Source organism: Pseudopipra pipra, chromosome 10 (assembly GCF_036250125.1).
Source record: "Pseudopipra pipra isolate bDixPip1 chromosome 10, bDixPip1.hap1, whole genome shotgun sequence".
Lineage (NCBI taxonomy): Eukaryota > Metazoa > Chordata > Aves > Passeriformes > Pipridae > Pseudopipra > Pseudopipra pipra.
In genome coordinates, this window is record NC_087558.1 from 21169782 (window position 1) to 21238728 (window position 68947).

The 68947-nt window shown below is 53.5% G+C and overlaps 3 protein-coding genes and 2 long non-coding RNA genes across 9 annotated transcripts; 3 read left to right on the forward strand and 2 right to left on the reverse strand.

Moving 5' to 3' along the window:
* The first annotated feature begins 1645 nt into the window (after positions 1-1645).
* Positions 1646-4766, forward strand: LOC135419815 (uncharacterized). 3 transcript variants are annotated; one of them, XR_010433164.1, is made up of 3 exons: positions 1646-1804; positions 1918-3515; positions 3643-4766. It is a non-coding gene; the product is annotated as an uncharacterized LOC135419815 (long non-coding RNA). The 3 variants fall into 3 exon arrangements; XR_010433163.1 differs by having other exon boundaries at positions 1918-3511; XR_010433162.1 differs by having other exon boundaries at positions 1918-4766.
* A 9173-nt stretch (positions 4767-13939) lies between these two features.
* LOC135419814 (uncharacterized) lies at positions 13940-16863 on the reverse strand. 2 transcript variants are annotated; one of them, XR_010433160.1, is made up of 4 exons: positions 16784-16863; positions 15716-15801; positions 14899-15054; positions 13948-13983 (listed from the first exon to the last, which is right to left on the reverse strand). It is a non-coding gene; the product is annotated as an uncharacterized LOC135419814 (long non-coding RNA). The 2 variants fall into 2 exon arrangements; XR_010433161.1 differs by lacking the exon at positions 14899-15054 and having other exon boundaries at positions 13940-13983.
* Positions 16864-33513: 16650 nt separating this feature from the next.
* Positions 33514-38240, reverse strand: LOC135419813 (dnaJ homolog subfamily B member 11-like). The gene is given in 6 exon segments (XM_064666651.1): positions 33514-33618; positions 34485-34617; positions 35492-35589; positions 37417-37467; positions 37470-37584; positions 38101-38240. Coding segments are annotated over 6 exon segments (555 nt in total). The 5' UTR covers positions 38169-38240; the 3' UTR covers positions 33514-33528.
* A 295-nt stretch (positions 38241-38535) lies between these two features.
* Positions 38536-54899, forward strand: LOC135419805 (TBCC domain-containing protein 1-like). Of its 2 annotated transcripts, none has more exons than XM_064666640.1 (7): positions 38536-38877; positions 38969-39118; positions 40351-40717; positions 42180-42366; positions 43250-43747; positions 47468-47630; positions 54798-54899. In XM_064666640.1, the coding sequence occupies exons 1-6, from the start codon at positions 38536-38538 to the stop codon at positions 47595-47597; spliced, it is 1674 nt and encodes a 557-aa protein (XP_064522710.1). In that variant the 3' UTR covers positions 47598-47630; positions 54798-54899. The 2 variants fall into 2 exon arrangements, with proteins under 2 accessions (XP_064522710.1, XP_064522709.1); XM_064666639.1 differs by lacking the exon at positions 54798-54899 and adding an exon at positions 48209-48738.
* CRYGS (crystallin gamma S) lies at positions 48853-57255 on the forward strand. The gene is made up of 3 exons (XM_064666641.1): positions 48853-50466; positions 54798-55040; positions 56928-57255. The coding sequence occupies exons 1-3, from the start codon at positions 50446-50448 to the stop codon at positions 57198-57200; spliced, it is 537 nt and encodes a 178-aa protein (XP_064522711.1). The 5' UTR covers positions 48853-50445; the 3' UTR covers positions 57201-57255.
* Positions 57256-68947: the final 11692 nt, after the last annotated feature.

Consider the following 68947-nt stretch of genomic DNA (forward strand, 5'->3'; position numbering starts at 1 on the left):
GTCCCGGGGTGGGAGGGGCCCGACAGGGGAAAACTCCCCCCTCCCACCCCGGGACCCCCTTCTCCGGAGGGGATCCCCCTGCCCCCCTCCCCTGGCCCCTCCTCCTCCCTCCTCCCCCTCCCCGAGCCCCCCCTGCCCCCGCCCACCTCCCCGAGCCCCCTCCTCCGGAGGGGACCCTCATCCCCTGCCCCCCCCGCCACCCCCTCGTCCCCCCGCCGCGGAGCCCCCCGTGTGATGTCGGGACGGGCCGGAGCCCCGCCGGTGTCGGGCGGTGCTTGTGAACTGCAGGGGGGACCCGCCGAGCGGGCCCGCCCCGTGGAAAGGGGGATCCAGGGGGGGCGCCGGCCTCCGGCCCTCGCGGCTTTATTAAAGCGGCGCCCCCAAGCCCGCGGCTGCGGGGACACGGCCCGGGGGACAGGGGGACGGACGGGACGGGCGGGGGGGCAAGGACGGAGGCGGGGTGCGGGCAGGTCGGGCTGTGCAGCGGAGCAGCGAGGGGGGAGCAGGGGCAGGCAGGGGGGGCCGGGGGCAGGAGGGGGGGCCGGGCTGTGCAGGAGGGCAGCGACAGCGGCCGGGGTGAGAGGCGGCGTGCGGGGAGCGGGTGGAGGGTGGGGAGGAAGGGAGGGGACGAAAAAAAGGGGGAAAAGCAAAAGAAAGACAAAAACAAAAGCAAAGAAAAAGGGCCGCGGCAGCGAGAGGCTCCCGCGGCGCTGCTGCCTCCCCGCGCACTGCCCGAGCAAATGGCCGCGGGGGCGAGTTCCGGCGCTTAAATACCCCCGCCCCGACCCGCCCCCTGCCCGTCCCCGCCCCGCGCACCTGGACGGGCCCCGCCTCGCACACCTGTGCGGGCCCCGCTCCGCCCCGGCCCCGCCCCGGCCCCGCCCCGGCCGCGCCGTTTAAAGCCGGCAGAGCCGCGCTCGTCCCGAGTTTGCGGAGGAACCTCGTACCGGGATGCTGCGGGAGCGATCGGCGCGTCGGAAGACCGAGGGTGGCGATGGAGCTCGGCAGGAGGACCGGGACAAGGATCGGGGCCAGGACCGGGACCGCGACCGGAGGAGCGAGGTTGGTTTGGGGCTGGGATGGGGCTCGGCATCCGGACGGGGACCAGGATCGGTGCGGGGCTCATCCCAGCCCGGCCTCGCCGCCTGTGCCCCGGCAACGCGGGCGAGGAGAGCCGCTCCGGGCCGGGCGCTGGGGCCGAGCGCGGCGGGGCCGCTCGGGCCGGGGCTCGGCCGGGGCCCGGTCGGGGGAGAACGGCGGCGCGTTCGTCGTGTAGACGCGGAGCCGGGGCTGGGACCGGCCGGGGGCGCGGGGACACGCCGGGCCGGCCCCGGGACCCCCGAGGAGGGGTGCCGCCCGTACCCCCCGCGGGATCGGAGCTTCCCCGCTCGGGCACCCCCGAGGCCACCGCACCCGCTCCCGGGGCGAACATCGCCCGTCTCCCCCTTAAACGCGGCCCCAGGAGGTTCCCACCCCCAGGGCCCCCCCGGGAACGAGGGCTCTGGGGCCCGCCGGGGCTCCGGCCACGGGCCCGCTCCGGCCGCGGGGAGCTGGGGGCCTGCCGGGGAGGGAAGAACGGCGGCAGCCCTTTCCCCGTTCCTCCCGTGCTCCGGGACCCGAGCAGAGCTGCTCGTTTGTCCCCGTGTCCCTGTGTCTGTCCTCAGGCGGCCCCAGGAGCTGGCACTGACCGTGCCGCGGCTCGGGCACAGGCTGCTCCCAGCTCTGCCTGCGGAACTTCGGCAATTACCGACAGCAGTTCTTTGCCCTGCCATCCATAAGGTGCGGCTCATCTGACACCAGCCAGGTGAGACCTGAGGCTCTCCTTCCTCTCCCCCGCTTTCTCGGCAACTCGCACCCTCCCGGGGCAAACCCTCTGGTTTTCAAAATCCCGTTGAAACATTTCCTCTTTATTTGCAGACGGGGAAGGCCTTGCCTGGGAGGGAAACGGCTACAGGGGAGGAAACCAAGAAATGCTCCAACCGGATGGTGCTGCGCGAGTCAAAAGAGGGGCAAGACCGCGGGCAAATACAGTCAGGAAATGAGCTTTTATTCAATCTCTGCAGGAGCCCTTCGCAGCCACGGGCCGGAGGGAGCGCGGCCGGCTGGGCTGTGCCCGGCTGGGGACGGGCACCAATTCATCACTGCCCTGCTCAGGGAGGTTTTCCGGCCCCGTCCGGGCTTCACCCGACGGCTGCAAAGGTGCTCGTGCGGCATCCGAGCTCATTTCCAGGGATAAAGGAGCCAAACGAGTCCGGAGGGATCCCTCGCTCCGAGGCAAAGGCGTTTGGTCGAGTGTCGCCGCCTGGTCCCGCCTGCGGGGGAGCGTCTCCTCCAGGTGAGCCTTCGGAACCCAAAATGCCGGGGGGGCTCAGGTCGGGGCCGCTTTTCGGGCCCGGAGTTGGACGGAGCCCTCGGCGGCTCCCGCTTCCCGCCAGGAACGTTCTCGGGGCTCCCTGGGCAGTCCCAGCAGGGCAGGGAACGCGGGCCGGGAGGAGGCCGGAGCGACAGACAGCGACCCAGCCCTGCTTGGGCTTCCTATTGCCAGGGGATGGATGAGCTGTGCCCTGGAGCCGTGCCCTACAGCCCCCGTGGGGTGGGCACGGGGAAAGGGCTGCCCGCGGCTCCTCAGCCGGGCGCTGCTCTGAACGGGCCCCCTGAGATGCCTCACCCTGGACACGCCCCAGCGCCAGCCCCAAAGGACCCAAAGAATCCAGCTGGCACTCGGCAGTGTCGGCACGGCGGGGCTGCAGAGCAGCGCGGGCAGCCATTCCCAGGGCCCACCTCCCAGAGCTCCCCCGCGCCCCCCACGTGTGTCCCGCCCGCCCCAAATCCCTGCCCTTCCAGCCGGAGGCCAGCAGCCAGCAGCAGCCTTAAAGCCAGGGCCATGTGCCCTCAGCGGCACTAAATCCCGAGCAAGAGCCCTCGGAGATGCCTGAAAAGAAAAGAGGGTGCTTGGAGAAAGTTGGGCTTGGATGCAATTCGCAGTTTTTCGGGGACCCAACCGCACCTGCAGAACCCGTGGACAGCTGGAACAGGTGGGTCAGAGCCGAGGTGCCCTGAAGGCAGGGCTGTGCATCCCTTTCCTCGGGGAAAAGAACTCCCCGGGGCCGCTCCCGAGGCTCGGAAGGGACAGCGGCTTCCCGCCCGGACAGACGTCCTCGCCCGTGCTCAGGGGCTGCCTCGCCCCGGGCCGGGAGCGCGTCCGGCCCCCGCCTTCTCCTGGGCGAACACATCCCCTGGAGCCCGGCCCGGGGCGGAAAACCGGCCCAATTCCAGGGAGCTCGCTCAAGTCCCCCCAGGGACACCAGCGGGGCTGGGGGAGGAGGGTTATAAACAGCAAAGTCTGTGGAATATCAACCTGTCCTTGTCCCGATCCCGCTGAGCAAACCTGGAACCGTGGCTGCTTCCTGGCAAACCTGGCGTTAGAGCGGCAGCTCTGCGGGGGAACAGCCGGGCTCCAGGAGGCACTGGGAGGCTGTTCCAGCAGGAATTCGGCATGGAATTGCGGGCTGTAGGTAGAATTCATCCAAACCTGCAAAGCTGAGACCGGCACCCAAACCTGGGCCCCCTGCAGAGAACAATCTTTGTGCTGCCGTGTCGGCCAAAGCCGCTGCCCAACAGTCCCCTCGTTTGACTTTCTAGGTGAATTGTGCACAAGCCAGTCCCCCATTCCCTATCCAGGCTGGGAGTGCTCGTGCCCTTGGCACAGATGGCTCTGGCTGGGCAGGAACTGAGAGCAGGACGTGGGGCAGAGTGGATCAGCTGCCCAGGGAACATCCAGGAGATGAAGCTACGGGATCCTCATTCCAATCAAGGGAACACATTCTGTCTCTGGCAGAAGCCGGGAGCCAAAGCAGATCCCGCCTGGCCAGGCTGGGGGGCAGCAGTTGGATCCACTCTGGGGGAAAGCCCCTGTGCCTGCCAGGAGCTCTGACTCTGTTTGTCCTGCCAGCTCTGACCAGTGTCAGGGCCACTGGGAGGGATTCAGAATCCACAGAAATCCCAAATCCTACTGAGGGACTCAATCAAAGGAAGAAAGTAATTTTTGTCATAAAAAGCTTAAAAAAACTGTTAAAAATTCTAGGACAGCAATCCTGGGATTCTCAGGAAACTTAGTAGTGCTCTTGGTTCCATTTCAATGGATCTTTAGTCCGTCAATGAGCAGCTTGGAGAACTTCCCCTGGGATTTAGAGGCTGAGCAGGGTTTGCTTTGGATTGCCTGGCACCTCTGGCCCCAGCTGGTGCAAACACAACTTGGGCCAATGTGGTTAAACACACTTTCCTACAAAAACAGTTGCTGTATCCCCTAGAAACTACCCCAAGTTTGCAGACAAAACCTTCATCTCTGTCCCTCCTCAGTTATCCCAGGTTTTCCAAGCTGGTTCAAACACAACTTGGGCCAATGTGGTTAAACACACTTTCCCACACAAACAGTTGCTGTATCCCCTAGAAATTAGCCTAAGTCTGCAGCTAAAACCTTCATCTCGGTCCCTCCTCAGTTATCCCAGGTTTTCCCGGCTGGGAGCTGCAAGGAGGCTGTAAATTGAAAGGCAGAAAGAGAAGATCTGTCAGCAAAAGGCACAAAGAAGGGGACAGGTTTCAGAAAACATTTCTGCAATCTAATGAATAACTCTTTCCAGTTTCCCAGGGAGAAGAACAGGAACTCACAGCCACCAAGGCCTGACAGTCCCCTGCAGCCAGAGCTCAGCACACAGCCAGAGAGGCAATTCCAGCATCTAAAAGAAAAAAAAAGAAGAAAAAAGTGATTTATTTTGGTTTCAAGTTATTTTAAGTTGTTCCAAGCAAAGCAAGCCTTGCTCTGGTTTCAGTTGGGTGAACAGGGAGCGCTGGGCACAGGGCACGTCATTAATGCCCAGGGGATGGGGCTTTGTGGGGGAGGGAAGAGCAGCTGATGGAGTTGCCCAGTCCAATTCCTGCCCCAGGCCTGACTGGCCCAGGACAAACCCTCTGGCAGGCAGTGGTTTTGTTCCCTCTCATGGTCAGTGCCCCGTGTGTCCCTGTGGGCAGTGCCAGGCTGGGGACAGGCACACGCAGCTGGCAGCACTCTCTGCCCCAAACAGCCTCGGGGGGCAGCGCAGCCCCGGGGATCGAGGGGGGCTGGAGGCGGCCCAGGAAAGGACCCCCCGCTCCCCCCGGGGCAGCTCCACAGCCCCCCTGCCCTCTCTGCCACGGGGGCCCCGCTGCTCCCCCGGCTGGCACAGAGCCCCCTGCCCATGGCTGGCAAATCAGGGCCAGGGCTCGGCCTCGCTGCAGCCGCCCCACACAGGAGCAACTCAGGGATCAGCCCAACATTTCCCTGCTTGGCCACTGCAGAGACCCTCAGTTCACCTCAACAGGTTCCTTCTCTTCCCAGCAGGTTACCTGAACTTTAACACCCACAACTGTCTGTCTGTCACCACTCATCACATCAGGTTACCTCAGTGTGTTCATTCCCTGCCCTGCAGAGAATGAAGCTCCTTTTTAACCCCCAAACTTTCCCCTTCCAGCCCACTCCTGATTACCTCTTTTTGAACACAAAATTGAGTCATTCTCTCCCTGAGTTTACCTACCTTTTAAATCCCAGAGTCTTCCCTACCTGCACACTCCTGATTACCTCTTTAGGACCTCCAAATATTCATGCTCTGCCCTGCAGATTTGCTCAAGTGGGACCCCCAAAATTTCCCTACCTCTCCACAGCTGATCACCTCATGTATACCTAAATATGTTCATGCTCTACCCTACAGACCACCTCAAGTTTACTCTCAAAACTTCCCCCACCTGCTCACCACTGACTACCTCCTTTTGACCTCCAAATATTCATTCTCCACCCTGGAGGGTTTCTCTAGTTTTACCTGTCCACTGATGACTGCCTTAGTTTATCCCAAAATGTTCATTCTCTCTGCCAGACACTACCACACATTTTACCCCCAGAACCTTCCCTGGGCCCACTGTGGTGTCCACTCCTGATTGCCTCCTCTGCACCTCTCAGGATTCATTCTGGACCCTGGAGATTACCTCAGAGATTTCTGCCCTGAATCTCCCCACCTGGCCACCACTGATTACCTCAGTTGACCTCCTGATGTCCTTTCTCTCCCCTGGAGATAACCTCCTTAAAAACCCCCCAAGTTTTAACTCAAAATATTCCTTCTGTCCCCTGGACATTACCTCAAGTTTTACCCCTGTAATTTTCCCCATATGTCCACAACTGATTACCCCAGTTTACCTCAGGATGTACATTCTCTGCTCCACGTGACCTCAACGTTTACAAACACAAATTTTCCCTCCTTGCCCATCACTGACTGCCTCACTTTACCCCAAGGTATTCATTCTCTCTGCTACAGATTTTACTCCCAAAATTCTCCTTACCTACCCACATGTAATCAGCTCCTCTGTACAAATACATGTTCATTCTCTACCCTGTGGGCTACCCCAAGTTTACCCTAAAACACTTCCCAACTGTCCGCCACTGAGTACCTCATTTATCCTTCAAAATATTCATTCTCTGCCCTGGACATTCCCTCAAGTTTTACCCCCAAAGGTTTCTCCTCCTGCCCACCCCTGACTGCCTCAGTGTCCATCAGGAGGTACATCCTCTCTGCTACAGGTGACCTCACTCTGGACCCACTGCATTTTCCCGACCTCTCCACATCTCAGCAACTCACTTCTACATCAAGATGTTCATTCTCTACCCAGCACACCACCTCCAGTTTACTTTCCCCACCTCTCCACCACCCAGGAACTCATTTTCACCTCAGAAGATTCACTCTCTGCCCTGCAGATTCCCACAAGTTTTACCCCCCACATTTTCCCTGCAGGTCCGCAAGGTTTACCCCAGTTTACCCCAGGAGGTGCATTCTCTCTTCTCCACAAGACCTCTGATTTTACAAACACAAATTTTCCCTCCCTGCCCACCACTGACTGCCTCACTGGACCTCAAAAGCCTCATTTTCTCCCCTAGGTGACATCCACACTTACCCTCACAGTTTTCCCTGCTTGCAAACTACTTATTACCTCATTTTTACCTCCAAACATTCATCCTCTGCCACACAGATGACCTCAAAGTTTCCCCCAAAACCTCCTCACCTGTCCACTACTGTTTGCCCCAGTTTACCCCAGGAGGTGCATTCTCTCTCCTCCACATTACCTCAGGTTTGACAAACAAAGATTTCCCTCCCTGCCCACTACTGACTGCCTCACCTTACCCCAAAAGATTCATTCTCTCTGGGACAGATTGCCCCACATTTTACTCCCAACATCTGCCTTACCTGTCCACGTCTGACCAGCTCCTTTGTACCTACAGAGGGTCATTCTGCACCCCACACACACCTCAGGCTTATCTCAAACCTCTCCCCACCTGTCTGCCACCCAGTGCCTCATCTTTACCTCAACAGGTTCCTTCTCTTCCCAGCAGATCACCTGAACTTTAACACCCACAATTGTCTGTGTCTCTCACCACTCATCACCTCAGGTTACCTCAGTGTGTTCATTCCCTGCCCTGCAGAGAATGAACCTCCTTTTTAACCCCCAAACTTTCCCCTTCCAGCCCACTCCTGATTACCTCTTTTTGAACACAAGAGTCATTCTCTCCCCAGAGTCTTCCCTACTGCACACTCCTGATTGCCTCTTTTGGACCTCCAAATATTCATTCTCTGCCCTGCAGCTTTGCTCAAGTTTCACCCTCAGAAATTTCTCTGCCTCTCCCCTACTGACTGCCTCACTTTATTCCAAAATGTTCCTTCTCTCTGCTGCACATTGCCACAGATTTGACCCCCACAATTTTCCCTACAAGTCCACCACTGAGTACCTCATGTTCATCTCTCAATATTCATTCTCTACCATGCAGATTACCTCAGATATTTCCCTCCCAATTTTCCCTATGAGTCCACAACTGATTACCCCAGTTTACCTCAGGATGTACATTCTCTCTGCTCCACGTGACCTCAAATTTTACAAACAGAATTTTTCCCTACCTGCCAAACACTGACTGCCTCACTTCACACCAAGATATTCATTCACTCTGCTACAGATTGCCCAGATTTTACTCCCAAAATTCTCCTTACCTACCCACATGTAATCAGCTCCTCTGTACAAATACATGTTCATTCTCTACCCTGTGGGCTACCCCAAGTTTACCCTAAAACACTCCCCAGCTGTCCACCACTGAGTACCTCATTTATCCTTCAAAATATTCACTCTCTGCCCTGGACGTTCCCTCAAGTTTTAACCCCAAAGGTTTCCCCCCATCCTGCCCACCCCTGACTGTCTCAGTGTCCATCAGGAGGTACATCCTCTCTGCTACAGGTGACCTGAAATTTTACAAACACAAATTTTCCCGACCTGCCCACCACTCACTGCCTCACTTTACCTCTAAATGGTCCTTCTGTCCTCTACAGATGAGATCAAGTCTTACCCCCAACATTTCCCTTCCTCTACATCACCAATTATCTCTTCCTGACACCCCAAATTTCCATTCCATCCCTACACATTCCCTGAGTGTTTCCCTCCCAAGCATCCTTCCCTTCTTCCCTGTTTAATAACTCACACTCCAGCCCCAGGCTCTCCACTCCCCCCTCAGTGGGACCCCTCCAAAATGCCACCTCCCTCCCCTCTGCAGCACCTCACCTTTTCCTACACAAACAGTTGCTGGGTCCCCTCAAAATTACATTTCTGCAATCTAATGAATAACTCTTTCCAGTTTCCCAGGGAGAAGAACAGGAACTCACAGCCACCAAGGCCTGACAGTCCCCTGCAGCCAGAGCTCAGCACACACCCAGAGAGGCAATTCCAGCATCTAAAAGAAAAAAAAGAATAAAAAAGTGATTTATTTTGGTTTAAAGTTATTTTAAGTTGTTCCAAGCAAAGCAAGCCTTGCTCTGGTTTCAGTTGGGTGAACAGTGAGCGCTGGGCACAGGGCACGTCATTAATGCCCAGGGGATGGGGCTTTGTGGGGGAGGGAAGAGCAGCTGATGGAGTTGCCCAGTCCAATTCCTGCCCCAGGCCTGACTGGCCCAGGACAAACCCTCTGGCAGGCAGTGGTTTTGTTCCCTCTCATGGTCAGTGCCCAGTGTGTCCCTGTGGGCAGTGCCAGGCTGGGGACAGGCACACGCAGCTGGCAGCACTCTCTGCTCCAAAGACACTTCTGGCCTCCTTGGCAAACTGCCTCTGACACTTGGTTTTCTTCAGGAGAAATTAAGGAATTGCTCATGGCAGTTTGGAGATGAAGTTATCCCAAAGGGAAGGAAAGAACAAATATTCCTGTCAGAGCCCTTGGGATCTGCTGGGCTGAATTGGGAAGGGCCCATTATCTGCAGAGCAAATACAGGACAACCCCAAACACAAAGCCCAGCCTGTCCAGTGGGGTGTGAAAGCACCACTGGGACAAACCTCCACTCTCCTAAATCTTTTCAGGGACTGCTCCAATCCAGCTCTGAAGCTGCCAAACCCAAACTGTCCCCAGTGCTCTGGAACAACAGGATCTTCTCAGGGATGATGCATTGGAAGCACAGTCCCAGCAAACACTCCCAGACACACAGAGGCACAACTGGAGCTCATGGCTGGGGCTGGGAAGGGCTGCAAGGAGGACACAACTCCCAGGTAGGGGAGCCTCGGCAGCAACAGCAGCAAATTCCCAGCTTGGATGGCAAAGCAGAGAGACAAAGGCTGGCAATGCCCATGGCATTGGTAGCTTTCCCTTCTGCTCCCTGTGGGGCCACAGCCCGGGAGGAAATCTCCAAGGGGGACAGAAGACCTCAGGAGGCAACAAAAGACAGCAGCGTCTGTTGCCCTGGTCCTGTTCCAACTCAGCCTGCGGGCCCAAACCTTCCCCCTCCAGGGAAACACTGACCTTCCCGGTGTCAGGCTGGAACACAGCCCTCATTCTCACCTTCCACACGCTCCCAGGCTCACCCCAAATTCAGGACAAGGGGCCAAAGGCCCCTCGGGCCGGGGCTCTCTCTGTCTCTGCGGGCTCAGGGACTGCAGCCACCAGGGCCCTCCAGCACGGACAGCCTGGACCCAGAGCAGATCCCTGGGCATTAGCAGCGTCCTGGGCATCCCTGGAGACAGAAACCATCAGCCTCTGGGATAGCACTTCATTGCCAGCACACACAGCCTGCCAAATTTAGGGGGGCAGCTCTCGGACCACAAAGCCCAGTCTGACCCAGTTCTCCTGGGCACCAACACGGACTCCACAAACCCACCAGAATGAGAATGTTCTGCTGCTTTGACAAACTTCAGCCCAGCTTTGCAAACCTCAGTCCCTGCAGCTCCTGCTCTCCAGAGCCCCGTTCAGGGCTGGCTCCAGTTCCCTGGAGAACCTGCCCCAGCCCCACTCTGGGCCAGCCTGAGCAGAAGCCACCGGGCTGCACAAGGAAGAACCCTCCCCTGGCTGCTGCAGCTGGAGGGAGATCCAGCTCCCAATGGAATCCTGGCAACAGCCTCCCAGAGGGTCTCTCCCCAGCCCTTGGCAGTGGCTCAGAATGGCAGCAGCTCCAGTGCCAGCTGGGTCCCTGCACGAGTCCTTGTCCCAGCCCTGCCACACGGACACACACGGGAGACACCCACGGGCACACAGGCCTTGCTTGCACAATTCCTCACCCACAGCTGAGGGAAAGCCACACAATATCAAGAAATACCCTGGGCTGAAAGCACTCATCACTCCAGTCCATCAGGACTTGGAGGCAGTTGGGGAGGCAACAGACCCAAATTCTAATCCTACCTCTACATTTCTAACAGGTTCTCTTAGAAAGATCCTGGACAGGAACTCAGACAACAGAACCCAAACACTGCACAAGCAATAGCAGAAGGTTTGCCAGGAAGAACAGAAGTTCCTTGTTCTCCTTAACGCTCTGGGAGTGTAGGACCCAATCCTTACAACCAAGGGACACCAGAGATGTGATTAATACTTAAACCTCTCCCCCATGGTTCTGTCTCAGAGAACTGGGCCAGCCCTGAGCTACTCCCAGGTGCCTGCAGTGCTTTGGGGAGGGGCAGGACAATGTCCCACTTCTGCTTGGAAACATTCCAGATGAGGAAAAGCCACTTCCCTTCTCTCTCTCTGACCCAGAACCAGAACAGTCCTGTGGGACAACACGGACTATGCACGGATGGCCCGAGTCAGTGGGGGGAAAAAAACCTAAACAAACCAAACCACCCCAAATTTCAAGATAAAAACAGGCTGCTTCCTTAATAGGAACACACCAAACTCATTGAAGCCAGAGAGGAAATTACAAACAAACAAACAAACAAAAGACCCAAAGAGATGTTTTGCATTGATCATTCCAAAGGAAATCCTCCACAGATCAGAAGCAAGTACCAATACTTTGTCCTCTATTGAAAATTAATGACTTGAGGGGCTGGACATGTCCAGTGAGGGTTCAGGGCTCTGGTGGGTCCTTTATGGCTGATCCTGACCGGCCCAGGCCAAACCCAACCACCCCCATCCCAAACCTGGGGGCAACATTCAGACAGTTTGGAAATACTGCCCTTCCCTGCTACTGCGTCCTTCCTTACACATCCAGGGCCCAGGGAGCAAATGCCAACACCAGGAGGAGAGAAACGTGTCCCTCTGACTTACCCCACCCCACGGGCAGCACCAGGAGCCCCCAGCCCGGCCGGCGGGGCTGCAGCCTCTTGCCTTTGGCTGCTCCCAGCCCAGGGCACTTGGCAGAGCTGGGCTGGAGCAGGGCTTTGGCCTGGCCTGGAAGAGAGGAGAACAAGGCAATTAAGGGCACTGGGCAAGTCAAAGGCTCCTGCCCTTCACCCTTCTCTTCAATTGCTCACTAGAGAGTTTTAGCCATGAAAAATCCAGGGGGGACAACAAATAAAATGGGACCTTTTCCACCATTTTTATTCCTCTCTACTTCAGGCACTAAAAGGAGGCTCATCTTTCTTACTGCATTCCTTGCCCCATTTGAACAGAACCCTTTTCATTCCAAACCTCCCATGGGAGTCAGTCAATCCTCTGCCATTGGACTTTGGGCAAAGGAAGAGACACCTGGGACAATGGAGCCCAGGAAATGAGGGAGAGAAACCTGACAGGGAAAGGATTCAAGGCACTCCAGAACTCAGAAATGTGTTCATGCCTTGCCAGCCCACCCCCATTCTGTGCCACCCACCTGAGCTGGGCAGGTGAGGCCAAGGCTCCCCTTCCTCCTGCCAGTCACTGTCCCACCACATGGATCCCCGTGCTGGGCAGCACTTGGAAAAACTTGGGAAAGACAAAAGGGAAATGGCACTGTCTGTCAGAAAACATGTCTGTGAACAAACCTTCTGCACAAATGTAATCCCATCCCTCTGCTCCAATAAACCCAGGGCAGGCAGGTCTCTCCAGCCCAGGGAGAACAGGAAGGAGAACTGCAGGAACACAGGCAGGCACAGGCAGCTCTGGGCACTGATTCCCTGCAGACCTCTCTGCACTTGGGGCTCTTGGCACTTCATTTATAAAGAATGGGGGGCAGCAGCCCAGGAATGCCCCTCAAAAACACAGAGAGAGAACAGGAACAGGGGTTGTTTGGGAACAGGCTGTGTGTCCAGCAGGGATGGGAACTGGAAACACGGGAGGCTGGAGGAAGGCAGGGGGTGAGCACGGGCCTGCCTTGGATGGATCCTTTTTCCCTTTGCTCAGGAGCCTCAGCTCCACCCTGTCTGAGAGCACCAGGGAACTGCTGCAGGGGAAGAGTTCATTTAGGCACAAGCCAGTGATGCAGCCACGGGGAGAGGGGAAAGGAACTGACACAAAATTGACACAATCACCACTAGAAGGGACTTTATTGAGCTGCAACACAAACACATTCACAGCAGGCCAGGGCAAGAGGTGCCCCCAGGACCACCAACACAGCAGCTGGGCTGGCAGGAACACCCTCTTCTCAAGTTATGGAGCCAGGGGCTGACAGTTGGGATCTATCCTAAAGATGCACTCAGGCATCAGGGCAAAGTCCTGCCCAGTCACTGCACACAGTTCAGCCCCAGCAGCAGTGGCATTTTCTGCCTCTCCCTCCAATATTATTTGGGACCCAACAGCTCAAGGCTGTGGAATTTTAGCTCCATAAATGTTTTACACGGTTGAGCTTCACAAGAACTGGTGCATTTTTGAATATTCCTGTCTCTTCCAGGGCTGCACTTGCCAGGATCCTTTGGGCCTGGTGTTTTGCTGACAGGCAGGGTACTCCAGAAAACAACTCCTCACCGGTCATGGAATAATAGGAACAGCTTAAACAAACACAGTCCAACACATGGGATACAGATTTAGGGGATACAAAAGGAAATGAGCAAGGCAGAACTGTGGCTCAGCAGAAATCCCTCCCCACCGCCCCCTCCTGCTCCCCCCCCAGCCCACTGGCAGCCCCGGGGCAGCCGATCCCGCAGGCTCCGGCACTGGGACAATTCCTGCAGGTGCCTCCACCCCAGGGGACGCTGTGGGGCGGCTCCAAGGGGGTCCCGCTGGCCAGGCTCTGCCCAACCAAGCCGGCTTTAGGCCAGGCCTGGCACTGTGGGGCCGTGGGCACGGGCAGGTTCCCGTGAGCTCCCCGTTGGCCACCCCTGGAGCGCTGGGCAGGCGCCCGGCGGGGCCAAGGGTGGAGGGCACGGAACAGCTGCACACACCTTGGCTGCCTTGGCCCAGCACACACTCACTGCACCTGCAGCCTTTGAACAACTTCTTCTCGTTGATCCCAGAGTCAACAACTGCATATTGTTCATAAAATCAGTATAATTACTGTGATCAGTGGATGGATTAAAGTGTTCAAAAACTTTGTAGCAGATGGTGAGAATCCTGTAAATATGTCCCACCAGTGGTGAGCAGTGACTTGTTCTACCTGATGCCCATAGGCCATTAATTGACCCCTATAATTACTGTTTGCATTTGGTGATCAAGTCAAGTCTTATTTCAAATTTACAGGGCAATAATTTGTATTTACATACAAGTATCCCTGGTTTACTTACATTGCAGTGTCATATTTTTCCAGCACGATATCAGTTGGTGCACTGCAGCAATTCAGGAGACAAAATCCAGTTAATTTTTGCAATCCAGGATGTGAATACAGCCCTCCACATCAGTTCACTGGTACTCATTAAGTCCTTCTGTGCCTCATTTCTTTGTATTACAATATACACACCATGTCATGTGCACTCAGCCCAGTTCATAAGTTACTGGTGTTCCCCTGTGCACAACAATTACATCTTGGGGAACCATTAGAGAGCTGCCCAAACTCCCCATCACATTCTGGAGTGAAGGGTGGGGGGTAAATACAGTGGGCATCCCTTGTGCTCCTAAATTCAGCACTCAGGATACACCTGGCCCAGCTCTTTGCCATTGCTTACCAAACAATTCCATGTCTCCACTGTCTACAAATCCAATACCAGCTCCTGTTCCTCCCAGTCCCGTGTCCCCCCAGCCTCACTGCCAGGGGCAAGGAGGAAGCACTGGAATCAGAGTGAAGAAAGGAATTCTATGATCCTGATGATGTTGGGCTGCAGGACACAGGCAGCAGGTACCCAACAGTTGGACCGATATTCGCCTCGGGAGGATGGTGCCAAACTGTGCCATCCCCTGCCCCAGCTGATCCCTTTGCTCTTTTGGCAGCACTTCCCAGAACAGCCCAGCAGGCAGAGCCCAGGGGACGGCCCTGCTGCTGTGACACTGGGGCTGGGACTGGCACCGCTCACACAGGGGGACAACGATGCCAGGGAGACCCCCCCGGACCCGGCACCGTAAGGGAAACTACAGCACTGCATGGCAACAGTGCTCCCAGCCCCTGGAATCACATCCATCCAATCCCACTGAGGGCACCAACAGCCGCCCGCACAATGAGCCCGACAGACCCCGGCCCTGCCAGAGAGTCCCCCCGGGCACAAAGGGACACTGACCCCTGGGCAAGGGCCATTTGCTTCCCACGTCACCTTGTCCTGGGGTCCTGGTTTGGAGCTGCTTTTCCATCTCCATCCAAATCAAACCAAGGCACCCGACCCAGGCACCTTTTCCAGGGAACTGCCCGGGCCAACAGCATCGCCCAGAGGGACCACAAGGGCTGTGAGGATGGCCAGGATCCACAGGTTCTGTAAGATATCAAGCTAAAACATGGCAATATCATTCCCTCCACTAACATTTATTCACAGGAACATATTCCCATTTTCCTTGTCTGCATTTAATCACTAATTCCGTGAGGGTGTCACTTGGGAGCCAAGTAGCCAAACCACTGCCAACTGACCCCAAATCCCTACAAACCTGACACTGCCCTAGTTCTTCCTGTTTCATTCCCACAGGTACAGTGTCTCACTCAGCACATGGACTACTTTTGCCTCCCCCCTTTGTGACTTCAAACTCCCTCTGGCACGGGTTATAAGCTCCTGCTTTCCAAAAGTGCTTCCCACTGACACATGTGGCTGACCCAGCAGTGAGCCATGCATGCTCCCTCTCTGCTCCCAGCACTTGCTCTGGGGCTTTTCCCCATTTCCCCAGTGATTTGTGCTCACTGTCCAGGGGATCTACACTTGTTGCTTCAACCACAGGGCCGGTGGCAACTCCCTCCCGAGGCCTCGCTCCTGCCCCGACCCCTGCTCTGGCTCTGCCTTGGATCCACCATCTCCATTCCATGGGGCTGCCTTCCTGAGCAGGGCCTGGCCTGGGCATCCTGGAGGAGCTTTTTACCCAAGGCCTTAGGGGGATTTCAGGCCCTCTTAGCATTTGTTAAGTTCCCACTAAAGCCCAAGAACATACTCAGAGCCGCTTCTCCAACAGGGTCTATCTTGGGCTGGCTTCCAGTAACTTCCTATTCCCAAATCCTAAGGGCACTTCCTTCCTACCTGTAACAGTTCATTAGGATACATGCCCAGAATAAAGACAAATGCCACAAGCATTCAAACACACAAGGTACCTTTATTACAGTGAGAATAATAATAATAAACTTAGCAAAGAGAATCAAAAGTTAAAAAAGGATACAAATGAACTGCCTTATTGTGTGGCATTAAAACAAATACTAAGAACAGCATTCAATACAGTATAATCTTAACTAGTAAAAAGGGAGTCAAAGGGATACCAAAAAGGATCATAACACAATCTTATGGATAACTATTAACACGATATTTGGTTAGTAATAGGGGAAATTAAAGGGAAAATATTATGAATACTAAATAAAGGGTATTAAAGGAACACTAAAGGATATTTAAAGTCTTCTTTCTCGATTGCCTCCTATCACTAACCTGTGCCCACCCCCCCAGCCAGGCAGGGCTGTCAGGATCTGCAGCAGCTGGTCGGTGCCCATCCCTTAGCGGGCGTCCCCGCGGAGCAACACAGGCTCGGTGGCAGGATGAGGATCGCTCAGCTCAGCAGTCCTGACAGCCCATTTGATCAGCTCCACATTACACCACGTAGGGCCAGGACGCAGTGTAAGGGGAGGCCTGAATGGCAGCCAAACCCCGCCTGATCATTGCCTGGTGGCAACAGTCTGGGCCTGCCCTACTTGTAGGGCAAGGGGCCAGCCACCCCTGCCCACATCATCTTCCTCTCACCATCATCTTTCTCACCCCTAGGGATGACCTCTCCCATGGTGTTTCAAGGGTAGATGTACCTACCTTGCAAGATGTAGCAGAACCAAGGAAGAACTCAGCTCTGATAACAGGGGATATCAGGCTGACTTGCTGAAAAGCACAATGGACCTTACAATTAGCTTGTGCCATCAAGTTACATTGTACCACACTCCAGCTGGTTTCACATCCTAATAGGATTTCTTTCTCACACCTCTATGCTCCATTGATCATCTAATTCAGGAGTCCCCCCTTACACGACCCTACTTCTGCCAGAGGCTCCAATTGGCATCATTAGCACTGGCAGGAACCTTCAGTTCCCCCTCTGGAGCTCGTATTGGCCACAGGTCTGGAGCCTGTTGAATTGCTCCCCGAGCTGTTTCCAACCCTCCCTGCTGCTCATTTCCCACTCAAACTCACACTTCTGCCCTGGGACTTTATGGCCCAGGCCAAGGATTGGTCCCAAAGGAGGACCTTGTTGTCACCAAAAGCCAAACCAACCAATAAACTGCTGGGCTTCCACCTTGCTCTGGGGGTGACCAAGCCTGAAGTCTCCTGCCTAGTCCTGGGCAATACTTCCGGGGGACCACAACACCTCTGAGATCCTAAAAATATCACAGGTTGGGCAGGTCTTGAATTTTGTCTGGATTAACTCCCCCCCTTCCTTTCCATGTGCTGCCCTACTCATTCTAATGGTGCTTGTACTCCCTGAACCATTCCCTCACCCATCCAACCATCCCTTGTGCCCTCTCTGACAAGGACAGTGGGTCCAGGTGTTCTGCCACGCTCCCAGGGCACAGGGTGGGACTGTGGAGCCACCCTCGAGGGGGGAAACGTGCCCTGCCCGCCCTGCCCAGGGAAAGGGAACTGCCCCCAGTGTTCGCCAGCACAAGGCACCCTTGGGAATATCCCCTGCAATGGGACACTCAGGGACAGCAACAAGCACTGCACGAGGCTGCTCTGGCACAGGACCAATTTTAAGCTCAGCTTTTCTCTGGACCACTGCACTTTGTTTCCCACCTCATCCTGCAGTCAGAACTTGCCCTCCTTGCAACTTTTTAGGGTGACCATAAATTACAGAGGCCTCTGCTCCAGCACCCACAAGGGCCTGAACCATCTGACAGGATCCATTTTTCCAGGGAATTCAAAGCTCCACCTGAGGACCAGGGTCTTTTCTCACCCATCCTTGTGCTGCAGCTTGGCCTCCATCTCACTCTGCTTTCAGTTCTCTCCATGGTTGAACATTGGCAGCCCTGGCCCTGGGTGGAGCTCGGCATCCTGATCCCATCCCTCCTGGCCCCGGAACCGCTGACTCAGCAATGGGGGGCCCTCCATTGCCAAGGGCACGGTCCCGTCGGGGCTCACGGGGGGGGCAGGAGGTCGAAGGCTCCATCCCTGCTGCTACAACCTTCCACCACTACAGCCAACAGAGGGGCCTCTCCAGCCCTGCCTCCCAAGGCATCCTGAACTAACCCAGCCCAACTCCACAGGACAAACTGCTCCCTCTCTGCCCAGTCCAGTCTACTCTCAGCAATGCCTGAATCCATTGCAGGGACCTTGCTTTGAGCTCCCCAGGGCCGGGCACCCCGAGGATCTCCCCGAATAATCCTTTCGGTGCGCGCTGGAGTCCTCGGGGTGCCCCAACCCGGGGGGCACCAACAGCACTGTCCCTCCAGGGGGCCCAATTTGCTCCTAAAATGCAGGGGGATCTTGCCTGTGTCCCAGACTGGTCCGGGGATCTGAGGCCCTTCCCGAGAAAATCTCGGTGCCGGCGTGAAGGGCCAGAGATCCCTTGGAGCCACGGGAGAGCAGGCAGAGTCCCTCCTGGGGGGCCAATTTTCCTGCCTGAATTCAGCTCTTCAAAGAAGCCTCTGAGACTCAGCTGGTGAGTTTTAGAAGCCAGGCATTCCTTGCTTACAACACCCTGCCATGATCCCAGCCCCACGGGTGCCCTGGCAATCAGCTCCCAAAGGGCACACAGACCTATCTCCACTGCAGATGATGGGAGGGGTCAGCATTACAGGAGGGTTCATTTTCCTTCCCTGCCTTCCTGTTCCACAGTCAGGGCATTTTCCAACACTCATTACCATACACACCTACCCTTACAAGGTTTCCAAGGGGCTTCACTGAGGGCCTTCCCAGGTCTGCTCTGTCTGGAGCCCTCAAAGTCCTCAGTGCCTGCCTTAGGAACCTCAACACAACTCACCTGCTTACACAGCAACTTGGTGCTGCTTGGCTCATGCCTCACTTCCCTTCTTCCTTCTTTCTTCACCTCCCTTGCTTGGTCCCTTTCAATCCCTTGGCTCAGCTCTCTGCAGTTTCCAGGCTACCTCCCACTGCAAAAAGGATCAGCTCTTGTTACATCTCAACACTCAGATATCATTCCCCTTTATTCTTGACACTGGGCCATCAGGCCAGTGTCTCATGATTTAAAGCATAGTTTGACTCCTCAGTGACAACAACAGCTACAGCCCTGAATCCTAACACAGGCTGAGACACAAACACGGATGGGAACTCTGAAGGATCCACTTTGTCCTGCTCACCAATCCAAAGGAGCTTTCTGAACTCAAGAATAACAGACCCCAGGTCCTTTTTCTGCAAATTTAGCTTCTATCAATGTGACCCACAAGACCTGGAAAGGCCCTTCCCACTTCACCTGCAGGGCTGGCAGTGCCACCACTGGACACAGACCCAGGGGCTGGGCAGGAACGGAGGGGCTGGGGCGTCCAATCCATCGGCCCAGGCGGCACCAGGAGTTCCTGGAGTTCCTGAGGGGAGAGCCTCAAGACAACAAAGGATTAGGAAGATCATTTTAAACTTCAATATGTATATCTCTTGGAAGATGGGGAGTTGGACAAAGCCTACTGGTGCAACAAGGACACACTCAAGGCTATTTAAAAGCACCTACCAGCACTCAAAAGCTGTCACTGTCCTTCTGTCAGGTGGAACTCAGCCAACTCTCTTTGCCAAGAGCCTCCAGGAGGATTTCCAGCTTTTGGAGCTCCCTTTTAACCATTTTTCCCATCACTGTAGCTGGGACTATCACCTGCCCTACAGGGGGAACAGCCCACACAGTTCACTTGCAGGGATGCCATTAACTCAAAGTCCCTTCTCAGGGGGGTCACTGCACACCTTGTCCTTTGTTTGCCCTCCCCACCAAAGATGCTTCCAACAGTTCTGAGACATCTGGCAGACCCAGAGCTCTCCTCAGGGAATGCTTCAGCTGCTTAAAGGCTGTCCTTGCACCATCTAGCCAAGGCAGCAAATGCTTACAGGCTGTTGGAGAAGTTGGCAGAACAGTCTTACCACACATCCAGAGGGAGCAATCCAGAGTCCACCCCATCCCACCATTCCCAGCAAGGCAGTTCATGGGCTGTCTGGGGCTCAGGGAGGAGTCAGGGGGCTTCTTTTCTTCCTTCCTGCTTTCCAGATTTTCTCCTTCCAAAGCAAAGGTTTCTTGGCTTTCCTTGCTCAAGTAGATGCAGCAAAGGCCATCTTTGCAATCCAATACTGGAAACTACTCGAGGTTGTCACTTACAGGGGTTCTCTCAGGTCCTGCACTGATCAATCATCTTGGCCATTGGTTTCCTGGCAGGTTCTTGCATTCACCTCCTACAAGCAAACCAGGATGAGCAAATTTAGCTGTTACTGCAACCAATCCAGTCTGGCATTCTGATTTTAAAGGATACTGGCTTTGCCTTACCAGCAGAGATCCCACATCAGGGGTAATACCTACAGGTTCTGCCCTCTTCCACTCTCCTGCAATTCCACAGGCCCACACCACAGGAACAACTGCAGCTGCCACTTCAGTCAGGACCTTGCTGCTGACAGGAGTTATTCCCTGCACAACAAGAGCTGCTGCTTGGACACATTTAGTTTCAGCAATTACAGTTTCAATATCCCCAGTTTTCCATTTCATTTCTGCCTCAACTTTTCCAGTCCATCTCTTCCTAGCAGAGGTTTGGGTGAGTTTGGCAAACAGACAAACTCAGGAATTCCCCAATGTTTTCCCAGTTTCACCCCTGTCACACCAATCACCTTAACACTGCCAGTCCTTCATTCTCCCTCTATTATGTTAAGGCCTGAGGAAGTTGGACCTGTGTCTGACCAGGACAAGTGCAAACCAAATGCTGGGGACTGGAACACACACCTGGCACTCCTGCAGCTCTTACCATTACATTCCAGAGAAAACAGCCAATTGGACCATCACTGCTCATTTCTTAATCCCAATCCCACACTGCTTTGGCACTTGGAGCACCACTTTTAGAACCCAATTACAGTCCATTAGAGAGCTCCATGTCTAGCAGGGACAGCTACCCCTGGGATACTCTCAGCAATGCCTGAATCCATGGCAGGGACCTTGCTTTGAGCTCCCCAGGGCCGGGCACCCCGAGGATCTCCCCGAATAATCCTTTCGGTGCGCGCTGGAGTCCTCGGGGTGCCCCAACCCGGGGGGCACCAACAGCACTGTCCCTCCAGGGGGCCAATTTGGTCTCAAGCTTGCCATGGACAGCCCAAAAGGCATTTCAAGAGGCCTTCTTTGGAACCCCCCAACGGGTACAGGGGGGAAGCCACAAGAAGGCCTCATTTCTAAAGGCAGGGGGATCTTGCCTGTGTCCCAGACTGGTCCGGGGATCTGAGGCCCTTCCCGAGAAAATCTCGGTGCCGGCGTGAAGGGCCAGAGATCCCTTGGAGCCACGGGAGAGCAGGCAGAGTCCCTCCTGGGGGGCCAATTTTCCTGCCTGAATTCAGCTCTTCAAAGAAGCCTCTGAGACTCAGCTGGTGAGTTTTACAAGCCAGGCATTCCTTGCTTACAACACCCTGCCATGATCCCAGCCCCACGGGGGTCCTGGCAATCAGCTCCCAAAGGGCACACACAGCTATCTCTACTGCAGCTGATGGGAGGGATCAGCATTACAGGAGGGTTCATTTTCCTTCCCTGCATTCCTGTTCCACAGTCAGGACATTTTCCAACACTCATTACCATACACACCTACCCTTACAAGGTTTCCAAGGGGCTTCACTGAGGGCCTTCCCAGGTCTGCTCTGTCTGGAGCCCTCAAAGTCCTCAGTGCCTGCCTGAGGAACCTCAACACAACTCACCTGCTGACACAGCAACTTGCTGCTGCTTGGCTCATGCCTCACTTCCCTTCTTCCTTCTTTCTTCACCTCCCTTGCTTGCTCCCTTTCAATCCCTTGGCTCAGCTCTCTGCAGTTTCCAGGCTACATCCCACTGCAAAAAGGATCAGCTCTTGTTACATCTCAACATGCACATATCATTCCCACTTTACCCTAAGGATCCACTTAGTTCTGCTCACCAATCAAAAGGAGCTTTCCGAATTCAAGAATAACAGACCCCAGGTCCTTTTTCTGCAACTACAGCTGCTATAAATGTAACCCACAAGACCTGGAAAGGCCCTTCCCACTTCACCTGCAGGGCTGGCAGTGCCACCACTGGACACGGACCCAGTGGCTGGGCAGGAACGGAGGGGCTGGGGCGTCCAATCCATCGGCCCAGGCGGCACCAGGAGTTCCTGGAGTTCCTGAGGGGAGAGCCTCAAGACAACAAAGGATTAGGAAGATCACTTTTTCCTTTCATAGGTCTTTCTCCTGGAAGATGGGGAGTTGGACAAGGCCTACTGGTGCAACAAGGACACACTCAAGGCTATCTATTCAAAGGATCTACCACCACTCAAAAGCTATCACTATCCTTCTGTCAGGGCAAACTCAGCAAACTCTGTTTGCCAAGAGCCTCCTGGAGGATTTCCAGCTTTTGGGGCTCTCTTTTAACCATTTTTCCCATCACTGTAGCTGGGACTATCACCTGCCCTACAGGGGGAACAGCCCACACAGTTCACTTGCAGGGATGCCATTAACTCAAAGTCCCTTCTCAGGGGGGTCACTGCACACCTTGGCCTTTGTTTGCCCTCCCCACCAAAGATGCTTCCAACAGTTCTGAGACATCTGGCAGACCCAGAGCTCTCCTCAGGGAATGCTTCAGCTGCTTAAAGGCTGCCCTTGCACCATCTAGCCAAGGCAGCAAATGCTTACAGGCTGTTCTTAAAAGCTGGTATAAAAGTCTTACCACACATCCAGAGGGAGCAATCCAGAGTCCACCCCGTCCTACCATTCCCAGCAAGGCAGTTCATGGGCTGTCTGGGGCTCAGGGAGGAGTCAGGGGGCTTCTTTTCTTCCTTCCTGCTTTTCAGGTTTTTCTCCTTCAAAAGCAAAGGCTTCTTGGCTTTCCTTGCTCAAGCAGATGCAGCAAAGGCCATCTTTGCAATCCAATACTGGAAACTGCTCGAGGTTGTCATTTAAGGTGGTTTTCTCAGGTCCTGCACTAATCAATCATCCTGGCCATTGGTTTCTTGGCAGGTTCTTGCATTCACCTCCTACAAACAAACCAGGATGAGCAAATTTAGCTGTTACTGCAACCAATCCAGTCTGGCATTCTGATTTTAAAGGATACTGGGTTTGCCTTACCCATATAGATCCCACATTAGGAGTAATACCTACAGGTTCTGCCCTCTTCCACTCTCCTGCAATTCCACTGGCCCACACCACAGGAACAACTGCAGCTGCCACTTCAGTCGGGACCTTGCTGCTGACAGGAGTTATTCCCTGCACAACAAGAGCTGCTGCTTGGACACATTTAGTTTCAGCAATTACAGTTTCAATATCCCCAGTTTTCTATTTCATTTCTGCCTGAACTTTTCCACTCAATCTCTTCCTAGCAGAGGTTTGGGTGAGTTTGGCAAACAGACAAACTCAGGAATTCCCCAATGTTTTCCCAGTTTAACCCCTGTCACACCAATCACCTTAACACTGCCAGTCCTTAATTCTCCCTCTACTGGGTTAAGGACTGAGGAAGTTGGACCTGTGTCTGACCAGGACAAGTGCAAACCAAATGCTGGGGACTGGAACACACACCTGGCACTCCTGCAGCTCTTACCATTACATTCAAGAGAAAATAGTGAATTGTACCATCACTGCTCATTTCTTCTGTACCACACCAACATCATTCCAGGCCTCTCACTGCCAACCCTATGCTTCTCCCAGCAGCTCCAGTGGCACCAAAACTTGTCCTGAAGGCACAAAGGCTCCTTTTGGGAGCACCATGACCCACCCAGACTGTAGCACTGGAATTCCATCTCCTGGACAAGCTGGGAGAAGCAGGGAAGAAAAACAAGGACCTTACAGGTCAATTGGGGGCACCTCTTCATCCAACAGCAGCTCCAAGAAAGGTACTGAGTCAACACCTCACCAAAGACACAGGAAAACAACTGCCAACACCTTGAAAATCACTTCAGTGTTCAACTGATAAAGCAACACTGAAGAAAAGCTTTTCAGACACTTGGCAAGACTCCATCCCACTTTAACCAGTGTGTGGGACTTGTTCCCAGCCTCCTGAGGTTCATTTCCCACCTCACTCAGGGCTGCAGTACACCTGGTTCTACACACACACACAGGGAGCTGCTGCTCCTGCATTCCAGTCTCCTGGTTCCCCTTGCAACTCCTCCAGCTGTTTGCCCAGCTCTCCAGTGCCCATTCCTTTGCCCACTGCACTTGTTCACAGCCCCAGGGCTCCCAGGGCCACCCTGGGCTCTCCCCTGCCCTGACACTCAGGGCCCTTTCCCAGCCCCGACTCCATCCAGCACTGACCCAGCTGCTGCACCTGCAATTCTCCTGCTCCTGCCCTCCCTCTGCCTGCAAAACACCCCTGCCAGCTCCTGCACCCCACCTCTTACCTCCCAGCAAAGCAGAGCTGCATCCTCCTGGATCCTCCAGCTGGATGCTGCTGGCTCTGGGCAGCTCCCACCCTTCAGCAGGGAATGCCAAAGGCAGCTCTGGGGACTGGCCCCAGGGCAGGGACACCCACTCTGGCTCACACCAACACTCAGCCAGCTCAGGCCTGGGCTCTTCTGCCTGCAGGGCAACAAACAGCCAAGCAGGGACACTGGGACACTCCAAGGAAACAGGTAAAACAAACTCAGCAGCCTGGCACACCACAGCCCCCAGACCTGCCCAGGCTCCAGCTGCTGCACAGACCTGTGGCCACACAGGACCCAAACCCACCCCCAGCACAGACAACCCTGGGCAGGTCAAGCTGCTCATTCCCAAACACAACCAAACATCCATCCCACTGTCTGCCAGCCCCTGCTCCCAGCAATCCATCATCTTTCCCTTTTCCTTTCTTTACAGGTCCTTCCATTCACATTCTACTATCAAACCATGATCAGCAAATTTAACTGTTACTGCAACCAATCCAGTTTGGCTTCCTAATTTTAAAGGATACTGGGTTTGCCTTACCAGGAGAGACTCTGCCTTAGGGGTAATTCTTACAGCTTCTGTCCTTGTCCATTTCTTGGAATTCCACTGGCCCACACCACAGGAACAACTGCAGCTGCCACTTCAGTCAGGACCTTGCTGCTGACAGGAGTTATTATCCTTCTGTAAACACCAAACTGCTTCAATACAAACAATCCAGTGGACACTACAACTCCTTGGCACTTTCAGTGTAACCAGTGCAAGTCAGTTCCTAAGTTACACAAGGTTTTCTTCTCAAGTTGTAATTAATTAAGATATCAAAACAACAACAACTGTGAGATAAGAGATCCCCCCCAATGGTTCTACTTTTAGGGAAACAAAAACCCAAACCCCCATCCCCAGTACTACAATAGCTCAGGCTCCCAAAAAGGCCCAGGGGCTGGGCTGGGGCTTTTGGCTGCCCTGGAGCACAGGGAGGAACACGATGTCACCACCCCACAGCTACAGCTGAGAACCCAAAGAGCAGCCACACCAGCAGCTCCTGCCAGCCCTGCTGGGCTGGGCCTTGGGGAGGAAGGGCACTGGCCTTTCTTCCTGCCTAGGAGCAAAGAGCCTCCTTGCTGAGCACTTCTCCTGCCAAGGGCATCAGCTCAGATGGGAAGTTCATCCAGTGCAACTTCTTGGAATGAGAAAGATACTTGTTCCCTGGACAATCTCTTTCCAACTGAACTCAGAAGTACACACTAGAAGTTCAGGTATTGTCTAAAATTTCTTACAAGAACCTCTGAGACACAACTGGTGAGTTTCAGAAGCCAGGCAATCTTGTATTCCTATGCTCTTGAATCATTCCAGCCCACCAGTTGTCCTGGCAATCAGTTCCCAAAGGGCACACAGAGCTATCTCCACTGCAGATGATGGGAGGGGTCAGCATTACAGGAGGATTCATTTTCCTTCCCTGCATTCCTGTTCCACAGTCAGGACATTTTCCAACACTCATTACCATACACGCCTACACTTCGAAGGTCTCAGAGGGGCGTCACCGAGGGCCTTCCCAGGTCTGCTCTGTCTGGAGCCCTCAAAGTCCTCAGTGCCTGCCTTAGGAACCTCAACACAACTCACCTGCTTACACAGCAACTTGCTGCTGCTTGGCTGCTGCCTCACTTCCCTTCTTCCTTCTTTCTTCACCTCCCTTGCTTGGTCCCTTTCAATCCCTTGGCTCAGCTCTCTGCAGTTTCCAGGCTACATCCCACTGCAAAAAGGATCAGATCTTGTTACATCTCAACACTCAGATATCATTCCCCCTTTTTTCCTCACACTTGGCCATCAGGCCAGTGTCTCATTATTTAAAGCATAGTTTGACTCCTCAGTGACAACAACAGCTACAGCCCTGAATCCTAACACAGGCTGAGACACAAACACGGATGGGAACTCTGAAGGATCCACTTTGTCCTGCTCACCAACCAAAAGGAGCTTTCTGAACTCAAGAATAACAGACCCCAGGTCCTTTTTCTGCAAATTTAGCTTCTATCAATGTGACCCACAAGACCTGGAAAGGCCCTTCCCACTTCACCTGCAGGGCTGGCAGTGCCACCACTGGACACGGACCCAGGGGCTGGGCAGGAACGGAGGGGCTGGGGCGTCCAATCCATCGGCCCAGGCGGCACCAGGAGTTCCTGGAGTTCCTGCAGGGGAGAGCCTCAAGACAACAAAGGATTAGGAAAAGGATCATTTTAAACTTTAATATGTGTATCTCCTGGAAGATGGGGAGTTGGACAAGGCCTACTGGTGCAACAAGGACACACTCAAGGCTATCTATTCAAAGGATCTACCACCACTCAAAACTATCACTGTTCTTCTTTCAGGGGGAACTCAGAAAACTGTTTGCCAAGAGCCTCCAAGAGGATTTCCAGCTTTTGGGGCTCTCTTTTAACTATTTTTCCCATCACTGTAGCTGGGACTATCACCTGCCCTACAGGGGGAACAGCCCACACAGTTCACTTGCAGGGATGCCATTAACTCAAAGTCCCTTCTCAGGGGGGTCACTGCACACCTTGGCCTTTGTTTGCCCTCCCCACCAAAGATGCTTCCAACAGTTCTGAGACATCTGGCAGACCCAGAGCTCTCCTCAGGGAATGCTTTAGCTGCTTAAAGGCTGCCCTTGCACCATCTAACCAAGGCAGCAAATGCTTACAGGCTGTCGGAAAAGTTGGCAGAACAGTCTTACCACACATCCAGAGGGAGCAATCCAGAGTCCACCCCATCCTACCATTCCCAGCAAGGCAGTTCATGGGCTGTCTGGGGCTCAGGAGGAGTCAGGGAGCTTCTTTTCTTCCTTCCCGCTTTCTGGATTTTCTCCTGCCAAAGCAAAGGTTTCTTGGCTTTCCTTGCTCAAGCAGATGCAGCAAAGGCCATCTTTTCAAACCAGTACTGGAAACTGCTCGAGGTTGTCACTTACAGGGGTTCTCTCAGGTCCTGCACTGATCAATTATCTTGGCCACTGGTTTACTTGGCAGGTTCTTGCATTCACGTCCTACAAGCAAACCAGGATGAGCCAATTTAGCTGTTACTGCAACCAATCCAAGCTGGCATTCTGATTTTAAAGAATACTGGGTTTGCCTTACCCATATAGATCCCACATCAGGGGTAATACCCACAGGTTCTGCCCTCTCCCACTCTCCTGCAGTTCCACAGGCCCACACCACAGGAACAACTGCAGCTGCCACTTCAGTCGGGACCTTGCTGCTGACAGGAGTTATTCCCTGCACAACAAGAGCTGCTGCTTGGACACATTTAGTTGCAGCAATTACAGTTTCATTATCCCCAGTTTTCCATTTCATTGCTGCCTTAACTTTTCCAGTCCATCTCTTCCTAACACAGGTTTGGGTGAGTCTGGCAAATAGACCAACCGAGGAATTCCCTAATGTTTTCCCAGTTTAACCCCTGTCACACCAATCACCTTAACACTGCCAGTCCTTCATTCCCTCTTTGTTGTGTTAAGGACTGGGGAAGTTGGACCTGTGTCTGACCAGGACATGTGCAAACCAAATGCTGGGGACTGGAACACACACCTGGCACTCCTGCAGCTCTTACCATTACATTCAAGAGAAAACAGCCAATTGGACCATCACTGCTCATTTCTTAATCCCAGTCCCACACTGCTTTGGCACTTGGAGCACCACTTTTAGAACACAATTACAGTCCATTAGAGAGCTCCATGTCTAGCAGGGACAGCTACCCCTGGGATACTCTCAGCAATGCCTGAATCCATGGCAGGGACCTTGCTTTGAGCTCCCCAGGGCCGGGCACCCCAAGGATCTCCCCGAATAATCCTTTCGGTGCGCGCTGGAGTCCTCGGGGTGCCCCAACCCGGGGGGTACCAACAGCACTGTCCCTCCAGGGGGGCCCAATTTGGTCCTAAAATGCAGGGGGATCTTGCCTGTGTCCCAGACTGGTCCGGGGATCTGAGGCCCTTCCCGAGAAAATCTCGGTGCCGGCGTGAAGGGCCAGAGATCCCTTGGAGCCACGGGAGAGCAGGCACAGAGTCCCTCCTGGGGGGGCAATTCTGCTGCCTGAACTCAGCTCTTCAAAGAAGCCTCTAAGACTCAGCTGGTGAGTTTTAGAAGCCAGGCATTCCTACCCACTTTGAGATATTTTAAGAGCTTACTGAGTGAAAAAACATCAAGGTTTTTCAGGGACATCTGACCTCCCACAGACAGCTCCTTTCTCCTTTCAGTACAAAATTATTTTCATGGAATCATTTAATAGGGAGTGCCCAGGAACCCCAGACTGTGCTTTCCAGAACAGAAAATAAACAGAGGGAAGGAGCTTTGCACGAGTGTAACATACTCCAGAACACACCTGACTTTTGTTTTACTCTTTATGTTCAAATATAGCAGAAGATGAAAACTCCAGCAGGAGAGCTGGCACATTACCCATGGTACCCTCAAAGCCCCTCTCATGAGGGCTGTAGGAAAACTGCAGTTGTGCGAGTCCCTTTTGCCTGCAGATGGCTGGGGATCCTCTCCATCCACCTCGTGCTCTCCCAACAGCAGAAAGGGGAACCTCAGGGACACGGTGGCACTCGACATCCTGCTGAGAGAACAAGGAAACCTTTAGCATAAAGGTGAGTTGGAATCTAAAACTTCCTTTCCTGGGAAAGGAAGCTTGTGAAGCCTGCAACCAAGAGGGGGAAAATTTGCATCTCCTTTGGTGCAGGTGTCAACAGAGGCCAACAGAGCTTCCACCTTTTTCAGACAACCAGCCCCGCAGCCCTGCCACGGCTCCCCCGGGGTCACCCGGCAGGGAAGGGGCTTACCCGGCCCCCGCTGCCCAGCACAAGGCGCCCCTAAACGCCCCCCGGCTCCCCCGGTCCATAACCCAGCGGCCAAGGCGCTCTCCCCTCCGCAGCCCGGGCAGCAGCGGGGCACCACCCTCAGCCCTCACACACAACCGACCCCACCCGCCCCGCCGGCCCTTTATACCGCGGGCCGCCAGCGCTGCCCAATCAGCGCTCGAGCGCCGCCGCCCAATCCCAGCCCGCCTGGCCCTGCGGCCCCGCCCCGCCCGCTCAGCTGAGGGAGATCGGGAACTGGGGACAGGAACCTGCTGCTGGGGGAGAGCCTGGAGATGGAATTGCACACGGGCACCTGAAGCCCAGGCGATTTGCTTGCCTTGGCAAGGCCCTGTCACAGGAAATCTTGCTCCCAGTCACAGGAAATCTCTGTTTCCCTGCCCATCCCTGGAGACAGGTGGCCCCTAAAATGCTCGGCAATCAGGAAGCACAGGCTGGAGGAGCTGGCAGGACCCAGTGGCCGTGTGTGCTGTGTGACACCGTGTCCTGCAGCCCCACGGACCTGCACAGCAGGGACAGGTCCTGGCAGCGTTTCAGTGCCGCGGCCAAAGCTGGGGCTCAGGGACAGCTGGGGCACGTGGCAGCTCTGGGAATCTCTGCCATGGATGGCTGGGCATTCCAGGACTGCCTGCTGGGCAAAGGAGCTTCTCTGCAGACTGTGGAACCAACAGGTCTCATGGACTGTAAGAAGCCAGAACTGCTGCAGGACTGGAGAGGAATCTGGGTCAGAAGAGACAGTTCAAGGTCTCTAAGTCTGACCTCCTGCTCAGGCCACAGTCACCAATGGGATCGCACCGGGCTGCTCAGGGAGGGATCCAGTCATGGTTTGAAACATTCCACGGATGGGGATACAACAACCTCCCCAGGCAACCCGTTCCATGAGCGACTGTCCTGACAAAATACCTCCCCTCCTATGCGGTTGGCAGCAACAGCTGGGCTGGCAGGAGCAGAACCTCCCTGCTGGGCCATTCCCCAGCAGCCCAAGTGCCCTGCACAGGGCTTGGTGCGGAGGCCTGGGCGGCTCGTTCCTCCAGCTGGGCATTTTAGGAGCTGCCCTTGCCCCGTTACTGCCAAGTCCCTCTGGCAGTGGTGCAGCTCCTCAGCTGGAGTGCCTCTGAGGGACCCCCGGCCACGTTTCCCAGCAGCTGAAGGAAGGGAGGGTCACCCCCCAAGCTGGGCTGCCTTTCTCTCGCTGCCTTTTCCCCACCTTTACACTGCAGTGACAAGAGCTGCACTTTCCCAGGGAACGGGGCAGTGACAGGGCAGAGCAGCAGGCAGGAACCCCCTTCTTTTCTGCAGGCCACTGACTAACTGTGTGTGAAGGGACAGCGACTCTGGTACCAACTCCACCTCCCACTTCTTGTCACAGATCGATCTGAGGCACTTGTCAGGTCAATACCTGCTCTTTCCAGGAGCACCAGGCTTGTGGTCAGTGTCCTCATTGTAGCCCACGAATCCCTCTAGGTGTTAAATCAGCCTCCCTGTCCTGATTCTTCTCATGAAGAATTAGCATTTAATGAGATCTACAAACTATCCTGAGAGGGTCTATGTTACAAGCTCAGTTTGGCAGTGTTGCTATCCTGGAAAGTGTGGAACAGTGACTGTCAGTTTTCCTTATGCTGCTCTTAAACACCATCCCTACATTCCCAGGAGAACTCTGGAGGGAGAGACAGAATGTTTAGAACATGAAACCCTGGCATTGCAATTGTTATTTCTAAGGATGTGTTTCTATCTGATACAGTTGTTGGGGCGATTACTCTGGAGAGTGTTTTGTACCTCAGGCAGTAAGTCTGGTGTATCAGCCTCCTCGTGAGCAGGAACCAGCAGGTTCCCCAAAGGAATGTTATGGCAGAATCTGTCAAACACAGCACGGAGGTGAGCAGGAGTGGTGCTTGTGCACAGCTGAAGTGAAGCACCCTTGGATTCGAACTGCTCTGGGAGATCTTTGTTGAGATGGGTATTTCTGCACAGCTTCTTGTGCCATGTTGAATTTAGAGATGAGCTGATAAAGGCAGTGACACTGTTCTGTCATCACTGAGCTTCTGAGGATTTCAAACCCCTTACTCTTAAGTCCAGGGGCTCGTTCCCTGGGGTCCGTGCTCGGGGGTTTGTTCCCGGGGCTCGTTCCCGGGCCCCGCCCGTGCCCGCTGCGGGTCCTGGCCGGTGCCGCCTCTCCCCCCGAGGTGGGATTGGGGCTGGGAACCCCCAGGGAACGGGACACGGTCCCGCTCGGGCCGGGGGAGCCGGGGCTGTGCCTTGGCACGGGAGAGCGGTGACCCCGGTGGGCACGGCCGGGACTGCAGCCCCGGGGCGCGACCCAAAAGCGGGGGATGGACCCCAAAGCACGGCTGGGATGAGAGAGTGTGTCGTGGGTGGCCATAACCACTTGTCCCTCCCGCAGTCCTCGGCCCTGTCGGTCAAGTCCTGCAGTGCGGACTCGCCGTTCCCGGTAGCCGGAGAGGGCTCCCATCCCCGGGCAGCCCCAACGCCCCTAAATCCCGCAGCTCCTGCTCCCGATCCCGGGGTGCCGGGTCTCCTCGTCCCGCCCCTGCCGCAGGTATCTGGACGAGTACGGCAGCAGCTACAGCCAGGCGCCTCTGCCTGTGCTCCTGGGCTCCACCAGGACCTTCCTCTCCATGGTCTCCACCAGGACCTTCCTCTCCATGGTCTCCACCTGCTGCATCTCCCCTGCACCCACCGCCTGCTTCCTGAAGGAGGTGGCACCCCTGGCACCAGTGGGCTCATCTCCGTGCTGCTCCTTGGCAATCCAGGCGAACCAATGACGCCTGCTTCCAAATTGCCAGCCACTCTCCCATACCACCACAGTGATCCTCAGATCTCAATTCGGTCAGACAAGACTCGACACATAAGGAGCGAAAATGGACATGAACTCTCCCATAAATGCATAAAGCTACTTTATTTTCAGTATACATTTCATTTTGAAAAATATAAATGCTAAAGTATCTCATCATTTCATCTTTTGATTCCATAAAAGTCACAATAGAAAGCTTCATAAAACTGTAAAATACTATAATGTTATAAGGAATTTCATGGTTTATATTACTGGAAAAAAAAATCACTTTAATAATATTTGAAACGTTTTCTGCTTGGTCCTGCTGCATTGCCGGGTCTGGGGCCGAGAAGCTGAGTAGCCAAGATTTCGGGTAAATTCCACAGATGATGGTGTGGGATGCAGGAGGATGCGGATCACATCCCGTCTCCTTCACAGCAAAGATTACTCATAAAAAATAAAACCCATAAAACCAACATAACCCTAAAGCAGCCAGATGCTTCGGAGCAGAAGGTGTTAATGGAACCGATCCAGCCCTGTGCCACGTCCTGGAGATTGTGGTGTGGTGGGTTTGGTTTTTTGTAAAAATCACATTATATATGGTACAATACATTTTTTACAGAAAGCCTGGCATCTAGAAATAAGAGGTAGAACTTTTAGATACTTCTGTATCTAAAACCCACAGAGCAATGCTCCGTGTTGCCCAAGGCCTCTCTATGCCACCAAAAGGAAAGGGACTTGGGTCCCAGCTCTTAAACCCGAAGGATAATTTAAGGATTTATCACCTAGGGGTTTAGGTCCTACTCCCAGGAATTACCAGTCTGGCAGCAGCACTAATTTATTGCTCTGATTTGTATTTCTCCCCTCCCAACTCACAACAAAACAGTATAGGACACCCTTAGTATATTAAAAAGTCAGCTCAAAGGCAAAAAAGCCAAGGTCAGCTGTGATTCCTCACTTAAAAGAGGAAAATGTAAAGTGGGAATGACTGAAAATAAAGATTACAATCAGCATTTATGGATATTAACATGAGAAATTAAAACCAAGAGAAGAGCACAAAAGCAAATCATCTAAGAAGGGAAATAAGTTAATGACCAACTGATCCCTGCCTGGGCAGCTTAATGACACAAATAATTAATTACTCTGTTAAGTGCTGATTTTTTTTGCAACTGCTTGGCACCTAAGGAAACAAACAGTGACAGGACAGCGCTGCAAATCCAGAACACCAGACTCAGAGGAAAAAAATAAATCCCACCATCAGCAGGTTAACACCAAGGGGGAGGGGAGGGGAGGGGAGAAAAGCACTTAAGCTGGAGGCACCAGAAGGAACAACATTGATTTTGTAACCAGCAAAGGAAAAAAAACCCAAAACAAAACAAAAAGCTCACAAAAGCAAAATCTGTCATAAAGCAGAGGCCTGGAAATTAAAAAAGAGAGGAAAAAAAATAGAACAAGAAAAAGTACTTCTCAAGTAAAAGGAAAGATTAAAAAATAAAAAAAAAATCACTCTAAATATATAGATATGTATCTGTAGTGCAAGTCAGAGTCAAGTAGGCATGCGAGAGGTTAGTTCTACTCACTGTCAGCAGGTTTGCTATCACTTAGGAAAGGTTCCTGCTCCGTGATGCCAGCAGTTGCATTTCCGTTTGCCTGGCGCCTGCCTGGCCACTGGCTTGTTCCTGACAACCTCCAGGGAAGAGGGAGAGCTTGGTGCCAGCACTCCTGGGGCTCCACAAGGGTCTGGATTTCTCAAACAGCCTGAACACAGAATGGTTTGGCTTGGAAGGGACCTTGAAGATCATCTAATTCCAACCCAGCGCCACGTTTTCGTGTGTGACCTCAGCAACACGCCCCGAGTTTTCACCTTGTGGTCACACATTAAACACCAGGAAAACTCTCCCTGACACCACAATTGCCATTTCCTTTCCTTTTCCTGCACACCTTTCCACACAGGACAGGGAACACTGGGATGGAACACCTCACACTTCGTTTGTGACACTTCCCTGTTCCACAGAAGAGGGAGATTATTTGGGGTTCCCCAAACACTCAAAGCACAAAATCAGTCAATGCAAACACCAACATGCAGAACAGGAGGGATTGTCAGCACCAGAAATGGAGTTTGCTTAAAAGAAACAGCAATTTTCACATACTTTCCCCAATTATATAATCCAAAAACTTGCAGTGACACGTTTGGCCACATAGAGAGACCATGAAAAATCCTCGGTGTGGTTTTGAAGGAACTGCAAAGTGAATTTGAAGCTTATGAACAGGCCCTCAAATATCATTAAATTCTACACCTGCACTAAAAAAGCTCAGCTAGTGACTGACAGCCAATAAATAAGTATTATCCCACTTTACAGAGACACAGCCAGATGGAAAAGGTGGATAAATGCGTGGTTTCTTCAGTAAACTACAGCAAAGAGCACCACAACACCCCCCACGGGCAGACACTGAGAACAGGAGCATCTCTTGGAGCTCTCTTTTTTGGGGGGAGATATTCTGAGCACTGGTCAGGCACCTCAAACCTGGCAACACTCTGGAAAGTGAACTTACTTCTACGAAGTTCCCTGAATACACCTCCTCCAGCGTGACCTCCAGGTCCACGATGATGTCACTCCCTCGGGGAATGTTCCTGTCCTGCTGGCGAGGGTTCCCTCCAAACATGAATCCAAAGTCCCCAAAGAAGCTGGAGCAAAGCACATGGGTTAGTTCAGGAAGGAATCCTGGGCAAATGCTTCAGTTCCCCTAAAGAACAACCTCCTCACAGTCCTAAAGCTCCAGAGAAAACTCAGGAACCTGCAGTGTCCTCCTCCAGGACACTTCAAGCAAAGGAGCCACTTTGGAAAAGTTTCCTGTATTACAGAAACCAGGTCTGGGAGCAGGAACATCTCAAAATCTGCCCAAGGGAAGTTCCCTCTGATCTGCTCTACTGCTCAGCTGCCACTACAAGGTGTAAACTCTAAGTAGGTTTGTTTTTGGTGGTTTGAAGACAAAAGGGATGAGGAAAAATTCCTAGAAAACCTGTATATTGTCCCCCACAAGCAGCTCAAGTTCTCATTCAGGATCACAAGAGATGAGCAACTACAGGGATGACTTCAGGAAGTCTGTGCCTGGCTGATCCAAAGGGGCAGAAAATCAGGTGCAGGTGCCTTTGGAATGCTCCAAATTCTACAGTTGCTTTGTTGCTACAGCAACACTTTGCAGAAGGGGAAGTGTCCCCAAAGGGCACACGAGGTGTGACAACAGGTTAAACCTCAGTCATGCACAGGGAACTTGGGAAAGTCCCCACATGTTTGATGCAGGTGCTGCCCCTGACAAATCACCCACAGGGCTGTCCATGTGGGAAGTCACCCCTGGTTCCTGTTTGCTGCCCTTGTAGCGGGGAGCGGTGCACAACCAAAGGGAGAATGTCACGTGGGACACCCACTGGAAATGTATTTCCTCAAATGCTCCATCTCACAGCACATCAGTGACCTGGACGGGGTAAAAACCACGAGCTTGAGCATCACAAAATCAGAGCTGCAGCTGGAGAACAGCCTAAAGTGGGAAAAGCTCCTTACTGGGAGAAGATGTCTCCGTGGGAGCTCTGGTGCCCGTCCTTCAGTCCCTCCTCACCGTAGGCATCATACTGCTTCCTCTTCTCCTCGTCTGACAGCACCTGGAAAACACATGGAAGCAGGAAAGGCATCACCTGCAGCTCAGGGCAGTTGTTTAACAAGGCTCTGAAGGCCACAGGACTCTGCACTTGGGGACAACCAGCGAGGCTTTATGTCACAGAAGCCTTGTCTAGGACTTGCTTGCTGTGCTGGTCTAGAAAAGTTAAACATTTATCACTTAAACCCATAAAAAATTACATTCAGTTTATTAAAACAACATGGAAAATATACACACTGAGTTTTATCTTAAATATTAAAAACAAATTAGAAGGAATAACTCAGATCCTACAAGGACACACTGAAAAAAAAATCATATACCACCACCCCTGTGGCTCAGTCAGAACTTTTAAGACTGTGAAATTTAAATAAACTTGGGGAAGAGGTAGAAAAATCCTTTCCATGCATGAAGTGCCACAAAATGTGACAAGATCCCAGCTCACAGGAAGGACACCAAGCTCACAGCTCCACGAGTTGCTGCAAAAGAGAGGGAAATACTTTTTTCCACAAAAAAAAAAATCCTTATATTCCCTGGTTGCCCAGGGATGGTTCAGTTTAACTCTGAACTAAGAGGCCCCAGCTCTGAGACAAAACTAAAGTGAAGAGTTTTCTTTCTGATCATGGAGAAATAAATTCCAGCTGGTTCTCTCACTTCCTCATTTGCCTTAAATTTGGATACCTGAGGAGCAGGGGAGCACCAGGGATGGAAGCAGAAGCCAGGCTACAAACCCCTTCCCTCTGCTCTGGGTTCCTCCCAGAGGATCCCAACCTCCCACCCAACCAGACTGCTGGAAGCACTGCTGGGAATTTCTGCTGATGGAATTTTGCAACACCATCTTCCAGGGTCTCTCTGCTCCACAGGGAACAGCTGGAATCCAGCAGTGACAGAGGAGGACAAAAAGGACAGAAAACATGGAAGAAACAGGTCCTGTATCAACCTGCCCGAATTCCATTGGATGGAATTACAGCCAGGGAAAGTAAGGCTTTGACTTTAAGCCTTTGGGCAATGAGATAATCTATATGTTATTTATTAAATGTCAGGGATCACTTACATCCCACAGTATTATCATGGAAACAGCAGGAATCCTCCTGTATATGCAACCCACGGTTATTTTTCCCACTGAATTCCCTCTAAAAGCCAAGCCTTTCACCTCCCATCAGCTCAAACTAATCCCAGCCAGGCCCTGCACACACACCTGTCCCTGTGCAACACTGGGAGCTGCTGCTGCTCCATTTCTGGGAACAAATTCCCAAGAACTTTAACTTGGTGCTCCTCTATTTCTCCCTCAAATTCCAAACAACTTGGTGCCTTGGCTTTCTCCTGGCTGGGAGAGGTGTTGGATTGTCCTGTGGCAGGAGGAGCCCTCTGAGCAGCCTGGCAGCATCTGGACTTTGGGTTTTATAGGGAAAGTGCCTGAAATTCCAAGTAGTAACAGGGGAATAGATGGAATTTGATGTAGTAACAAGGGGAGGATGGAAATTGATGGGGAGGGGAGGAAGGAAAGGCAGGAATTTGATATAATTGTGGAAGGCCCCTGTCCATGGCAGGGGGTGGACTGAGACGATCCTTAAGGTCCTTTCCAACTCAGAGCATTCCATGATAATAAAAGATGTAGGATAGAATTCAACAAACTGACAAGGAGGGCATGGAATTTGCCATGGTAACAGGGGGAGGATGGATTGCACCTGCACCTTATGGAAGAGGCTTCCCGTTCCCTACATTCCCTTTCTCATTTCCCTACAGAATGTTACAGGACGGATCCTGAGACTCCACGAGCCGCCCCCCCCCCCCTTCCTGGCTCCAGAGGGACACTCCCGGCTCCAGGTCTCACCTCGTAGGCAGCTCCCAGGTCCTGGAACTTCTCCTGCGCTCGCGGGTCGCTCGCGGGTCGTCGGGATTCCTGTCGGGATGGAGTTGCAGCGCCAGCTTGCGATAGGCCTTCTTAATGTCCTTGATGGAGGCGCCACGGGAAACCCCCAGGATCTTGTAGAAATCTCTCCTGCAGGGGGAGAGAGAGGAAGGGAGAGGGAGGGGAAGGAGAAGGGGATGGGAAGGAGAGAGAAAGGGGAAGGGAAAGGGAGAGAGAGGAGGTGGGACACGCAGAGGGAGAGGGAAGGGGAAGACAAGGGGGAGGAGAAGGCAGAGGAATGGGAAGGGAGAGAGGAGAAGGAGAAGGGGATGGGGACAACGGGATAGGAAGGGACAGGAGATGAGGAGGGAAAACGGATGGGAGAGAGAGGGCACAAGAGACAGGAGAGGGAAATGGGAGAGGGGAAAAGGATGAGGGAATGGGGTCAGGGGATGGGATGAGGGGAATGAGATGAGAGGAAGGCATGAGGGGAATGAGATGAGAGGAAGGGATAAGGGGAAAGGGAGAGAGAAAAGGGATGAGGGGAAAGGGAGAGGGGTCCCGTCAGCGCCGCAGCTGCCGACCCCGAGCGCGAGGGGCCCGGTGCGGCGCCGAGGCTGAACCCCCGCACTCCCCAGTGTCGCGGGCGCGTCCCAGCGCACTCACCCCGCGGCGGCCTCCCCGCAGAGGCAGAGCAGGAGGAGGCAGAGGCGGCCGATCCAGGCGGGGGCCATGGCGGGGCCGGGCCGGGCCCTAAGGGAGCGGCGGCGGCGGCGACTCCGGCCCCGCCCCCTGCCCGGCCCCGACCAATGGGAACGCGGGGTGCCCGCAGGCAGCCAATGGGAGCGGGGCACCGCGCGCCGCCGGCCAATGGCCTGCGCATACTTCAGCGCCGCCGGCCAATCGCCTGCCGCAGCGTCATGGCTCAGCGCGACGCGCACGCCTCGCCGCCACTTCCCTCCGCGCAGCCAATCGGCGCGTGAGTCGCTTAGCCCCGCCCCCACGCCGGGGGAGCGACCAATGAGCGGCGGCTCCGGCGCAGGAGGGAAGGGCCCGTCTCTGTGGTGCCCGCGGCGGAACCCGGAAGCGGAGGCGGCGGCCATGGCGGCGGAGGCGGGCTCGGTGCGGTTATGGGCGCGCACCGAGCCGTTCCTGGTGGGCGCTCTGCCGGCGCCGCCGCCCGCCCGCCTCGCCCCGCACTACCTGCGCAAGGCCGCCGTCTACGCCCGCGCCAGGGCCGCCCAGGGCTGTTTCCCGCGGCTGCGCTGGCCCCGCTGGCGCCACATCGCCTGCGGGAAGCTGCAGCTCGACCGCGACCTCGCCTGGCTCTACTTCGAGCTCTTCCGCGGCCTCCTCGAGCCCGACCCGCCCCGCCGCCTCCGCTGGGCCGAGGCGGAGGCCTCCTGTGCCAGCGCCGAGGAGCTGGAGCGGGAGCGGAGCAAGGCAAGAGCCCAGAGCCGGCCTAAGGCAGGGGCAGCCCAGGCCCGGTGTAAGAGGGGGTCCTGACTCTTCCTCCTCTCTCCCTGCTCTCCAGCTGTCCGTGGACACGCTGCAGTTCCTGCTGTTCCTGTACGTGCAGCAGCTCCACAAGGTGTCCCTGCGCAGGTCCCTGCTCGGCGACGAGTGGCCCAGCCCCAGGACCGCATCTCCCGGCTTTCCTGGGAAATCCGCCGGCGGGAATAAGGTACCCGTGCCTGTGGGATCTTCCACGTGCAGGAGCTTCTCCCCTGTTGGGATCTGCCCTGAGGGGGTCGGGAAGGGGCTGGGTTGTTCTCTCCAAGTGCAGATTCCCTGTTCCATGGTAAATGAGGCAGAGTTGCTGTGTTCTCTGTGCATTTAATAGAAAGTTTTTAAAAAGTTTTCCATGAGGCTTTCCTGGAGTCCAAAGGCAGCTGAAAATTCCCTGTGAGTCCTGGCAATTCTCCTTTTAAGGACCAACAGCTCCTTCGCTTTTTTCCGTTATTCAAACAGGAGACTTTTCTCGTCTTCGTAGTTCCTTTCATGTGCTCCAGTGGGAATATTGGATCCCAGGGTGTTCCCTGGCCTCAGGTTCTGTGTCAGGGAGGGGAGTTGGTTGTTCAGCTGGAGATCAGCCACGTGGAAATGCTGTTTCCTTTTAAATCACTGCCAAATATTTAGGAAGGAGTGAGTTGGATGTGTCCCGTGGGCAGCTCTGTGTGGGAGGGTGAGTTACAAATTGGCAACCGCAGCTGCAAACCTCTGGAATTCTGGCATGGATGTGCTACTGGGAGCTGGATGAGCTGGTGGAATGTAGTTGGGACAAGCTGGAATCATTAAAAAGAGGAGCTGGGCAGCTTTATCCTTGAACAGATGGCGGTGAGGACAAGGTGTGTTCCTTCAGCAAAGCTTGGCTGTATTAAGCTCTGCTGTAATTCCAGTCTCCTGCTTTTTTTCTGGGCATGAGTCCTTTAGGATTTGAACTAAGGATTTTTTCAGAGGCCGTTTTGTTTATTGGAGAAATGACCCTCAGCTTTTTACCCTGGAAGATGACACACTTTATCCTGGAATCCTGGCCCAGCTGGGCTTTTCCAGTGGAGCAGCTCCAAGACCTTGCCTGCCAGTTATTGATTTGTTCCCTTCCTTCCAGTGCCAGCAGGAGCTCCCTGGATTTGGGTGGGATTGGGAGAGAGCCCGTTGCTGCTTTCTAGGATTAAAATATTTGCTGCTTGACTTAGAATAAAATGGGGTTTAATTTTTGGGGGGTGGTGGCTTTGTGTGCCTTGGAAGAGCAGGAACGAGCTCCGTGTTTGACGTGGAGTTTTTAATGATTCCAGCTTCTCCCAACCACACGTTTGACATTCCAGAGGAATTCTGAGCAAGATTCTGGGCTCTGATGCCCTTGGAGCTTCCCAGCCTGGAGCACTGACCTGCCCCGTGTTTTCCTGCTCCCCCCAGAACTGGAATGACCAGGAGCACCGAGCCTTCGTGCAGAGCCACCTCCTGGACATGCTGGAGCTGCTGCTGGAGCCGGAGCAGCTCTCGGCCTCGTCCCACTCCAGCTCCAGCAGCCTGGTGTCCCTGGAGGCCGTCGGTGCCCTGAGCCTCCTGCTCGAGGGCTCCGTGGGCGCTTCCCGGGCGGTGCGGCCGCTCCACGAGCTGGCCCTGTGCCCGCCCTGCCACCCCCACAACGGCTTCTCCCAGGGGGCCAGAGCCTTCTCCCTGCCCCGGCTGGAGAGCTGGATCCGCTCCTGCCTCACCGCCAACCCCTTGGGAATGACCGCCTGCATCAGGGCCGGCAGGAAGCTGGCGTGGGCACAGCAAGGTGGGCACTGGGAGGCACGGATGGGCTTGGGAATGTGGGAGCGTGGGGGAAACGGGAATATAGGGATGTGGGAAAAGGGGAGCGTGTGGGAAATAGGAATATAGGGATGTGGGAAAGGGAGTGTGTGGGAAATAGGAATATAGGGATGTGGGAAAAGGGGAGTGTGTGGGAAATAGGAATATATGGATGTGTGGGAAAATGGGAAAGTAGGAATATGTGGGAAAGTAGGAATATGTTGGAAAATAGGAATATAGAAATGCATGAAAACAGAAAAAACACACGGAAAAATAGAAATGTAAGAATGTGTGGGAAAAGGGGAATGTGTGGGAAAAGGGGAATGTGTGGGAAAATGGGAATGTGTGGGAAAATGGGAATGTGTGGGAAAATGGGAATGTGTGCCAAAATAGCAATATCGAAATGCGTGAAAATGGGAAAATAGGAGTATGTGGGAAAATAGAAAAAATATATGGAAAAATAGAAGTGTAGGAATATGCAGGAAAGTAGGAATATGTGGGAAAATAAGAATATAGAAACATGTAGGAAAATTGAAATATGTGGGAAAAGTAGAAATACAGAAATATAGGAGAAAATAGAAATATGTGGGAAAGTAGAAATGTAGAAATATGTGGGAAAATGGAAACGTGGAAATGTGTGGGAAAATAAAAATGTGGGAAAATAGAAATATATGGAAAATAGCAATGTAGGAATATGTGGGGTGATGGGAATATGTGGGGTGATGGGAATATACAGAAGTATAGAAAATATGGAAAATTATAAAAATCTAGAGAAAAATAGAAATATAGAACATATAGAAAAAGAATTATGCAGAAATAGAGAGAAATAGAAAAATACAAACATACAAATTTAGAAATACTGAAAGCAATGTAGAAATACAGAAAAATAGAAATTTAGGAAAAAACCCCTAGAAACAGGAACTTAGCTCCTCCTGCTGAGCAGGGATCTGGCAGTGGGGTGGGAACTGGTCTGGCTTTCCTTGTCTCCAGTCCAGCCTCTCTCCTGCAGGGACATGGAGCCACCTCAGGAAAGAGACACTGGCTCAGTGTTTCCCTGGCTGCAGGATCCCAGGAGGGGCCCTGGATTAGGGAGCTCAGGGAAGAGCTCAAGGATTGTGCTCTAGGGGGAGCATTTCCCTCGTTTAAAACACAGAGTTTTAAACCTGCCCTCAGGATCTTCCTGCCAGGCCGAGCCTTGGGTTTGGGAAGAGACTTCTGCAAGTGGAGATCTCTCGGGGCCTTTGGCTGCTCGTGAATAATCCTGAAGTGGTTGGGCTCTTCCAATGTCTCCCAGTGTCTGGAGTTTCTCAGTGCCCTGAGCTGCTGCCCTGCCCAGGGGGGACTGGGGGTGGTGTGGGTGGTGTAGGAGGTGCCATCCTTGACGTGTGGGGCTGGTTGTTTTCCCGAGGGTTGCTGGGCAGTGAACTTCTGTGTCCTTTGTTCTGCAGTTGAAGGAGCAACCAGGAGAGCCAAGATTGCCTGCAGTGCCCGGGTGGTGCCCGAGGTGTCCCCCATGGTGATCATGAGCCAGGTGTACAAGCAGACCCTGGCCAAGAGCTCGGACACCCTGGTGGGGGCCCACGTGAGGATCCATCGCTGCAACGAGTCCTTCATCTACCTCCTGTCCCCCCTCCGGTGAGTTCTGGTTCTCCTGGGAGGCACCTGCAGTCTTGGAGGGCCAGTGGGGTCCTGGGCACATCAAGGAGAGCACTGCCAGCAGGTCAGGGAGGTGATCCTGCCCCTCTGCTCAGCCCTGTGAGGCACGTCGGGAGTGCTGGGTCCAGCTCTGGGCTCCTCAGGACAGGAGAGACAAGGAGAGCATCCAGTGGAGGGATGGGAAGGGACTGGAGGGATGAGGAAGGGACTGGAACATCTCTCTGATGAAGAGAGACTGAGGGAACTGGACCTGGTTAGTCTGGAGAAGGGAAGGCTGAGAGGGGATCTTATCAATCCCTACAGATATCTCAGATACCCATACAGATATCTCAGATACCCATACAGATATCTCAGATACCCATACAGATACCTCACCTGACAGGGGATCCCATCAATCCATACAAATATCTAATTGATCCATATGAATATCCATACAAATACCTCCTCTGAAAGGGAATCTCATCAATCCATACAAATATCTCATTGATCCATAGAAATATCTCATTGATCCATACAAATATCTGAGAGGGGTTCCTATCAATCCATATAAGTATCTCCAGGGCAGGTGTCAGGATGGTGCCAGGCTCCTCCCAGTAGTGCCCAGTGATAGGATGAGTAGCAATGGCCGTAGACTGAACCACAAGAAGTTCCACCTCAACATGAGGAAGAACATCTTTCCATGGAGGGCAACAGAGCCCTGGAGCTGCCCAGGGAGGGTGTGGAGTCTCCCTCTTGCAGACATTCCAAACCTACGTGGTTCCCGTGTCACTCGCTCCGGGTGACCCTGCCTTGGCAGGGGGGTTGGACTGGGTGATTCCAGAGGTCCCTTCCAGCCCCTGACTGTGCTGTGGTTCTTTGGCAGCTCCGTGACCATCGAGAAGTGCCGGAGCAGCACGTTCGTGCTGGGCCCCGTGGAGACGTCGGTGCACGTGCAGAGCTGTGACGGCGTCAGGGTCATGGTGGTTTGCCACCGCCTGTCCCTGGCAGCCACCACCGGCTGCACCTTCTACACTCTGACACCCACCCAGCCCCTCATCCTCTCGGGGAACCAGGGGGTCAGCTTTGCCCCTTTCCACACCCACTACCCCATGCTGGAGGACCACATGGCTCAGGTGGGCTTGGCCACTCTGCCCAACTACTGGGACAGCCCCATGCTGGTGTGCAGGGAGAGCAGTGACACGGGCGTGTTCCGCCTCCTGCCCCCCTCAGACTTCTACACCTTCGTGATTCCCTTTGAGATGGAAGGAGACACCACGGAGACGCCGGGGGGGCTCCCCCAGGAGTACCAGGAGGCTCTGAGGCAGCGGGAGCAGCGGGTGCAGGTGTGGCAGCGCGCGGTGAAGGAGGCGGGTCTGACCAGGTGAGTGCTGTGCCCGGCAGGGCTGGCTGAGCTCAGCCATTCCCGAGGCTTCCTGTGATGTGGTTCCATAAAAATGCTTTAAGGAGGGGTTGGGTTGGGTGAGCCGTGTCCTGCAGGCCAGTTCTAGGGCGTCAGTCATTAGCAATCCTGGCTGGCAAAGTGAGAAGGGAATGCTCACACTTGTAGCTCCGAGTCATGGAATTCCAGGATGGTTTGGGTTGGAAGGGACCTTAAAGGATGTGTCGTTCTACCTGCTTCCATGGGCAAGGACACCTTCCACTAGCCCAGGTTGCTCCAAGCCCCATCCAACCTGGCCTTGGACACTGCCAGGGATGGGGCAGCCACAGCTTCTCTGGGTGACCTGTGCCAGGGCCTCCCCACCCTCCCAGGGAAGAGTTTCTTCCCAACATTCCATCTAACCCTGCCCTCTGGCAGTGGGAAGCCATTCCCCTTGTCCTGTCTCTCCAGGCTGTTTTCCAAACTCCCTCTCCAGCTCTCCTGGAGCCCCTTTAGGCTCTGGAAGGGGCTTTAGGTCTCCCTGGATCCTTCTCTTCTCCAGGTGAACACCTCCAGCTCTCCCAGCCTGGCTCCAGAGCAGAGGGTCTCCAGCCCTTGGAGCATCTCCATGGCCTCCTGGATTTGCTCCAGCAGCTCCACATCCTTGTTATGTTGGGACCCCAGAGCTGGAGGCAGCACAGCAAGGGGGGGACTCACCAAGTGGAGTAAAGGGGGAGAATCCCCTCCCTCACCCCACTGCCCACACTGCTCTGAAGGAGGTGCTTTCTCATGGTTGCATTTTCCCGGCTCGTGAGGCTGCAGGGAAAGCATTCCTGGACACTGCTGAGGGCAGGGATCCACCCTGGCAGGGAGCGTTTATGACTCTGGGCCCTCTCCACTCTCTGTTCTGCTGCCAGTGCTGTGGGCAGGGCTGGGTGTGTGCCCTGAACCACATCACTGTCCTGCAGCTGCCTGGGGTCCCTCTCAGCCCCCCTTCACCTTGAGATTGAAGCTTTAAATGACTGTCCCATCCCTTGTTGAGGAGAGCTGGGAATGTGCCTGTGGATCATGGCAGCAGATCAGTCTGGGACAGGAACTTTGAAATTCCTCTCGAGCTGATCCCATGGAATCCTCTGCCCAGCTTTGTTTGCAAGCACATTTTGGGGATAGAACCCCTATTTCAAACATCCATTTGTAAAGACTTGATAAGAACAAGTTTTGTTCCCTAAACTGAGCTTAAGCTGTGTAGGTTTTTTTTCTGTTCTGTGCTCAGTTGCTGAGTGGTACCAGGGTGTGACTGAGTGCTGATAGCAGTGATCTGGGAGGGGTATATCCCTGGGAAATATGGAATAGGAGGCAAACTGTCAATGCTTCCCCTTGTACCAGGCTGAAGAGTTCTGGCCCGTTTGATGATTCCTGGTTTTGGAGGAGCTCCCTCCACTTCCCGTGTTCCTTTCTGAAATCCAGGTTCCTCTGTGCTGAGCATGGAGGAATGGGCAGTTTGAAAGAACTCTAGACTGGGAGAGAGAAAGGATTCTGGGGCAGGATTTTGCTACAGGAGGAGGGTGGCAGAGCAGTCCTGACCCAGAGGTGGGGACAGAGGTGTGAAAACCTTCAAACTCCCAGCCCTGAGTCATCAAGAACAGCAGAGAGCAAAGAGGCTGGAGTCATCCCTTGTGTCCATCAGCTCATCCAAGGTGCTTCCCCCTCCAACTGGGGTGCTTCTTCCCCCCCAGGGTTTTGGGAAGGTGTTTGGCCTGTCAGAACTTTCCTGTTAAAGGAGTGTGAGGAAACAGGGATGATGTGCTTAGAGTTGCCATCCTGCAGTCGCAGGAGACAAGAGCTCACTCCTGGAGTGGCTTATTCCATAAAAGGGGGGAAAACTGTGGCAAGTTTAGAAGCTTGTTGAAAAGAAAGTGGGCAGCTGACAGTGGAAAATGTCTCTCTTGTCTCCTGCAGGCAGGGAAACAACTGGGGAGACAAGTAGGAAGCTTAGAGCAAACAGGATATCGGGCTTGTAGAAAGGAAAAAGCCGCCGTGCTCGAGTGGGAGGTGAAAGGGAATGTTAGAAATAAGAAGACGTCTCTCAAGAAGTTGAAGTTGTCTGAATGAGGAAAGTGGGGCAAAAAAAGAATGTAAATCCTGCCAGGCTGAAAGTAAAACCCCAGTAAGACAGGAGCAGTAAGACAGCTTGAGGAGCAACTTGCAAAAGCATAAAATCCTGTTTATTCATTTTCCAAGCGTGTCAGACAGAAAGTCTTTCAGGGTCAGTAGCAGATCAAGGTAGAGAAAAAGCACTTGGAGAAGATAAATCCATAAGGGAAGAAAGAAGTGGCTGCCTTTGTGTTTGCTGAGGAGGAATTTGGGTTAGTTCTGTCCCAGAACCCTGCTTTTTGGGGAATGGCTCCAATGGAATCTGTACAAAGAGCAACCTTTAACTTGGAAAAAAGGGATGGGTACATGGAGCTGAGGGGGACAAAAAGGAATAGAATCATAGAATAGCCTGGGTTGGAAGGGACCTTAAAAATCCAGCCAGGTTCCACCCCCTGCCATGGGCAGGGACACCTTCCACTAGCCCAGGTTGCTCCAAGCCCTGTCCAGCCTGGCCTTGGACACTTCCAGGGATGGGGCAGCCACAGCTTCTCTGGGCAACCTGTGCCAGGGCCTCCCCACCCTCCCAGGGAAGAGTTTTTTCCCACTATCCCATCTAACCCTGCCCTCTGGCAGTGGGAAGCCATTCCCCTTGTCCTGTCACTCCAGCCCTTGGAAATAGTCTCTCTCCATCTTTCCTGTAGCTCCTTCAAGTATTGAAAGGCCACAATCAGGTCCCCCTGAAGCTTGTCTTCTCCAGGCTGAACAATCCCAATTCTCTCAGCCTTTCCTCCCAGCAGAGCTGCTCCATCAGTTTGATTATCTTAGTGGCCTCCTCTGGAGCTGGTTTCCTGCTTTTCCCAGTACAGGATGGGATCAGCACATCAAATTAGGAATGGGTTCAAAGCAAACCCACATAAAATCTCCAGAATATTAAAAAATGTTCACGTTTTATTGGTGTTCAGAAATGAATTGTGTAAACTCATGGAAAAAGTCCAGCAGGAGCTGCTCAACAGCTGTACCACTTTTGGCTTAACAAATTCCAGAGGTGAGCTGATCCTAGAGGGCTGGGATGCTGTTCTGGAGATGCTCTTGGGCATCTGAGCAGTGCCAGGGAACCTGAGCTGTGGAACACCCTGTGACTGCTGGGTTTATCAAAACCACCCCAAAAGTTAATTACCAGCAACAGGAATTATTTGAGGGGTGTTTATATGTGCATTTTTTTCCCCTGATCTCCATCCTTTATCTTCCAGGTGCTGTCAGAACAGAATTTTGAGTCCTTAGTGCTTAAACATTGGTTACTAATACTCATTTTTCTCTCTTTTCAGACAGTTTTTAATCTGTGCTCTGAGAGCTAAGTGGAGGTAGCCCTGTGGAGCAGGGTGGTTGTGCTGGTGGGATGGGGAAGTTTATATGGCCCCTCTGACTCCACCAAGTTCTGCCTTTAGGATTCATTATCATCATATTCCCTTGGTAAAAACCTTCTATTCCTGGTCCAGAGGGTTCAGGAGCCAAGCCTGGCTCTTCCTGGTATATCTGGAGGCTTGTTTAGGTAGTGCAGGTGAGGCAGTAGCATAACACTATAAATAAATGTGATTTTTCCATACTTCCCTGTTGATCTTTTGGCTTCAGGGATCAGAGGAAGCGGCTCCAGGCGTTGGTAGAAAACAAGTTCTACGAGTGGCTGGTGCAGACGGGGAACCGGCAGCAGCTGGACAGCCTCGTCCCCCTTGCCATGGGATCCAAGCAGGCAGCAGGATAACATCCCATTCCTCAGCACAGAAGGAGAGGAAGGGTGAGTGAAAGGCCTGTTCCTCCTGGTTCTTCTCTACCTACAAGAACTGTTTCGTGCACAGCCAAGGCAGAGGCACAAAAAGCAGGAGGCTGTTCAGTGAATGTTCTCCCCAAAGCCTTGCATTTGGTTTTAGTTCTTATTTTGCTGTCAAAACCCCCTTTTTCAGTGGAAATCTGTGTCCTCAGCACCTGCCTTGTTGTTAAGTTTGGTTTGTTGGAGACATCTGTAAAGGCACAACATGGGCATGTTGCACATAATGGGATGTCCAGCTGGTTGGAATAGCTGCTCTTTCAAAGGAACCGTGTGGATTGATGTCTATTTACCCATCTCACCTTTGCTAAAGAGAACTGGGTGAGACTGTGGCTAATTCTTACAGTGAAACTTTGGCTAATTCTTGCTTTGTAGTGTCTCTTCCTGAGCAGAAGTGGTTTAGGAGCTGGAGATCTGCCCTTATCCCGCTTCTCTGCCATGACATGTTTCAAACCTTTAGAAAGTTGGTTTGTTTTTGATTTGGTCTTTGAATTCCTTTTTCTTTGCTAGTGTTGGGAGTAAAATGTGCTCCTTTTATTTTGTTCCAGAACTCAGGGAACAGGCAGCAATACCCCCAGCCCAGTTCTCATTAAGACTTTGTGGCCGTCCTGCCTGGACCCGCTGGATCCAACACCCAGCCTTGCACTGTCTGGCTGCTTTAGGATTCCTGATCACTGCTGCCTTCCCAGGAATGTGCTGTAGTTATCCTGTTGGTGACTGAGATGGCACTGGAGGATGATGAGTTGTGCCTTGTTGTAGAGCTGTCCTCATGGTGGGTGTCCATGTGTGCAGGTGTCCAACACACCAGGGATGCTGGGACAGAGCTGGATGCAGGGCCCTGGGCATCACCTGCATTTCACGGTACAAACCAGCTGCAGTGCTTTTAGAAATGTGAAAAAGAAGTGTTTGATTTTTTTATGAATGCAATCTGGTAGGTTTTTTTTAATATGAAGATGGCATTAAGTGATGGGGTTTTTATGGGATGAACTTTTGTAAGCACTTGGATTTTGTGGAATGAACTTTTGTACATGGTTGCGTTGTTTTGACAAATGTCAATAAACCAGAGTTCTTGGATAAACCTGGCACCTGTCCTAGGGAAGGGGTGTTACCTGTACAGTGGGTGTGTTAGAGAGACACAACACCTTTAATCTTAATGAAATGGGAACCAGTCAGTGAGAGAAAAATCCTGATTTCTTGCCAGCCATGGAGCTGAAGGGTTCGAAGGCTGCCCTGGCTCAGGGTTTTGATACAAACACTGTTGCTGCTTTCCATATTTCTCATAAAGAATATCAGCTTGGCTAAGCACCATTCTCCTGTGCTGGTGGGAGCTGTTATAGGAGATGTACTTGTAGCTGAGCACCTAAATAAACTCAGAAAACAGGGAAAGGCATTGCATGGATGAGTGGAAGCAGCAGCTGGTGGTGCCTTTGGAAGAGCTCTCCAAGCTGAGAGTCAGAGGAAGGCACAGTGCTCTGTGTGCCCAGCTTCAGAATCCTTCTGAAGGTCTCCCTTGGCTCCTGGGCTGGCAGGTGAGGTGAGTTTATTATATTTATTATATTCATTATATTCATTATATTCACGTGAGGTGAGTTTATAAGATTTAACCAACTTTTAAAGGAGGGATGTGCGAAGAGACCACACCTACTGATAGGACCTGGCTCGTGCTTGAACTGTGATCTTCATAAAACAGCATTTGGGTTCAAAAATGAATAAATTCAAGCGAGAGCAACAGCAGTGGGTGATTGGAGGCACCTAAAATGGGAAGAGGAGCTGCTGTGGGCATGTGTGCCCCGGGCTCTCAGATCTGCTCGCATTGAGCGGAGCTGCTGTTGCGAGAGTGCTTGTCCTGACAGATTTGAAAGAGGGGCTGCGTGTTTCGGGCGCTGCTGTGCCAAATTCGTGTCCCTTTGTCTCCCTAAGCCTTTGGGCTGGGGCACTGAATAGCTGCAGAGGTGGTTTTTCATAATGCCCTGGCGGGGGGGTGGGTGTGTGTCAGCCAGCCAGCCGCGGCCTCCCCGCCCCCGGAGCGTGGCTGCAGGGAAAACGCCTCTGCTCCAGCCTCGGGTGCTGGGGGGGAGAGTTTGGAGTTGGATTTGTGGCACCTGCAGAGACAATCAAGAGTTTGGGCAGCATTCTTTACTGTGGGATGTGTGGGATCACTCGCCACGCATCCTTCTTTCCCTCTGTGTCAGGTGCTGTTGGAGCACTGTGGATCAAGCTGAGGGTGTCCTGGGGAAAGCTGCACAGATGTTTCCACTGAGAGCTTTCAGTCTGTCATTGCAGGGCTGTGCTTTGCAAGCCTGTGGCGTGTGCCCCGAGCTCGTGTTTGTTATTCCTTAACTGCATCCTTCGCTGCACAGAACAGTCCCTGAGAAATACTGTGTCCCCTCCTTAGGAATGGGGGTGGTCCCTTCGATCCAACAAGGGTTCCTTCTGCTTTGACAAGCTGGGAAGGGAGGGAGCAGCCAAACTGCCCCCCGTGCTCCCGGGCTTGGCAGGGGGCTGCGTGTTTTGAGTGCGTTTGGCAGAGTTTTGGTGTTCTGACTCAGCAAATGGTAACAAAGGGAGGATGGCGAAGCCTTCCTTTATTCCATAATCCTGTTTGCTTTTCTGGAAATCGGCTATAGCCTCAGAATCACTGACTCAATTTTTGGATCCTATTCTCATGACAAAGCGGCTGTCTGGTTTAAAACAAGCCCGTTATAAAAAGGGCACCTCGGCTCCTGGCTGTTTGTAACAGCTCCTGACGTTCCTCCGGCACAGGGGAGCTTGGCTGGAACGGAAAATGTCCAGAGCTGGAACCAAGGTAAGTTGAATTGCAGTATATTCATCATTTTGGATAACAGCTCAGAATTTATCAGGAGTAAGCTGTGGAGAAACTTTGTTTTCCTTGCTCTGCTGACAGCTTCCCCCTCTACCGGTGGGTGGGCAAGAGGAGAAGCCTCAAATCCCTCCTCACGTGGAGGGGAGCCCCTCCCAAGTCTTTTCCCAGGTTTTGGCTGGTTCCTCTGGGTGGGGCTCTGCCAGAGGATGGAGTTGAGTGCAGTGACTGGTGAGGGGACATGTTAAAATGGTTTGAAATCAGCAGGAGCTGATGCCTTGTGAACTGGGGGCAGAGGGCGCTGGGCCCGCAGGGAATGCGACGAGCTGGGTTTGCAGAGCGGAGTCTCCTGGAAGGCTTCCTTGGGAGAACCTGACTCCCAACAGCTGCAGCAGCTGCCACATCCCCCTTCCATGGTGGAGCAACAGAAAGACTCCTGAACGACGGCCGTGGCGCCAAAGGGAATAGCATTCCCTGCGGGATGTGAACCGGCCTTGGGATTCGGTGGAATCGGCAGGGCTGAATTTAAACCAGACAGGGAGGTAGATCAGGAGGCTCAGCTTCAGCTGGAGTGCTGTGTCAGGTGGGGATCCAGCTCTGGTGCCGTGTTCCTCAGCCTTGAGTTGAGCAGAGCTGGTTGGTGACCTCGTGGCAGGGTTGGGACCGGGCAGGGAGGAGCAGCTGGGACAGGGAAGGAGGGTGAGAGCCTCGGAATGGTGGCCAGTTTCCCCCGTGGAATGTCAAACACCTGGTAAGAAGCTGTGGGCAGAGGTTCTAAGTTTTGCTTTTGGGTTGGATTCCTTGTAACCTGTGGAGGCTGGAAGACCCAAGGGGATGTGGGAGGCACAGTGGGTTTGCAGGCACCGGGCGATGCTGTGGAAGATCCGGATTGGGTCTCGGCTTCTCCTCATTCCTCTCGACTCTGCCCTTGGCACAAGGCTTGGCTGTTAGTCTGGAGATCTGAGGAGGGTGTGCTGGTGGCTCTGGGGTCTCAGGGGTACAATCTTTCTGTCCCTGTGCCTAAAATAAGTGCAGGGGAATCGTAACTGCTCCATCCTGGAGTCTCCCGTCCCTTGGAGAGCCTTGAGCACAGTCTGCCCGAAGCTGTGTCCCCTCCCAGTGTGCCACAGGAATCCATGGATTATGTGCTGCTGAGGTGCAGCAAGATGCCCAGGAGGAGTTATCTTTTCTCTATTCCATGCTCTTGTTTAGCACATTCCAGGGAGAAGAAAAGCACAAAGGAGAGAATTAAACACCATTTCTCACAACCTCAGCGAGTGATCTGCCCTGGAGAGGGGTCACTGCTGGCACAGAAGGCAATGGGCACTATTAGATTTGTTTTTAAGAGTTTCCTTCCAGCTGAGCTGCTGTTGGGAAGAAATATGTGATAACTGAGGTGAGATGACCTAGGGAGTAAGAGTTTTACTCCCATAAGGAACATCTGCTTTGGCAAATGTGGCACCTGCCAGGTAAGCCCCAAAGGGGAAGGTTTGGGTAGGGAGAGGTTAAATATAAGCAGAGCACCTTGAGGGTTTTGCTGAAGGAAGGTGATTTGCCTGGGAGTGAGAGTCTGGAATTGAAATCTCTAACTGTGTCATTATTCTACGGGTGAAAACATCAACCTGCTCCTTTTGTGCCTGAATCCCCGAGGAAAACTGGGATGAGAAGCTCTGAAATGAGTTGAGGGTGTGTGCAAAGGGCTGTGGTGGAGAATGGGTGGGCAGGATTCCCCCTCTCCTTAAGTATTCCCAGAATAAACCAAGGAGCAGCGCTTTGGTTGGTCACGGTTCTGTGGGAAAAGCCTTGATGTGCTCTTGGAAAATGGTCTCCTGGGAACACCAGGGAGCTTTGCCAAGGTCCAGTTTGGCTGTGTTAGGCTGGGTGGGGAAGGAACATCATTAAATCCTGGAATGGTTTGAGTTGGAAGGGACCTTAAATCCCATCCAGTTCTACCCCCTGCCATGGGCAGGGACACCTTCTACTAGCCCAGGTTGCTCCGAGCCTCATTCAGCCTGGAGAAGGACACTTCCAGGGATCCTTCTGCCTGGAGACCAGACCCATGGTCTTACAGATGCTGGGCAGAGCTCGTCGACAATGCTGGACCCTCTGCATGGACAAGGGTGGGACTGTGGATCAGAGCTTGGAGAATGAGTTTGGAGAGGGGGAGAACTCCTCAGGCATCCCAGTGGTGGATAATGGCTGAGCCGGGAAGAGATGGATCCCTGCAGGGTTTTACAGGGATGCTGTGGCTTCCTTGACCCCTGGCTTCGGGAAGAGGCTGATGCTGAACCTCCGTGAACAGGGCTTTTGGGGTTGCCTCTGGGTCATGCCGGCAGATTTTCCAGATGACGCCTCTGGGGAAAAAGATCCAGAAGCAGGACCTGGAAAATGGCAGTGGGTTGTGGCCGGGAAGGCCTGGCCATGGTCAGCTGCCCAGGAGTGGCAGTGTGGGAAAACGGGAACTGGGCATTGCAGTGCACACCTGTCACAGGCTTTATTCCCTGCAGGAAAGGTGGTGGTGATTCCCAGCTCTCTGTTGCACGAAGGTGGGAAGAGCTGGCTCAGGAGGGAGAGATGTGGGGACAGGTTGTTCGGTACTTGCCAACTGCTTCGTGATGGGAGATCAGTCCTTGAAATTAAGAGGAAAATGTGAGGGAAATAACATTATCCCAAGAAATGTCCACTGACATGAATCCTCTGGCAGGGTCAGTCCGACTCCCCAGATACCTGGTCAGGCTGGTGGGACACCCTGACCAACCAGCTCCAGGAAAACTGTGGCTGACTTAATTCTTAGCACAAAATAAATGATTAAAAATAAAAAGCGAGCGAGTTGTCCCAGATTTGGGTTGGGACCATGACAATGAATGATGTTTTTAACAGCGGGGCTGTTACCAGTAACCAAAGCACCATGGGTGAGGTACAGCCAGCCAGGAGCAAAAGGAATCTTAATACTCAAGCTGTGGAAAAACCATGGGGAAAATGGATTGTGGGATACTGAATGTTGGGTGTTTAGATCTCTAGAGCATCTGGTGTCCCGAGCAAGCAAGGGATGTGTCAGGATAGACATGATGGCTCAGGAACCCTCATTAAAAAGAGCAGCTCTTGATGAACAATTGTCAGCTGAGATGATCTAAAAATGGGACTGGAGAAAGGACTGGTCTGGTCTAGGGCTTGGCAATATTCCATGAAGGGGTTTTTAAGGAAAAAATGGGTCGCCTCTCCAGGGCTGGCTGGGTGATGCCTTGGGTGAGAGGAATGGCATTTGCTCACCAGCTCTTGAGGTCATTTCCAAGCAGTGATCAAATCAGGATAAAATGTCCCTAAACAAGGTGCTTTGGGGTCAGCCTGGCTGTAGAGCAGCTCCTGGGAAACAAATGTGGTGATGGATTGGGAATTTGTCAGCTGTATTATGGGCTTGCAGCGGAACAAGCCAACTGCAAATGCAGTCCTTGGTTGTCCAAAGATCTCTGGTACTCCATGTCCATGGAATGCTCCTTTAGTTTCTGTTGGCACGGGCAAAGCTTGTGTGATGTCCAGCTTTTGGCAGTGAGTTTTGAGAAGGGAAGTTGTGGGTTGTTGGAGCAGGAACAAAGAGAATGGGCTGGAAGGCATGGCCTGGGAGGAAAGATCTTGCTGCCAACACTTGGTGAGCCGGTATAAAGGAAATCATGGAATCATGAAGGCTGGAAAAGCCCTCTAAGGTCACCAAGTCCAGCTGTTAACCCAGCACTGCCAGAGCCACCACTAACCCGTGTCCCCAGAAATGCTGCTTTGTACAGTCCATTGACTTCTCATGGCTCCCTTGGCCAGAATTTAGTAACTCCTGATCTAGAGGAGGTGGGAGGGAATTATTTTAATAGAGTTTTGCTGGAAACAGGACAGGAATTTCACCAAAGGAGCATTGGGTTGGATTTTTCACAGAGACAGTGCTCAGCCATTGGAATGGGCTGCCCAGGGAGGGGGTGGAGTCACCGTCCCTGGAGGTGTTGAAGGTGAGACTGGATGTGGCATCAGTGCCATGGGCTGGGAACCACAGCCCATGGATCAAGGGTTGGACTTGATGATCCCGGAGGTCTTTTCCAACCCATTTGATTTTGTGATTCTGTGACTGGGACAGAATGAGGGGCTGGGAAAGGCAAGACCTCGGTGGGGGCCGGAGGCGCTGGGGCCAGGCTGGTGGACTGCCCGCAGTTGGTCCTGCTCAGGGGTTGGCCCTGATGATTTTTGACATCCTGAGGGCTCCGTTTTCAGACGTTTCGCGCCACAATGTGCTGGGATGAGGAACCTCCCCCCTTCCCTTCCTCTGCCTGTTTCAGGTCACCTTCTATGAAGACAAGAACTTCCTCGGCCGCTACTACGAGTGTGACAGCGACTGCCCCGACTTCCACACCTACCTGAACCGCTGCAACTCAATCCGTGTGGATGGAGGCACCTGGGTGGCCTACGAGAGGCCCAACTACGCGGGGAACATGTACGTGCTGACACACGGCGAGTACCCCGACTACCACCACTGGATGGGCCTCAACGACCGCCTGGGCTCCTGCAAGTACATCCAGATCGTGAGTGTCGCCTCTGCCCGAGGGCTGGGGGGATTCATTTATCAGGGAAGGGTTTCATGTGGGTGGCCCCCATCTTCCTGGGGACCCGTGGAGAGGGTGGCTGTGGGGGATTTGTTCCTGCAGTCCTGCCCTGGGAATGGCAAAGTGTTTGGCGAGGGGAGAAGGTAAATCTTTCCCGCTCTGGACTGCAGATCCCTTTGAGTGGGGCTGGGTTTCCATAGGAACATCAGCCTGGTTTCATCTGCATGTTTCTTTAGGGACTTTGGTGTCTGGGCAGGTCGCTCCAAGGTTTGCCTTTTCCCTGGTGTGCTGCCAACTGATCCAACTGATGGTGGGCACAAGACCTGTAACAGTGGGATGTGGATTTTGCAGGAGCATTTTTTTTGAGGACCAGTTTGTTGTTCTCTGGCAAACCAAGGCTCCTTTCTGATACAGGGAACTGGCTCTCAGTGTCATCAAGCCTCTCTGGGCATGGAGAGACGAGTCCCAGGAGCAACCCTGGAGTGCCCAGCAGTGGGAGGGATGCCTGGAGCCCTCTTGGACATGCTTGGAGCAGCCTGGCATCTCCTGGTTTTAGGAGTGTGTCTCCCAGCTGCAGCACAGGAACTGTGCTCATCCCCTCCAAAATGATGATGGGGAGAAAGGAGCAGAGGGAATGATCCTTCTGGAAAACCTCAGGGGAGAAGCACCCTTTAGAACTGGGAGTGTGGGTGGAGTGTGGGTTGGTGCTGCTGCTGAGGTTTTGCCAGCAGTGGGACAGACACTGGTGATCTGTGTGCAGCTGGCTTGAAGCACAGCCACGAATTCCCACTGCACGGAGCAGGTCTCACAGCTGAGAAGGGGTTTTCCTTTTCTGTCTGGGGGTCTAACACCTCTCTGAGCCTGTTATGGGTTTGAGCCGAGTCTAAATCCCTTTGCAGAGGGCAGGGAGAGTTTCCAGCCCCTTCGGAGCACTGATCTGGCATAAGAGATGGAGTCAACACACGTGGGAGATGTAACACAGCTTCCCCCAGCAGGATGAAATGTGGGAGCCTTATCCTGCACATCCACCTGGTACCTGGCTTTCCCTCCTGCCCTGGGGGAGACTCTGAGACCCCGCAGAGCGAGGAGGGAGCGGGTTGGGACGGCCGGGGAGGCGGGGGAAGGGGTGTCCAGGCAGCTGCAGATTAAAAGCTGCCGCGGTGCCTTGGGGCGGAGCAGCGCTTCCAATCCCGGCGGGAAACACCCGCCCTGCTGCCCGACGGCTCCGCTGGGCTCAGCAGCTCGTTAAACTCCTCGCTGCTAGAGGAGCCGGGCATGGAGGGGGGGTCTGTCTCTCCAGACGCTCACAGGGGGTGGCTGAAGGGCTCAAGCCTGCCCGGGATAGTGATCCCGGCACTGCTGACCTGGCCTTATCCCTGTCCCTGCCTGCAGCCTCCTGCCTGCAGAGCCAGGGCCGGGATGGGCTTTGAGCTGGAGCTGCTCTGCCCTGGCTCGGTGCTTCTGTACCCTCTGTGCACGTCAGCATTTACCCCCCTGCCTCCCTCCGGTGCTTTTGGGGTCTGACACGAGCTGTTCAGCCCTGGCCTGGTGTGCTGGGGGGTGGTTTGGACCTGACTGTGTTTGAGTCTGACTGTGCCCCAGCTCTGCTCCCACGTGCTGGTGACTGTCAGAGCCAGGACATGGGGATACCTCCCTCCCACACTTGGTCATCAGGTTGCCCACAGAAGCTGTGGCTGCCCCACCCCTGGAAGTGTCCAAGGCAAGGCTGGAAGGGACTTGGAGCAACCTGGGCTAGTGGAAGGTGTCCCTGCCCATGACAGGGGATGGAACTCAATGATCTTTATGTCCCTTCCAACCCAAACAAAGCATTCCACGATTCCATGACTTTCTCTCCCTTTTTTCCAGCCGAGTGGAGGCCGGGGCCACATCCAGGTGTTCGAGAAGGGCGATTTCGGGGGGCAGATGTTCGAAGCCACCGAAGACTGCCCCTCGGTCATGGAGGAGTGGCACATGCGTGAGGTGCACGCCTGCAGGGTGCTGGAGGGCGTCTGGGTTTTCTACGAGCACCCCAACTACCGGGGCCGGCAGTACCTGCTGCCCAAGGGGGAGTACCGCAAGCCCGTGGAGTGGGGAGCGGCCAGTCCCGCCGTCCAGTCCTTCCGCAGCATCACCGAGTGAGCCGAGCCCCTGGGCTGGGCTGCCACAACCCCCCAATAAACAACTGAGTCGCTCAGCTCCTCCTTGTCCTGCTCATTCCCGGGATCTGCGCGCGGGTTTTCCTGCCTTTGGGGGGCCGGGGTGGAGCTGAGCCCGCTCCAAGCAAAGCACCACCAGCCCGAGTGCCACTGTCTCTGCTGCCATCCCCTTCCTCCATGCCCCTAATCCCCTCCACCCCCCTGCTCCTCTCGAGGAAAAAGCCATCCCAAAGCTGGAGCTTGTGCCCCAGCATTTGTCCCAGTGCTCCACTGGACTGGCCCACACATCCCCAGTTTTCAGGGCTGGCTGTGGGTGGCTCGGTCTGTCGTGTCCCTGGAGAGTCCCTGCCGGCTCTACTGCTGCTCCACGCTGTCTTGGGAGAAGGGATGAGGTTTTCATCCGTACCACGTGCCCCTCTGGAGACCCTGAGTAGGCAGCAGATGTCCTGTTACTGGAGGAGCGTGTCCCTCTCATGATGCACGGGGCCACGGGACTGGGAAAATGTGGGGATGGGAGCAGGGATCCAGATGGAGCAGGAGGGGGACAGCCATAATCCCCATGGGAAATGCTGCAGACCTGGCAGCCCTGTCAGGCAAAGGGTGTCCCTTGTAGGTGGGAGCTGAGGGGTCCCCCTGCTTAAACTGGGGCTGAGCACTGCATGAAGGCAGGCAGCTGGAAGCAGGAGAGGGGCTGGATGTGGGATAGAGGCAGGGGGTGCCTCTGAGAGCTGCCTGGGATGGATGATCTTGAAGGGCAGGAAGAGCTCCTCGGGCACCTGAGACGTGCAGGAAGCAGAGGGGACTGTTGAGCCCCCAGTTTGCCAGCAGGAACATCCCATTTTTCCCAGTGCTGCTGGATGTCAGGCTGGTCCCATGCACAGCCTCCCGTGCAGGAATAACGGATGTCTGGGCACTCTCCCCTGGAGATCTGCAGCCTGTTTGCACACGGAGCCCAGGGGCCTCGGGATAATGCCACTGGATGTGGAAGCAGAGCCCTTCCAGCCGCGCTCCGCAGTCTCTTCCCGGTGATGTATGAGGTTATTACGGAGCAGGAGGCAGGTTAAGTGATGCTCGTCAAACCTCGGTGCTGCCACCCCCCGGGAATGCCAGCAGGGAACGGGAAGGGGCTGCCAAGAGGAGCAGCTCCCACCCCCTGGACTTCCCCCAGCACAAAGCAGGGCTGAAGAGAGTCACCTTCCTCCTCCTCCTCCTCCTCCTGCTGTCACCCCCTCCCTCAGCCCCCTGCCCCATTCCAGCCCTTCCCTGCAAAGGGTGGTGCATCTTCCTCGCCAACTTCCATCCCTCTTCCATCTCCATCCCGGATCAGCAGGATGCAGATGATCCGGCATTAGAGTTCTCAGCGTATTTTCCCCCAAAATATTCCTTCAGGACCAACCAGCTTCCAACTCCAGCTCCCCTTTTCCCCCTGGCTCCCGGGAAAGCTCTCCAAGTGTCTCCAAGGGCAGCAGCTTGAGCACAGCCTGGCTCCTGTTTCTTTTTCAGGGAGCCTGTTGCCATCCCTATTTTGGATGGAGAACCTCCTGCAGGCAGGCGTGCTCTGCCCAGTGCATTTCCAGCCACGTCCTCCCCGGATTTTGGGGAATGCTCAGTTGGGAAGTGTGTTCCCCACCCTACATCCCCTGCAATGGGGTTTGTGGGTGCCAGACCTGCAGTGGGCGGGTTTGGGGCACATCCACCTCAGAGCATTGGAGGAGCCAGACCTGGATCTGCTTTACCCTTAAGGTAACATTTTCCATGTCCTTTCCTTTCCCTGCCGATCTACCCACCTCAAAATCCCAGTTATCCCAACTCTTCCCTGCTCCTCCTTGTCCTCCGGGCTCTTGCCCTCGGGTGAATGTTGCGTTGTGCTTGCAACATTGGCAACCAACACGAATAGCAATAAAATGTTCTACTTGGCAGGGGGGTTTGACTATTATTTTTTATTTTATTATTCTTCTGGATGACTTTTTCCATTGGGGGCTCCCTTGCCATGGCAGCACACAGAGCAGGGCGCCCGTGGAGATGAGCGGGGAGCGCAGGCAGTCCAAACCCAGCCTTGCTGATGCCGGTTTTTCCTTGACAGCTAATTTCCATTTCCCAGTATCAGGGGGTCTGCTCCGGTAATTGGCATGCAGATTGTGTCCGTGGGCCTCTCCAACACCAGCAAAGACTCTGGTGTTGGAATAAGCCAAGCCCAGGCTGATGGATGGGGTGTAGGGAGGTCATGGCGAGGGAGAATATCCAGGTGCCCGCGCACGCACACACCTACGAAATTCCCCATTCCGTGCCCTCCCCCCATCCCTACTTTCTTTATCCAGCAAACTCTATCACATTGCATTGAGACAAATTCTGCTCCATTTCCCTCTCTTTCCTTTTTTCCCTCTGAGGGAACTGTGATGGAACCTGCTCCTGGATTTAACACGGAGACGGTGCAGGAATTAAGGTGGGGCCGTGCTCCATTAGCGGTGGGGGATCACAGGGAGCTGCCCCAGATGTTAATTACACTTTGGGAATTAATTGGTATAAGGCTTTGCTCTCCTCCATCGTCTGTAATCCGGTGGGTCTGTGAGGACCTCTGGAAGCAGAGACTGCCTGGCTGGTGTCTGTCCCCCCCTCCTCAGCCCCCCCGGCGCCGGCCGTGACCAAGGGACACAGGCCTGGAAATCTCGGAGTCACCTTCACTTCCATCCCCTTGGTGCCCAAAGACCTGCTGTTATTTTTTCCTCTTTTCCTTCCCTTGCTGCCCTTCTTCAAGCTTTTCCTCCAGCTGCTGGGGAGAAGCAGGTCCAGGTGGGATAGGGGAATGGTGGGAGGTGGCTCTGTGTTGAAGGAGGAGAGAATGGTCCTGTCAAAGCTGGTCATTCCCAGGGGATCCCTTTCTCCTGCTCCCTGACCCATCTTTGCTGACCCTTCCCTCCAACTCTGGGGACAGATGGGAGAGCCTCAATCTGCCCCCACAGCACCTCTGCTGCTGAAATGCCCCCAGTTCTCGAAGGAAAATGGTCTCCAGTCTCCTCCCTCTCCTTTTCCACCTTGGACTGAGCCTGATGAAATGCAAAAGCTGCTAAAAAGCTGAGGAGGGGCTTTGTGCTGGAGGGTAGAAATTATATGCTTGGAAATGAGGAATATTCCTCTGAATGCTGCCAGTTTGTTCCTTTTTCTGAGCCACCTGGCTGTGGCCCAGTGTGGGACAGGGTTATATGGGGGATGGAGCTGCACATCCTCGAGTTCCTGCCTGGAGATTCCTGCATGGCCCCAGTGGGACACTTCTACTCAACTTTGCCCTCCCCAAAATTGCTCCCAGGCCCTAATGGTGGGACATGGAGCTCTCACCACCCTGCTGTGACACAACCAGCCCACACTCCCATGTTTTCCCTCCTCTTCCAGCGCCCTCAGGACTTTGTGGGTCTTGCTGTTGCTGATGCTCTTCGGTCTCAAGGCATCAGCAGCTCGATGAACCTTTTTCCTGCCATTAATGGGTGAGACACAGCCTCCCTTCAATCCCACCCCTGGAAGGGTTCAAAAGGCACGTGGATTTGGCAATTTGAGGTGGAGATGTGGCAAAACAAAGCCATTCAAGGCTTCTTTGGTAGGACTGAAAGAAAAACATTTTCATAACTCCAGAGTTAATTGGTTTGGGGTTGGATGGAGAAGGAAGAAGAGATGTTTAAACCCTGAATCCAAAGCCCCTGGTTCAGGGATTCAGCCCCCACCTTCTCCCCTACCTGGGCAGTCTGAAGCTCCTCCCCAGTGACTACAGCACCAATTTTGGGAGTGTGGCCCTTCCAGATCTCCTGTTCCCCTCTGTTTCATGTACAAACCACCCTCTGCATTCCCTGTTGGCCCCGGGTGAGAGGCAAAGCTTGCACGGAGCAAAGGGATCAGGATGCTCAGGACAAGCTCCTTCTGTCCCGCTCTGAGCTTGGGGGAAAAGTCTGGCCCAGTTCTGGGCGTGAAGAGCTCCGGAGCTGGTTTTTATCTCGCACACAACCATGTCAAGGAGAGGGAAGGAGAGGAGAGGGAAAGGGAGAGGAGGCACTTCCCAGGGCACCGTCCTTCCCTTTGCCAACGCCCGGCAGAGGGCAATCGAAGCAAATGGAAGAGACGAGACCTGGCGGTGGATGTGCGAGAGGAGCAGATTCCAGGAAGCGGAGGGATGTGCAAGAGGATGTCCAGGCAGAGGGATGCGATGAGGGGAATGTGCGCCCGGAGCGCTGGGCAGGGAGCGGGGCTGGAGCGGGGCTGGAGAAGGAGGTCGGAACAAAACAGGGCAACTCAAGGCTATAATTTTAGGAGTTAAAGTGATGCTTTTCTAACTCCAAAACTATTCTCTTCGGGGTTGAATGGAGAAGGAAAGGGCAATATTTAACCCTTTTGTTTAAACTTTCTTGATTTTAGGTCAGTGTTTATGAAAAGTGAGCACCTTCAGCAGATGGTGCAGGGAGGAAAGGGTTGGAGGGTCCCCAGCCTCGATTACATTCCACCTGATCCATTGTGTGACTGAGCCCAGCTCTGTTTCTGGATGCTCTGGTCTCTCAGAAATCAAATTCCACCATAGCCACACGTGCCTGGGGGGAAACACCAGGGAAAAGTTGGGCAGAGCGTCTTTTCCACCTCCCTGCTGCTGGACAAGCTCGGGCACTGCTCCCTGCATGCTCCTGCTGGGCTTGGCAGGTATTCCCAACCTGATTTCTTACATATCCAAGTTTCCTCCCTACCGTTTTCCAGCTTCTATTTCTCTGTGAGTGTGGTTTTGTTTGTTAGTTTTGTTTGCTTTGGGGTTTTTTTATTATTTGTTTGTTTTTGTCACAAACTGCTTGGAATCACAGAGGGCTGTTTTAGCAAGGAAAGCTTCCCATGGCATGAGCGTGATCCTGAGCTGCCCTCACAGCCAGGACAGGACACCGCAGGGAATCTCCTGTGGCAGGATTCCCTCGTGGTCTTTTTTTTTTTTTTTTTTGGGAAAACCAGCAATTATTTGAAAAGCTCCCTGTGACGGGGAGCAGGGGGTGGCAGGGAGCAGCTCCTGCCTGGATGCAGGATGCCCAGGAGGAATGGACACTGCAGCAAGCGGCTGGGGGGGTTATTTGGGCAGACCCCCACCGCGGTGCTGCTGCTGAGCTGCGAGGCCTCAGGGAAAAGGACGCTTTTTGGGAGTCCGGGGGAGGCTTTTTGTCGCGACGGTGCTTCTCGGACGGGGCACGAGCGGTCTTTAGTCTTAAAGGAGAAGAAGGAAGGGGCTCCACCACCTTTCTCAGCCCCCCGCGCTGCCTCGCTGAGCCGAGCGCGGTGCGATCTCCCCATCTCGGCGTTATCTCCCCATCTGCCTCCTCTCCCGCCGCACTTCCAGATGCTCCTTATCTCGTCTCACCTTCCCAGAGAGCCAGGGGCAGGGCCGGCTGCCCGGACTCCCCACCCGCGATCTCCCCGGCTCTCGTCAGCCCCCGGGAGCCGGGACCGAGCCCCGGCTCAGAGTCGGGCGCGTTCCCGGCGGGGCGGGCGCGGCCAAGGTCGGGCGGTGGCGGAGGCAGGAGGGGACCCCGCTGTCCCCCCGCTGTCCCCCCACTGTCCCCCCGCTGTCCCCCCGCTCCAGCCGCTCCCCCGGGCAGCGCCTCTCCCCGTTTATTCTCCAACATTATCAATTACATTTGGATTATTATTCCTCACTGAAGCCCAAGTGAGCCGCAGACAGCTATTTCCTAATGGGGAAACGTTACGGGCAACTTATTAAGGAACAATGCGTCATTAAGGGGGGAGAGCTTCAAAGGCTCCTAAACGCGTTTCAAAGGACACAATGCGGGAGCGGCTCCTGCCATCGCGTGTCTGGGGGACACGGGCGAAATTTGTGACAAGGAATAGACCGGGCCCAATGTAATTAACTAATTCTCGATCAAAGGGGTTTTAGAACTGAATGGTCAGGGAATTCAATTATGGGTTTCCTAATGAAGCACTCTGTGCCAAGGCACGGGGATGTTTTCTCCTGGAAAAGCAGGGCTGAGGATCAGGGCTAGGATTTCCCGGGAGGTTTCAGGGAGAGAAGCACCAGAAAAGCTCATCCCGGGTGGCTTTGGAGCAGGTAGATCGAGATCACGGAATCGTGGAATCGCAGGATGGTTTGGGTTGGAAGGGACCTTAAAGTTCAGCTCGTTCCACCCCCTGCCGTGGACACCTTCCACTAGCCCAGGAACTCCATCATCCGGGTGCCCCGGGATGACCATCTGTCCTGCAGATATCCATGGCTGGGACATGGCCCCCCTCCCTCCGAGCTTTGGCAGACTGACAACTCTCTTGGAGCCAGGGCTGGGGGATGCAGCAGAACAGAATCAGGATCTAATTCTGACGCCCTCCCTGGAAAACCCGGGCTGGGGAGATTTCCTCCTCTGCTGCCTCAATCCAACCTCTGGCAAAAAACCCCATCGTTCTCTGTTTATGAAAGAGCATCTTCTCCACGAGTTTTCTCTTATTACAGAAAGTTGGTTTGCTCACTTTACAAAGGGAAATGTATTATGAATTTTCCCTTCATTCTCCTCCTTTTTTTTTTGCCCCGTTTAACAACCGATTTGTGTGTTGCATGAAAGTTACACAGTTCTTTAGATGCGTTTGCTATTTTATTTTCTTTCATTCAAAAATATGTCAGTAATCTTTTTGTTAACATGAAAGATAAAGGATTAGTAATGCAAGATGCAGTTTTCTTGTAACCTTCTTGAAAGCAGACTATAGTTTCTTATCTGGCTCTAACATTCATTTTCCTGAAATGAAAAAAAAAAAAAAAAAAAAGAAAAAAGGAAAAAAGAAAAAGGACTTCTTAAAATGAAATAAACTCTATTCGATTCAGATGAGCGGCGCCGGCAGAGGAATTTATTGCAGCTGCACTGAAGTTCTGCTGCAGCACTGAGGACCTTCCCAAGGAAACAGGGAACAGGCACATGGAAAATGCTGCTGGGAAGAGAAACCTCTGTAGAGTCACAGAATCATAGAATTGTTCAGGTTGGAAATGCCCTCTGAAGTCATCGAGTCCAACCATCCCCCAGCACTGCCAAGGCCACCACTGAGCCACGTCCCCAAGTGCCACATCCACAGGGCTTTAAATCCCTCCTGGGATGGGGACTCCACCACTGCCCTGGGCAGCTGTGCCAGGGCTGGACAACTCCTTCCATGAAGAAATTTTCCCTGATATCCAACCTGAACCTCCTCTAGTATAACTTGAGGCTCTTTCTTCTCGTCCTGCCCAGACCAACCCTCGTGTCGATACCCCGAGATGTGCCCGTCTGGGTGCCTTTGGCAGCTGTGACATTTCCTTGGACACATCCAGGATGTCCCAAGCTGGAGATGGACCACCATTTCCTGGGCTTGGTGCTCACTGAAGATGCACTGAGAAGCTGCCAGAGAAGCTGTGGAAGCTTCCCATCCCTGGAAGTGTCCAAGGCCAGGTTGGACGGGGCTTGGGGCAACCTGGGCTAGTGGAAGGTGTCCCTGCCCATGGACTGGATGAGTTTTAAGGACCCTTCAAACCAAAAACATTCCATAATTCTATGATTTTATGACCATGGCTCATTGGCAAACAGGGATTTGTAGCACTAGCAGCCTCTGGGAACTTTTTTGAGCGACGCTGGGTCTCCAGAAGGTCCCACCTTGCATCACCCCACCTGCCTTGGCTCAGAGCTTCCCTTCTGCCCTGCTGAGGGGAGGCAGGGAGAAAAAGATGTGGAAAAACCCCAGGGAGGGAGAAAAAGGGGGATGGCGACAGCACAAGGGGCTTCCAGGCACCAGCAGATCTTCGAGCAGCACCTGCTGAAGCGAACAACTTAATTTTCATGGAATGGTTTGAGTTGGAAAGGGCTTCAAAGATCATCTAAGGCCAAAGTTGATGGAGCTGATTTCTTTGTAGGTGCAGAGGGTGAAAGTAAAGCAAGGGTGAGCAGGGGCTGGTTTTCACAGCACCAAAATCCTCTGATCAGTCAATAAAACCAGAACAGCAGGCAGGGAATGCCCTGACCCAGGAGAAGAGGGGGCCATGTGGGCACAGTAGGATGCCCCCCTGCCCTGCCCACCCTGCTGCTGTGCCAGCCACCCTCTCCCCCCAGCCCAGCAGCTCCTCAAGGGTTAAATCCCTGTATAAAATGCTGGATTTCTTGGCAATTAGCTAATGGGTCCTGAGCATATAAACTGAGGTGCTTTCCCCCCATCAGGTGGATTTGGAGAGTACTGAGTTGGCCTGACAAGGAACCAGTTTGTTTATAGCCTGGTTTGCAGGGAATGCTTTGTTTTGCTCCAGAGAAACCTGATATTTTCAGTTGCAGGGGGGAATAGTGATTCCTGTTGCACAAAACACAGATTGCAGGGCTTAACAATTAAATAAAATAAAGAAGAGCATCATCCTTCGTGCTGAAATCTTTGCCTTCAGTGTTTAATGGGCCTCTTGTCCTGTGCCAACAGATCCGTGGTTTCATTTGAGGAAAAAGTGTGTTTTCATATCAAAGGAGCCCCCCCTGCAGTGACCCAGCCTTCCCTTCCCCCTCTCTGCCCCAGCACACACGGTATTTTAATATTTCATATATTTCATAAGCTTTTATGCTTCTAAAAGAGAAGTGAATTTGTGGAGAGTTGAGCTCTCCAGAGCTGTACTTCAGAGCTGGGAAGTAATTCAGGGTGAAGCCTGTATTAATCTCAGGTGAGAGAGATATTTAAATTCAGGCTACCAGTGTGAATATAAAATGGGGATCTCTTTACAAAAATTTCAAATTGTAATATGCAAAGCTTAAAGAAAAGAAACCCCAAGGGAACAGCTTTCTTCTAGAACATTTTGTTCCAACCATCATCTCTTTACCTTTATTTTTTTATTTAAAAAACCCTCCCTTTGCCATTTTGTATTTTTAAATTAAATCTTTCAGTTTTTAAAATGAAATTCTTTATTGCTGGGAGAGGGTGACGGGGGAAGGGGGGGGCAGGATGGAAGTGCCTGGCTGTGAAAAATGGTGTATGGCCCCAAATTTTAGCTGGAGCAGGAGGAATAGTGACCAGCAGGAAAATAAATCCCTGTTTGGTTGGCTCCTTGTGTCCTAAGGAATGTGGGGCCGTCTCCCTGCTTGGGAGAGGCTGCCTGAATCCTGTTTTGGGGGAGAAATCTCTGCCTGGGGGGAGGAGAGAGGCAGCACTGGGATGTCCAGCAGCAGCACTGGGATGTCCAGCAGCAGCACTGGGGAGCACTGGGATGAACTGGTCCGTCCCCATCAGTGCCTGGTGCCCACTCAACCTTCTCCTTCCAAACAGACACGTTTTTATTTTCAATTGGTGATCCTGGACAGCGGGAAAGTTCTTTGAGTGCATTTTGGTAGGGATGGGGATCAGTTGTAGATGTCTGTGCTGGGTGTAATGAGCCAGCACATCCCAAATCCCACAGAACTACTCCTGGGAGAGGCCTTGATTTGCATCCATGACAAACTCCTCAGGCTGCAACCGGCTCCCAGGTCAGGAGAACTGGTGACAGATGACATCCTATTATCAGCTCTGTCAATTAATTAAATTATACATTATGCTTATGAGGGTGATATACTGAGCCACTCTAGATTAAGTGTTGCAATTAAGTCTTTAATTTCTATTTAATAAGTAAGTTATTATATGTTAATAAAAGATCAATTAGTTGCTGAAAGAGCATTGATCCAGGTACAATGAGGGTGTCAGGGACACATAAAGCTGACACAGAAGGGACTGGGGTGACACAGGAGGGACTGGGGGACTGTGCACAACATGAGTACAATTGGGTTTTTATACAGATGAGCTGGAGTGGGCAGGGAGGCATCCAGGTGGGATTGGGATATTGCTCCATGCAGGAAACCTGGCTCTCCCTGGGCTGTCAGGGCTGGGATAATCAGGACAGACCCAATCCCAGAATCACAGATTGGTTTAGGTTGGAAGGGACCTTAAATCTCATCTCATTCCACCCCCTGCCATGGGCAGGGACACCTTCCACTGGCCCAGGTTGCTCCAACCTGGCCTTGGACACTTCCAGGGATCCAGGGGCAGTCACAGCTTCTCTGGGCAACCTGTGCCAGGGCCTCTCCACCCTCACAGGGAAGAACTTCCCACTATCCCTCTATCCTTGCCCTCTGGCAGTGGGAAGCCATTTCCCATCGTCCTGTCCTTCCATTCCTTGTCCCAAGTCCCTCTCCAGCTCTCCTATAGCCCCTTTAGGCCCTGGAAGGGGCTCTAAGGCGTCCCTAGATCCTTCTCTTCTCCAGGTGAACCCCCCCAGCTCTCCCTCCTTTGGTCTCAGTGGGAACAAGCCGTTCCTGGATGTGGGATGACCCTGAGGAAGGATCTTCCAGCAGAACTGTCCCCAAACCAGCTGCTGTTCCTGCTCCCTCGCCCCCAGGGTGGGTGTCAGGGTGCCTTTCCATGTGCCCAGCACAGCCCCACCGGGACCCTGAGCTTCTCATTCCCACCGGGAATTTCAGGGGAGCCGCGGGGAGCCTGCGGCTGAGCTTCCAGGGGCAGAGGAGAGGAGGGAAGCGCCGGGCTCCGGCAGGATTCCAGCTGAATATGGATGACATCATTATACGGGTGATCCTTTCAGCAGGAGCGAGCCGGGGTTTAAAGCAGCGACCTACAGCATACAAATGATGGGTTTAAAGGAAATAAAAAAAGAAGTGATTTGAATAGCAGACATTTAGAGAAGAAAAGCTCCCCCCCCCCCCCTTCCCATTTCTAATATCTTCCGACGGGGCAGGCACTGTGCTTTGGAAAAGAAATTAAAACACTCCTCCTAAATACACTCCAGGCAGGAACAATGGCAAAGTTAAGAAGGTTACGAGACTTAGTTGTCCCAGCAACATGTCATCAAGTTGAAATGAGCAGGAAACACAGATAACGGGAGAGAAAGAGGAGGAGGAGGAGGAGGAGGGGGGTGGAGGAGAATAAAAACCACAGGAGGAAAAATGCCAAGAGATTGAGGAAGAAAAGGGAAACCCCTTTTTATTTGCTGTTTCGTTAGGATGAATCTGATTTTATAGTCTCTAAAAGAGGCTAAAATATAATCTCCTTTTGTGTAATGCTTGTGTTAGGAAAATGTGTCATCAGCAATTCTTGTGTGCACTACAGCAATAGTCAGAAAATTAGCAGGGATATTCAAGGCAGGCTACAAAGAAAAACAAACAGAAGACTCTCATTTCCCGCACGAGCTGTCATTTAAGAGCTTTTTCAACTTTTATTCACCTTTTTGATTGTCCCTTATGGTTTCTCTTCACTGCAGCAGCAGAATTGGGGGTTTCAAAAGGGAAACAAAGCAGAGAAGGAGGTTTGAGATGTGGCTCTAAGGGGCTGGTGAGCCCAGGGCTCTCTCAACCCTTCCAGCACAGTGGGTTTTGTGCTCAGAGCTGTTCGTGAAGAGAGAAAGCTCATGTGGTGCAAACCTGGCAGGGGACAGAGGAATGGGGAAGAGAGAGAGAAATGAGAGGCTCATCTGAGCCATGATCCCAAACCTGCCCAGTCAGACACGGGCTAGTTGTCCTTATTGCAGGTGCCACCCCAGTGCTGGGGCTCTGTGGCACAGCCACACCAGTTTGCTTCCTTTCTGCAGGTGCAAACCCCAGTGCCACAGGAGTTTACAGGTTTTGGGGGGCATCTCTCTGTGTGTTGGTTTTGGGGGGCCCCAGAAGGACAAGTCTCGACTTCACATTGGCTTCTACCCCCTGGAAGTGTCCAAGGCCAGGTTGGACGGGGCTTGGAGCAACC

What these genes read in the sequence shown, in the direction of transcription:
- LOC135419805 (XM_064666640.1), top strand. Translation starts at nt 38,536, where the DNA reads ATGGCGGCGGAGGCGGGCTCGGTGCGGTTATGGGCGCGCACCGAGCCG. An exon ending in AATCCGCCGGCGGGAATAAG is followed by an intron (nt 39,119 to 40,350) that starts GTACCCGTGCCT and finishes TGCTCCCCCCAG; the next exon opens with AACTGGAATGACCAGGAGCA. An exon ending in GCTGGCGTGGGCACAGCAAG is followed by an intron (nt 40,718 to 42,179) that starts GTGGGCACTGGG and finishes TTTGTTCTGCAG; the next exon opens with TTGAAGGAGCAACCAGGAGA.
- CRYGS (XM_064666641.1), top strand. Translation starts at nt 50,446, where the DNA reads ATGTCCAGAGCTGGAACCAAG. An exon ending in TGTCCAGAGCTGGAACCAAG is followed by an intron (nt 50,467 to 54,797) that starts GTAAGTTGAATT and finishes TGCCTGTTTCAG; the next exon opens with GTCACCTTCTATGAAGACAA. An exon ending in CCTGCAAGTACATCCAGATC is followed by an intron (nt 55,041 to 56,927) that starts GTGAGTGTCGCC and finishes CCTTTTTTCCAG; the next exon opens with CCGAGTGGAGGCCGGGGCCA.